The 56,912-nt window shown below is 43.7% G+C and overlaps 1 protein-coding gene across 6 annotated transcripts; it reads left to right on the top strand.

The window, feature by feature from the left end:
• The first annotated feature begins 728 nt into the window (after window positions 1-728).
• LOC118393258 (AP-1 complex subunit beta-1-like) lies at window positions 729-54,906 on the top strand. 6 transcript variants are annotated; one of them, XM_052461556.1, is made up of 23 exons: window positions 729-903; window positions 3,996-4,056; window positions 4,453-4,558; window positions 4,766-4,901; window positions 5,053-5,298; window positions 7,860-8,050; window positions 8,260-8,481; window positions 8,963-9,083; window positions 9,251-9,346; window positions 11,160-11,275; window positions 12,958-13,123; window positions 13,632-13,730; window positions 14,917-15,176; window positions 15,726-15,936; window positions 16,062-16,079; window positions 17,805-17,834; window positions 17,928-18,065; window positions 20,164-20,309; window positions 20,409-20,538; window positions 39,669-39,753; window positions 40,262-40,348; window positions 42,908-43,065; window positions 53,635-54,906. In XM_052461556.1, exons 1-23 carry the CDS (start codon window positions 820-822, stop codon window positions 53,707-53,709), a joined length of 2,982 nt encoding a protein of 993 aa, XP_052317516.1. In that variant the 5' UTR covers window positions 729-819; the 3' UTR covers window positions 53,710-54,906. The 6 variants fall into 6 exon arrangements, with proteins under 6 accessions (XP_052317516.1, XP_052317517.1, XP_052317519.1 ...); XM_052461559.1 differs by lacking the exon at window positions 729-903 and adding an exon at window positions 1,425-2,021; XM_052461562.1 differs by lacking the exon at window positions 729-903 and adding an exon at window positions 2,044-2,086.
• Window positions 54,907-56,912: the final 2,006 nt, after the last annotated feature.

Genomic DNA, 56,912 nt, shown 5'->3' with positions numbered 1-56,912 from the left:
ATAGATGTCTATGTTTAGTCCGGACTGGACCAAGCATAAACATCTATTGTTGAGCCAAATCAAGGCCGGTCCAGACTGGACTAAATCTGAACCAAACAGACATCTAAGATCGGTTCAGATTTAGTCTGGACCAGACTAGATCAAATCTGAACCAATCATAGACAAGACTGAAAAAAGACATCCAAGAAACATCGGTGTCGGTCCGTGCTCAGTGCCATGTGTGTATGTGTGGGGGAGAGATTTGTTATCCAGATCATTTTTTCACATATTTTTAAATCATACTGTGATCAGGCTCAATCTCAGTTTGGGCATATATCTAGTTGTTCAAGAAAATGGACTGATTGGTCTATACTGAACAAAAATACTAACGCAACATGCAACAATTTCAAAGATTTTACTGAGTTACAGTTCTTACAAGGAAATCAGTAAATTGAAATAAATTAGGCCCTAATCTATGGATTTCACATGACTGGAAATACAGATATGCATCGGGTGGTCACAGATGCCTTAAAATAAGTAGGGTCATTGATCAGAAAACCAGTCAGTATCTGGTGTGACCACCATTTGCCTCATGCAGCGTAACACATCTCCTTTGCATTGATCAGGCTGTTGACTGTGGCCTGTGGAATGTTGTCCCACTCCTCTTCAATGGCTTTGCGAAAGTTGCTGGATATTGGCGGGAACTGGAACACGCTGTCGTACACGTCGATCTAGAGCATCCCAAACATGCTCAATGGGTGACATGTCTGGTGAGTCTGCAGGCCATGGAAGAACTGGGACATTTTCAGCTTCCAGGAATTGTGTACAGATCCTTGCCACATGGGGCTGTGCATTATCATGCTGAAACCTGAGGTGACGGCCACGGATGAATGGAAAGACAATGGGCCTCAGGATCTCGTCATGGTAACTCTAGGCATTCAAATTGCCATCGATAAAATGCAATTGTGTTTGTTGTCCATAGTTTATGCCTGCCCATACCATAACCCCACCATGGGGCACTCTGTTCATAACGTTGACATGAGCAAACCGCTAACCCACATAACACCATACACGTGGTCTGATGTTGTGAGGCCGTAAAACGATGTTAGAGGCAGATTATGGTAGAGAAATTAACATAAAATTATCTGGCAACAGCTAGTTGGTGGACATTCCTGCAGTCAGCATGCCAATTCCACACTCCCTCAAAACTTAAGACATCTGACATTGTGTGACAAAATTGCACATTTTAGAGTGGCCTTTTATTGTCCCCAGCATTGTCATGTTGTATAATCAGCTTCTTGATATGCCACACCTGTCAGGTGGATGGATTATCTTGGCAAAGTGCACACAAGTAGAGAGAAATAAGCTTTTTGTGCATATGGAAAATGTCTGGGATCTTTTATTTCAGCTCATGAAACATCGGACCAACACTTTACATGTTGCGTGTATATTTTTGTTCAGTGTATATCATGTGAAAATAGTGATCTGATATCCTAGTTAATTGAAGAAAGATATTATTCTCACCAAATGAGTCATGTTCATATAGATGGGTTGGTAGTTTGGCTACAAACCAATGCATACCCAACTATGGGGTAAAACAGATGGGTTTGGCTTAAAATATAGTTTACATGTCAACAATTTATCTCCAATGTTTATTGGGCCGGAAGGGTAGCCTAGTGTTGGACTAGTAACCGAAAGGTTGCAAGTTCAAATCCCCAACCTGACAAGGTACAAATCTGTCGTTCTGCCCCTGAACAGGCAGTTAACCCACTGTTCCCAGGTGTCATTCTAAATAAGCATTTGTTCTTAACTTACTTGCCAAGTTAAAAAAGAACAAGATGAAACAAGCCACCTACGATTCCTCACATGACAGCTTATTGTAATTGTTGCTAGCTGTCTGGTCATCCAGAATCCCAAAAACACTTATTACCCCCCAAATAACCTTATTACGGTAGTCGGAAGTGAAAAAACAACATATGATGGCGATTTTCAAGTGGGAGGGAACGAACGAAGCCAGGACAAATTAAACACTCTTCGCCACGGTAAGCTGTCTGTCGATGTTATGTTCCGTTTTACACTGTGTCGTGTCTAATTTTAACTTCAGTAGGTACGTTAATTCTGTGCAATTGGATTTGAAAATAGTTCGATAGATTAAGAGCTTAACTATCCCGGCAAATGCTTCCTTAAGCCCCTACATTAGAAGGTCATTTCTTTTGCCAGACTGCAGAGCATCAGCTAGCTAGCTAATTATACAGTCGTTGAGCATCAGGTTCATTCAGCAAACAAACATGGAGTGGGCTAATCAATTATGCGTGAGTGATCAATCAAAGTTAGAAAGATAACAATGTTTAAAATCAAATTTGTGCCATTACATTTGTCTTGATACAAATTAGCTTTTGAGGTGAATGAGAGCAGAGCCGAGGTAATGCTAACCATTCTGGTTAGCTAGCTAAATGTTGGCTAATGTTAGTAATCACAATGAGGAAGTGTGAAAATGTCTAACTAGTTAGTTATGATGATCATATTTTGCCAGGGCTTTTAACATTGTACCTAATCCACATAAGTAGCTAATTTACAGGGTATTTCAATATGTTCTTATGGCCCCGGGTATTTAAACTAGCATCTGTTGTAGCTAAGCAGCTAGCGTGCCATCTAGCTAACACTATTAGCAACCTAGTTAGTTAATAACAATCGGTCAAACGCTTGATTTTGACAGCTGTCGAATGGCTCCTGTTCGCTGTCAATGCCACGCATTGTTTGTCAGTTTCAGCTCCTTTACTAAACCTTTAAAAAATTGTGATTAATTTACAGCAACTTGTATCTTTGGTGAATAACTGACTTCATGCTAACGTTAGATGCAAAGGCAGTCTGTGTTGAAGCAACATTTGCATTATGACAGCTGGCTGTTGACCGCCAGTTATTGCCATAACTCAGCAATTAGGCCTTACTGTGATCATACTCAGTTCATATATTTGTTCCCAAAGGGCCACAGATCTGGTGGTCATGATGCAGTGCTAACACAGGTCCTACACATTTGAATGTAGGTAACACAATTTATTCATGCATCTCAAACTATAAAATTTTAACTAACATTACTCTATCAGGGGTTGACCTACGACTTTTAGTCCCAGGGAATTTGAGGGTCCTGTCAAATGAACCACCACCACACAGCACTGAAATGTAGAAACTTGTCCAGCCAGTGACAGGGAGGTGGGCAGCAACATTTTTCTTCCACCTGCCATTGTTCTCTTTGCCCATCCAGACGGCCTCTCAACAGACATTGTGCTCTCTGCATTATCACTGTGGGAGCAGGGTGTGATAACATGGTTGTAGTAGTGGCATTTATTTTATTTTATTGTTCATACAGTCTAACTTTACATTGTCTATAGAGCTACCTTGTGCAGAAAAAAAGTATTAATACTGGGTGTTAATGATGATGGATGAAATGGAGTCAATGCACTGACTGCTACAGCACCATTCATATTGCATCAACATGTGAGACACATTGCCAAAATTCATCATATTGTTCTAAAGTTGGGGGGGTTCAGTGAAATAAGAGACAAATGCTTTTGTTTTCACAGCGTTTTTACTTTCAAAGCCTGCTAATTTCAATGTTTCTTTTTAGTATAGAGTAGTGTTTCTTGTGTTTCTTTTGTTTTTGTGGGAAGACCTTTCACATAAAGGATAAAGTGGAATTCAACAACAGGAAATGGATAGTGCTGCAGGGCTGCAGACTGAGATTCTGTAGACCCCAGAGGACACCACCAGTCAGGCTGGCTGATTGAGTATGTGCTGTTTTTTAGTCGACCAATGTGTTTTTACACATTGTCCATTGTGTTATTTCATAGAAAAACATCACAGCCAAGTGTCCAAGTGATGGAAGAAAGAACGTCCTCCTATTTTGCCTACACTTGCACTTTTACAGTTTCCTTTCTCCTTTGTGGATCCCTCTCCTTTTAGGAAAAAAATACTTCAGTGCTTGTTTTTCTCTTTCTTTCTCTCTCATTCCCTTGCAGGAGAACCGACAATTTGGATCCAAGATGACGGACTCCAAGTATTTCACCACTACAAAGAAAGGTCTTATAACCTATTACTTTCCAAAGTGAATTTCAATTTAGCCTATTTATTGTTAACCTTTATTCAGAGCTCAGCTTTAGGCTACTCTTGTCATATTAGTCATGAGTCATGACTTGTTTTTAGGCACTAATCCAAATGTTGTGTAACCAGTCAGGGAGACCTAGAAAATGTTATAGAAAAAAATGGCTCCCAACCACAAACTGTTCAAATAGTTCTATGTCAACCGAATCTCTATAATAATAATAAATGTGTTTATGTTGTGACTGGTTATATGCAGGGTACCCTACAGTGACTGGTTATATACACCAGTCTTGCTTGATCTGCTGCATTATGCATGACTACTCCACGTACACACACTTCTGCGATCTGTTATGTTCCATTTTCATGTGTGCGCAGGAGAGATCTTTGAGCTGAAAGCTGAGCTGAACAGCGATAAGAAGGAGAAGAAGAAGGAGGCTGTGAAGAAGGTCATTGCCTCCATGACCGTTGGGAAAGATGTCAGGTGAATCCTGTTAGAATATGTCAGAACCCCATGGTGAAAAGATGTGCTATAACATTGTCCATTGCCACCCTCAGATGGCACTGTGTCATCTCTGAGAATGTGGTCAATCGTTGTGCCCATCCTGACTCTGCTCCCACATAGAGATCCTATAATTCACTAGTAGCTGATTTCATAGACCCTCATGATCTATGTCTCCCCCTCCCCTAGTGCCCTGTTTCCAGATGTGGTGAACTGCATGCAGACTGACAACCTGGAGCTGAAGAAGCTAGTCTACCTGTACCTGATGAATTATGCCAAGAGCCAGCCTGACATGGCCATCATGGCTGTCAACACCTTCGTCAAGGTAAAGCACAAAACCAGGGCAGGTCCGATAAACAGTACTGACCTATTGCTCTAAAAGGTTTTCTCACTGTCTGTTAAGTTAGAGGACTGTTAGTGACATCTCAATACTCCTCAGTGTGTGAAAACTAACAGAGACTCTCCTCCCCTTTCAGGACTGTGAGGACCCTAACCCCCTGATCCGGGCCCTGGCTGTGCGTACTATGGGCTGCATCCGCGTGGACAAGATCACTGAGTACCTGTGTGAGCCTCTGAGGAAATGTCTGAAGGACGAGGACCCCTACGTGAGGAAGACTGCAGCTGTGTGTGTGGCCAAGCTCCATGACATCAACGCCCAGCTGGTGGAGGACCAGGGCTTCCTAGACACCCTCAAGGACCTCATCTCTGACTCCAACCCTATGGTGAGGCGCCCATGGCAGGGTGACCAGCCTGCTAGACTACCTGACCTTGGGTTAGACTACTGGCTAAAAGTCCTACTTTTCAAGAATGAGAGGTTACATTAAGTCATTTAGTATACGTTCTTATTCAGAGTGACTTGCAGTAGCTCTTAAAACAGGGTTCATTTCAGTTCACATTTAACATTTTGAAGTTCGAGGGGACCATAACAATTAAAGGAGTGTCTGTATAACTGCCCCTTTTGTAGTAGACAATTGTAAGCATTGCATATATTCATGCCACATATTCGAGTGAAATACAGATTAGTTACAAATGTCACACAGTGGACATGCAAAGAAGGGGTCGGGCGATAGTACACAGCGTTTGGCCAATCTACTGCTGCCCGCCAGCTCAAACTGGACGGACGTTAGTCTGGTGTCTCTCAAGCAAGTCTTTGATCTCTCCAATCCACCGCTGCTGCTCCTTGTTGAGAGTTGCTCGCAAGCTCTCTCAGCACTCTCTGAGGCAGGCCTCAGGCAAGAAGGACCTCACCCTCTTCTGCTTTTCGACCCACCGGGGCAAGGATTGTGATGAATTGTGAGCTCCGTAAACAGCGTCCAGTCAATCTGCTGCTGCTTCTTGAGTTGCATGCCAGTTCTCTGGAATCAGCAGCTCAGAACTTTGAGGCAGGTCTTGGGGGCAGGCAGGACATTGCCCTCTTCTGCTGATATTTGTCCTCACTGGTGCAAGGACAGAAGCCTGGGGTGGATACAAGAGGGGCCTGGTGTGGATCACAGGGGCCTGGGGTAGATCACCAGAGACAGTGCTGGACGGGTCCTGTAATGCTCTCTGTGACGTAAAAAATGGTCAGATGTGAGGGAAGTGTCATGGCCTCCATTCGCTGTTTGGCAATGAATGACTTCTGTTAACCTAGTGGGCTGCAATGAGATATAGTGGGGCAAAAAAGTATTTAGTCAGCCACCAATTGTGCAAGTTCTCCCACTTAAAAAGATGAGAGGCCTGTAATTTTCATCATAGGTACACTTCAACTATGATAGACAAAATGAGAGAAAAAATCCAGAAAATCACATTGTAGGATTTTTAATGAATTTATTTGTAAATGATGGTGGAAAATAAGTATTTGGTCAATAACAAAACAATACTTTTATATACCCTTTGTTGGCAATGACAGAGGTCAAATGTTTTCTGTAAGTCTTCACAAGATTTTCACACACTGTTTGCTGGTATTTAGGCCCATTCCTCCATGCAGATCTCCTCTAGAGCAGTGATGTTTTGGGGCTGTTGCTGGGCAACACGGCCTTTCAACTCCCTCCAAAGATATTCCATGGGGTTGAGATCTGGAGACTGGCTAGGCCACTCCAGGACCTTGAAATGCTTCTTACGAAGCCACTCCTTCGTTGCCCGGGCGGTGTGTTTGGGATCATTGTCATGCTGAAAGACCCAGCCACGTTTCATCTTCAATGCCCTTGCTGATGGAAGGAGGTTTTCACTCAAAATCTCACGATACATGGCCCCATCCATTCTTTCCTTTACACGGATCAGTCGTCCTGGTCCCTTTGCAGAAAAGCAGCCCCAAAGCATGATGTTTCCACCCCCATGCTTCACAGTAGGTATGGTGTTCTTTGGATGCAACTCAGCATTCTTTGTCCTCCAAACACGACGAGTTGAGTTTTTACCAAAAAGTTATATTTTGGTTTCTTCTGACCATATGACATTCTCCCAATCTTCTTCTGGATCATCCAAATGCTCTCTAGCAAACTTCGGGCCTGGACATGTACTGGCTTAAGCAGGGGGACATGTCTGGCACTGCAGGATTTGAGTCCCTGGCGGTGTAGTGCGTTACTGATGGTAGGCTGTTACTTTGGTCCCAGCTCTCTGCAGGTCACTCACTAGGTCCCCCCGTGTGGTTCTGGGATTTTTGCTCACCGTTCTTGTGATCATTTTGACCCCACGGGGTGAGATCTTGCGTGGAGCCCCAGATCGAGGGAGATTATCAGGGAGATTATCAGTGGTCTTGTATGTCTTCCATTTCCTAATAATTGCTCCTACAGTTGATTTCTTCAAGCCAAGCTGCTTACCTATTGCAGATTCAGTCTTCCCAGCCTGGTGCAGGTCTACAATTTTGTTTCTGGTGTCCTTTGACAGCTCTTTGGTCTTGGCCATAGTGGAGTTTGGAGTGTGACTGTTTGAGGTTGTGGACAGGTGTCTTTTATACTGATAACAAGTTCAAACAGGTGCCATTAATACAGGTAACGAGTGGAGGACAGAGGAGCCTCTTAAAGAAGAAGTTACAGGTCTGTGAGAGCCAGAAATCTTGCTTGTTTGTAGGTGACCAAATACTTATTTTCCACCATAATTTGCAAATAAATTCATAAAAAATCCTACAACGTGATTTTCTCATTTTGGCTGTCATAGTTGAAGTGTACCTATGATGAAAATTACAGGCCTCATCTTTTTAAGTGGGAGAACTTGCACAATTGGTGGCTGACTAAATACTTTTTTGCCCCACTGTATGTGCTCTTGCAGTCTAACTAGCTGATTTTCTGGCCCTCTCCTTCTCATTCAGGTGGTTGCAAATGCTGTGGCAGCCCTGTCTGAGATTGCAGAGTCCCACCCCAACAGCAACCTGCTGGACTTGAACCCCCAGTCTATCAACAAGCTGCTGACGGCCCTCAACGAGTGCACCGAGTGGGGTCAGATCTTCATTCTGGACTGCCTGGCCAACTACACCCCTCGCGATGACCGCGAGTCCCAGAGGTCAGAAAGCACCGGATGCCTCTTAGTTTATTGCTTTATCTGACACACTGATTCTCCCTGTCAGTGTCCATGTCCATCTGCTGTATATTAAGTGTACATTTCCCCACTCTCTCCTCCCCTCTATTTGTACTCGTCTCATCTCTGTTCTCTCCTCCCCTCTATTTGTACTCGTCTCATCTCTGTCCTCCCCTCCCTCTCTCATTCTGTAGTATCTGTGAGCGGGTGACCCCCCGTCTGTCCCATGCCAACTCTGCGGTGGTGCTGTCGGCTGTCAAGGTGCTGATGAAGTTCATGGAGATGCTTCCTAAGGACCTGGACTACTATGGCACCCTGCTGAAGAAGCTGGCCCCGCCCCTGGTCACCCTGCTGTCTGCAGAGCCCGAGCTGCAGTACGTGGCCCTGAGGAACATCAACCTCATCGTACAGAAACGGTAGGAGGGATAAAGGGACTACCAACAGAAATGAGTGTCGCAGCTTAATACAGCTATTCAGTGTGTGTGCTGTCCTAATAGCACTCTCGTCCCTATATCAGGGCTCTCCAACCCTGTTCCTGGAGAGCTACCCTCCTGTAGGTTTTCACTTCAACCCCAGTTGTAACTAACCTGATTCTGCTTATCAACCAACTATTAGAATCAGATGTGCTAAATAAGGTTTGGAATTAACTTATAGGACAGTAGCTCTCCGGGAACAGGGCTGGAGCACCCTGCCCTATATGGTGCACATATTTTGACCTGGGCCCTGGTCCAAGGTAGTGCACTATATATGGAATAGAGTGCCATTTGGGATTTTACCAGTGATTCCTCGGCACATTAAATAGTTTGGATGTGTTGGCTGTATTCTGCTAATTCCACCGTTATTGAACTGACAAATAAATGTTCTGTTGATGGCAATCATACATTTTTCTCTGTGCAGCCCAGAGATTCTGAAGCATGAGATGAAGGTGTTCTTTGTGAAGTACAACGACCCCATCTACGTCAAGCTGGAGAAACTGGACATCATGATCCGCCTGGCATCTCAAGCTAACATCGCCCAGGTGACCCACACACACAGTTACAGTTAGAACCTTTAGAAGCCATAATTATTTTATTTTTTAATAAGTAATAATTTGGAAAGTAACATGGACAAGCAGTAATGTGATTCCTAGATCAGATGAAAGATGAAAGCCAGTATCAGTGACTACATGCTGGTGTTTTTTTTTAGGTGCTGGCAGAGCTGAAGGAGTATGCCACTGAGGTGGATGTGGACTTTGTGCGGAAGGCAGTCCGAGCCATCGGCCGCTGTGCCATCAAAGTGGAGGTGAGAGAGGGAAAGGAGATGTAGCTGTACAGTCGTGGCCAAAAGTTTTGAGATTGACACAAATATTAATTTTCACAGTCACAGTTTGTGATGGCAATTTGTATATACTCCAGAATGTTATGAAGAGTGATCAGATGAATTGCAATTAATTGCAAAGTCTTTCTTTGCCATGCAAATTAATTGAATCTCCAAAAAACATTTCAGACCTCCCACAAAAGGTCCAGCTGACATCATTTTAGTGATTCTCTTGTTAACACAGGTGTGAGTGTTGATGAGGAGAAGGCTGGAGATCACTCTGTCATGTGATTTTGAATTTGAAAAACATACTGGAAGCTTCAATAGGAGGGTGGTGCTTGGAATCATTGTTCTTCCTCTGTCAACCATGGTTACCTGCAAGGAAACATGTGCCGTCATCATTGCTTTGCACAAAAAGGGCTTCACAGGCAAGGATATTGCTGCACATAAATCAACCATTTATCGGATCATCAAGGACTTCAAGGAGAGCGGTTAAATTGTTGTGAAGAATTCTTCAGGTCGCCCAAGAAAGTCCAGCAAGCGCCAGGAGCATCTCCTAAAGTTGATTCAGCTGCATGATCGGGGCACCACCAGTACAGAGCCTGCTCAGGAATGGTAGCAGGCAGGTGTGAGTGCATCTGCATGCACAGTGAGGCAAAGACTTTTGGAGGATGACCTGGTGTCAAGAAGGGCATCAAAGAAGCCACTTCTGTCCAGGTAAAACATCAGGGACAGACTGATATTCTGCAAAAGGTACAGTGATTGGACTGCTGAGGACTGGGGTAAAGTAATTTTATCTGATGAATCCCCTTTCCGATTGTTTGGGGCATCCGGAAAAAAGCTTGTCCTGAGAAGACAAGGTGAGCGCTACCATCAGTCCTGTGTCATGCCAACAGTAAAGCATCCTGAGACCATTCATGTGTGGGGTTGCTTCTCAGCCAAGGGAGTGGGCTCACTCACAATTTTGCCTAAGAACACAGCCATGAATAAAGAATGGTACCAACGCATCCTCCGAGAGCAACTTCTCCCAACCATCCAGGAACAGTTTGGTGACGAACAATACCTTTTCCAGTATGGTGGAGCACCTTGCCATAAGGCAAAAGTGATAGCTAAGTGGCTTGGGGAACAAAACATCAATATTTTGGGTCCATGGCAAGGAAACTCCCCATACCTTAATCCCATTGAGAACTTGTGGTCAATCCTCAAGAGGCGGGTGGACAAACAAACCCCCGCAAATTCTGACAAACTCCAAGCATTGATTATCCAAGAATGGGCTGCAATCAGTCAGGATGTGGCCGAGAATTTAATTGACAGCATGCCAGGGTGGATTGCAGAGGTCTTGAAAAAGAAGGGTCAACACTGCAAATATTGACTCTTTGCATCAACTTCATGTAATTGTCAATAAAAGCTGTTGACACTCATGAAATGCTTGTAATTATACTTCAGTATTCCATAGTAATATCTACACTGAAGCAGCAAACTTTGGAAATTAATATTTGTAATTCTCAACTTTTGGCCACGACTGTACACAGATCATATACATAGTGTTTTAACGTCCTATACAGCAAACCCTCATGTTAACTGTACTGTTTTACTGCCAGCCTAATGAATGTGTGTCATGGGTTTACTGTGCAGCATGTGCAGTATATATGTCTGAAATGTTGGGGCTTTTTCATGCTTGTGATGACCAAGCCAGATGACTGTCACCATAAATATTGAAAGCCTGAATAATGCCGATTTTGGTAGGGTCTCTCTGGCCTGCTCTGTGTTTGGCTGACAGCATCTGTCTGTCTGTCAGCAATCAGCAGAGCGCTGTGTGAGCACCCTGCTGGACCTCATCCAGACCAAGGTCAACTATGTGGTGCAGGAGGCCATCGTGGTCATCAAGGACATCTTCCGCAAGTACCCAAACAAGTAGGTCACCTGTTGAAGGTCAGGTCCAGGCCTGGTTATTACACAGTGTCGCATCCCAAATGGCACCCAATTCACTATATAGTATGCTACTTTTGATCCGGGCCCATAGGGCTCGCAATTCTTATAACCCAGTTAGTGTTTGGTTTTCCTATGAATGGATCCTCAAATCGTTTCACAATTATAAGGCGAAATGAATAACGGATGGAAGAGGCACTGCGTATATCACAACTGAGTTAATCAGTGAAGGAGTCTAACCAGCACTTACAGATGTAAGTAGGGTAGTGTTATTTTTCTGTGCAAGATTTTTACTGGGAAACCATTCCAACCATCAAGATAGATAGGCTGTTGAGATCTGACAGGCAATCTCATTATTGTTTAAGGCAACCAGAAGTATAGCGATGGACTAAACCAGCCATGGACAATTTTGAGGGAGATTGATATTCAATGAGTCATACAGAGGTTGTATTACACCTCAGCAGAGATTGCCATGCTTGTTAAAATGGTCTCTCCTGTTGTCACTTAAGACGAGCATAGCGTACTAGCACTAGCAAATGCATTCGTACTCTCACATAGCTGCACCCACACACACTGGAGCCCTGTCTGTTCCGGCTCACTGCCACCCAGAGGTAGAGAGGTCTGAGAGGCCTAGAGAGGCCTGAGAGGTAGCGAGAAAGCTCATTACCCTGACAGCGGGTTTTCTGCTTGGCTTTCATCGTGAAAGGCATGAAAATGAGATTTTGGGCCGAATGAAGACTCCTCTCTCACTCATAGATATGCAAGGTGTCAGTCCGCAGTGCGTAGTGCTGAATCCTTGCCCCTGACAACGCCCAGGCAGCCCCAGGCAGAGCCTGACCCCTACTCTATCAAGGCTCAGTAGGCTGGATCCATGTGCCACATAGACAGAGACAAACCTCCTACCCACTTGAAACCCAGTCCATGTCGCCCTACACCTACTTAACTTACTGGACTGCTGTTTACTGAACATGACCTCACAGCCACGAGTCACTCATTGAACCTGCATTACTCTGTAATTAAGTTTGTTAGCTGTTGCTGTATATTCCGACATTTTATTTATGCCAGGAAATGGATGATTGCGTACTGTTTGGTAACTCTTTTCTTGGTCTTTTTAGGTGTTGGGTAGTGAATCATTGTCATTTATTTTAAAGACATTCTGTTCCCTTTTTTTCCTCTTTTTCTTTCTCCTCCAGCAAAAAGTGATGCAGAAAATAACAGTTCATCCAGCATGAAGTTTAGTAATTGTGCTCGCAAGAAAGCCCACAAAATATTTTATTATGTGCAGTCATGTAAATACAGGGGCACAGAGTTAAACAAAAAAAAGTCCTATAATTTAGTGAAGTGAAGATTCAAAGGCTGTGAAATGTTTCTTTGTCTATGCAACAGCATGAACAGATTCTATTGCCTTGCCCTCGGCTCGCATTACTGCTCCAGCACATCCTGTTCAGATGCTGTGTTGGCATTTATGCTAATACCATTCTCGAGGAATGCTGCAGAGTCGATAACATTTTATATTCAACTGACAACAGTTGATAAATATGGTAAAATGAGAGAAAAGAAAAAAAAATGACTGCAAACCTATTTCCCATTTGAACATGTTTTTCCGTCTGTGTGTGGACAATGACTTGGTATTGAATCATTAGTTCCTAACCATTGTCTGTTCCCAGGTATGAGAGTGTGATCGCCACGCTGTGTGAGAACCTGGACTCCCTGGATGAGCCAGAGGCGCGGGCAGCCATGATTTGGATTGTAGGAGAGTATGCTGAGAGGATCGACAACGCTGACGAACTGCTGGAGAGCTTTCTGGAGGGCTTCCACGACGAGAGCACCCAGGTCTGATTCACTCACACATGGGACATGTCCCAAATGGCACCCTATTCCCTATATAGTGCACTATTAGCCCTGGTCCCAAGTAGTGCACTACATAGGGAATAAGGTGCCATTTGGGATTCTAACAATATGCTGTTTACTGCTCACTGTAAACAGGCTTCAATGGAACCATTCTGTGCATACTGGGAGATATTGGGGGGGGCTGCATTACTACCCTATAGCAAGAGAGGGTAGCCCTATACTTGACTGGCTGACTTTGAAAAAGAGGGGTTGCTGGGGCGGCAGCATAGCCTAGTAGTTAGAGCGTCAGTTAAGAACACATTCTTATTTTCAATGACTGCCTGGGAACAGTGGGTTATAACTGCCTGTTCAGGGGCAGAACGACAGATTCGTACCTTGTCAGCTCGGGGGTTTGAACTCACAACCTTCCGGTTACTAGTCCAACGCTCTAACCACTAGGCTACCCTGTATGTGTGAGTTATATCTGGTCTCGTCTGCTCTGGTTTCCCAGGTGCAACTGCAGCTGCTGACAGCCATAGTGAAGCTGTTCCTGAAGAAACCCACTGAGACTCAGGAGCTGGTGCAGCAGGTGCTGAGCCTGGCCACACAGGTGAGTGTCCTGGGGTGTACACACACACACCGTCAACAGCAGGGATCTAATCAGCCACAGTCTCACACCAATGCTTCTTATGCCAGAGCCTTCAGGCCATGTCAGTTGTCACTAATTGCCCAGTAGAAGAACAGAAACCAGATTGTCTTCACTTTGAATTCCCAAAGTAAGTTGGAGAGATGGAAGACAGGACTATACATCTCCCAACAATTAGCTTACCCTTTTCTCCAGAAAGTCTGGAACACCTTCAAGTGTTATCCTAAATATGCCAATCAGCCAAGCAACACACCAGGACAAAGGGAAGGTCAAAAATAAGGACAAAAAGATTGTGTTCTGCTCAAATGCTAATGGGAACAACTCAGTTTACAAGTGGGCTGTGATCTTGGTGGGGTAGTCTAAATGCTTGTAGCTCTTTTATTGGTCTAATTACTATGGGATGTCCTTGACTAACCTGACAACAAGGGCACAATTTTATTTACTGTGCTTCCTGTGGCTGTCACTAATGTCTTTCACTTCATAAATAACTAGCCTGCTGGGACACTATTGAAATGGCTGCTTTTATTCATGATTCTCCCCCTCCCACAAATGGAATGACGCATGAACGTGTGGCGTCTGCCAGACGATAGGGCCTAGTCATTCCAGCACTGCTGAGACAACATGAAAAGTGGGATACTCATTGAAATGTGTCAAGTTGACAGCCAGTGTGACAACGTCACCATAAACGGTACCCTACTATTTCTGATGAGATGGAGTGTTTTTGAGTTTGAGTGTAGCATTAAATAAACACCTTTATTTGTGTGTTTTATGAGTAGTTCATCTCTCTCCTCAGACTGTGGGAGTTGTCATTAACTTCGGAGTTTAGTGCCAGGGGAGTTTCAACACTGCCAGGAAGCTGCCAGGACCAAAAATATATTCGATGTTCTAGTTTTTATGTCCTTGTACCGCGTGTCTTACTTCTAAGCCTTGCTGATGCTGTTCAAATCTTTCCTTGAATTTTCTTATTATTGACTGAGTAGATTATTCTAGTTTATACCCCTCAGGGAATCGAACCTAACCTGACTCTTAGATTATTTGCTTAGTATCTGACATGACATAAGTGAGAAGAACAGGCAGAGAGCGGAGTCTGTGAAGCAGTTACTATTTATTATGCACCACATCAGTCATCCTCTCAATCTCTTGTCTGCAGGACTCTGACAACCCGGACCTGCGAGACCGTGGCTACATCTACTGGCGTCTGCTCTCCACTGACCCTGTGGCTGCCAAGGAGGTGGTGCTGGCCGAGAAGCCTCTGATCTCAGAGGAGACAGACTTGATTGAGCCCACCCTGCTGGAGGAGCTCATCTGCCACATCGGCACGCTGGCCTCCGTCTACCACAAGCCTCCCAGTGCCTTCGTGGAGGGCAGCCGCGGTGTGATGCACAAAAGGCTCCCCGCACGCACTGGATCGTGAGTCTCACACACACACACTTTTAGGGCCCACTTGAGTTTCCCTAACTAAACACCTTATTTGCACCCAAGTAAGTCCCCCAAGTAGTGTTATTTACCCCTAGAGTACACCCAGTCTTTACTTTGTGTAAAGCATACCTTTATTTTATACTGGCTTAAGCCACATTCAATGAATCAGAGTTGTCCGAAAGATCTCACATGAGGCTGTGTTCCCAGCAGACATGAAGTGCAGCACACAGTAATGGGCTGATTTTAAATTAAATCTTAATGCCATTTAATTGTTATTTTCATTGCATTTAAGATGTGCCAATGGTGTTCCCTCAAATAACCTTAGGACCAATATTAAGCAGGGTTGGTTTATTGAATCAAGAGTTCCAGGTAATTTAGCTTGGCTGAGACTAGGCTTCTCTTTACATTTTTAGCTCAAAACATTGCGTTTAGTAATTCAAACCAGGTTAAACAACTGAAGTTCTTAAATAACCCCTTTTATTGTGGTGAATCTTTGCAGTTGTCTCTAACTCTCTCTGTCCTGGTCTCTCCATCCCCCAGAGGAGAGGGTATGGAATGCCCAGATGTGGGCAATGCTGCTGGGGGCTCTGCCCCTGAAGCTGCCCCCTCTATCATCCCCTCCCAGGGAGACCTCCTGGGGGACCTTCTCAACCTGGACCTGGCACCCCCCACCACCACTGGTCCCACCCCCTCTACCTCTGGCATGCAGATGGGGGGCATGGATCTCCTTGGTGGAGGTCTGGACAGCCTGGTAGGTACCTCACTGTAGCCTGCTGTGCTGCTACCCCTGGTCAACCAGTGAACATAGTCCATTTTTTTTATTTTTGACTGAGTGTTTTCCTCTTTTTTTCTTTCTTTTAATGCCACACCCTGCAGATGGATGAGTCTGAACCGGTAACTAAAGTACAAGGAGGGAGAGGACATAGCTATAGTCACACATCACATTACATTACATCATCATTAGTTAGATGTAGCAGCTAGGCTTGGGTGGTATCCAGACTTTTATATTGTCACTGTCCTTCTCTCATTCCTGGATTTACGGTAATACCGGCATAGCACACAAGGGAGCGCTAAAAACGCAGCACATAAAATTATACACGCATAGCTAGTAGCTACAGAAGGTCATTTTCGGTGAGTGTGGACCTATACATTTGCAAAAAGTTGTGATGAATGTTTTTCTGAAGGAAGAGCAGCATATATACATGGAGCAGATGGGAGAACAACGGCAGGGGGGTGGCGATCGTAGGAAGCACGGGGAATAAATGGCAGCTGTACAGAATTTATCCAGAGCGCTTTCACTTCTGGCAGAAAGCTCTTATAAGATATCTGATGGTAAACATTTAGTAGTGAATCGCATACAAGTGTAACGTCATCACATCACATTTTCTTTTCTTTTATTTATTGGAAAAACCATCCTGTGGCTTTTCCAAATACGCTGGTAAACTGCCCAAGCCTAGTAGTAGGGCATTATCATTGCTGTGTGTGTGTGTGTGTGTGTGTGTATATATACTGTCCTGTATTCACCTCTTCAATATTCTTTCTCTGTGCTTGATGCATCCTGATTGTTCCATGTCAATGAATACATCTGACATGACAACCCTACTGTATTCATCCTGCCATCAGCCACACGTTCCCCTTTGGACGGACCCTCCACAGTCTCCGTCACCTCAGCCCCCGTCGCCAGTGTACACCCACACTGACTACACCTACACTGACTACAGTCACACTGACAGCCCCCCTGACCACAGCTCTACTGAGCACAGCCCCCCTGCTGAGGTTGGTTGAGGGGCATCAGTAGAGGCTCCTAGACAGACTAGACTGGAGTCCCCTTATGGTACCCTGTGCTGTACTGTGACCTCTCCCCATCTCTAGCTGCAGTGTCACTGTCTGTTGTAGTAGATCAGAGATGTTTCCTATCGTCTCAAGTTTCTTTAGTTCCTTTTTTAAGTTTATTTCAGGCCTCTGAGACCTTTTGTAGGTCTTGTTGTGTTTGTTGTTCCAAAAGCCCTTACTTACTGTAGCGAGCTTTATTTGTTATGATTTTAACACGCTACTCTAGATGTTTAGGCCCTATTCATTTCTGGTTTCCATTTGCACTCATCTCTTCATAATTTTTATTTTTTTGATAGTCAAATCAAATTTATTTATATAGCCCTTCGTACATCAGCTGATATCTCAAAGTGCTGTACAGAAACCCAGCCTAAAACCCCAAACAGCAAACAATGCAGGTGTAATAGTGGTGTGATAGTGATGTATTTCGATACTGATTTCTCTGTGTAACCACCTAACTGACTACTGTGCTGGCAAACAGTTGGCATTTACAGTTTCTGAGATACCTGAATACATGATGCTCGTCCTGTGCTCTTCGACCTCCATATGACCCTCCAGTAGCTCTCATCATAGATATAGAACACTGTTCTGTATGCTCTCATCTCACCTTCCCCAGTTTTAAACCATGCTTTTCATATGTCATGGAACATGGTTATCTTAGCAACCCCTCATCACACACCCACCTCCCTCGCTCAGTCTTTCTTCTAGCATCTCCCTCATCCTGCTGGAATAAGGTGTAACATTCTAATAATGTCTAAACTGAACTCCTCTCTCTCTCTCTCCCCTCAGCTTGGAGGAGATATTGGTGGGAGTCCTGCGGTAAGCCTGGTTGTTTAACTTTTAATTTGGAAAAATAATATTTTGGTGCAATTTTTTGATGTTCAGCTCTTTAACATGGTCTCTCATCCAAAGATGGGGGCTGGTTTTGGCGCAGCTCCTGCTGTGATGCCAACCTCTCTAAACGCTCCTGTGGGAGGCGGCCTTGGAGACCTCTTTGACCTCGGAGGGGGGGTTGGCATGCCGATGGGAGCATACATTCCACCCAAGACAGTGAGTGTCTATAGAGTATGGTAGTACACTTAATATGATAGTATTGATACCATTTTGTTACGTTACAGCCTTACTCTAAAATGGATTAAATAAATAAATGCCCTCATCAATCTACCCACAGTACTCCATAATGGCAAAGCAAAAACAGGTTTTTATACATTGTATTAAAAATGTAAGTATTCAGACCCTTTTGCTATGATACTTGAAATTGAGCTTGGGTGCCTCCTGTTTCCATTGATCATCCTTGACGTTTCTACAACTTGATTATAGTCCACCTGTGGTAAATTCAATTGATTGGACATGATTTGGAAAGGCACACACCTGTCTATATAAGGTCTCACAGTTCACAATGCATGTCAGAATAATTGTCCGTAGAGTTCCGAGACAGGATTGTGTCGAGGCAAAGATCTGGGGAAGGGTACCAAAAAATGTCAGTATTGAAGGTCTCCAAGAAGACCGTGGCCTCCTTCATTCTTAAATGGAAGAAGTTTGGAACCACCAAGAATCTTCCTAGAGCTGGGAGGTGACCAAGAAACCCGATGGTCACTGACAGATCTACAGAGTTCCTCTGTGGAGATGGGAGAACCTTCCAGAAGGACAACCATCTCTGCAGCACTCCACCAATTTGGCCTTTATGGTAGAGTGGCCAGACGGAAGCCACTCTTCAGTAAAAGGTACATGACAGCCCGCTTGGAGTTTGCCAAAAGGCACCTAAAGGACTCTCAGACCATGAGAAACTAGATTCTCTGGTCTGATGAAACCAAGATTGAACCCTTTGTCCTGAATGCCAATTGTCACTTCTGGAGGAAACCTGGCACTAATCCCTGCAGTAAAGTATGGTGGTGGCAGCATCATGCTGTGGGAATGTTTTTCATTGGCAGGGACTGGGAGACTAGTCAGGATCGAGGGAAAGATGAACGGAGTAAAGTACAGCGAGATCCTTGATGAAAACCTGCTCCAGAGCGATCAGGATCTCCAACTGGGGTGAAGGTTCACCTTCCAACAGGACAATGACCCTAAGCACACAGCTAAGACAACACAGGAGTGGCTTCGGGACAAGTCTCTGAATGTCTTTTGAGTGGCCCGGACTTGAACCCAATCAAACATCTCTGGAGAGACCTGAAAATAGCTGTGTAGCAACGCTCCCCATCCAACCTGACAGAGCTTGAGAACATCTGCAGAGAAGAATGGGGGAAACTCTCCAAATACAGGTGTGCCAAGCTTGTGTCATATCCAGGAAGACTCAAGGCTGTAATCGTTGTCTAAGGTGCTACAACAAAGTACTGAGTAAAAAGTCTGAATACTTATGTAAATTTGATATTTCAGTAAAACAAAATAACACATTTCAAAACAATTTTTGCTTTGTCATTATGGGTTATTGTGTGTAGATTGAGGGGAGGGGGGGGGCAAATTAAAGGCGTTTTAGAATAAGGCTGTAATGTAACAATGTGTGAAAAAGTCAAGGGGTCTGAATACTTTTCGAATGCACTGTAACTACTAGGCCTATATGTTCCTAGATGATCATGCTGAAGACAGTCCTCCATGCTCTCCACAACATGGTACCCACCTGATGTTCTCCCAGTCTATGCCCCCTTCCGCCCCTCTGGTGGTCTCCTTGTCACCCCCCGCATCTCCAACATGGGTGCCCGAGCCTTCAGTTGCTCGGCACCCAGGCTCTGGAATGCACTTCCCCCATACTTACAACATACAGATGGCTATCTCATAAAAAAAAAACTGAAAACACACCTCTTCAAGGATACCTATGGTCTATGATTGACTCTGTCCTACATTACTTCTGTGCTCTCCCAGTATCACTGTGTCCCCTCCAACACAAACCTTACCCTTAACCATGTTTGGATCCTCTACCCAACCCTTCCTTATTTTTACCTGTCCTGTTTCGTGTTGTCCTTTTTGATTTTAAATTGTACTTTGATTGATGCTCTTGATTTTCTGACTTGATGAACGGATTCTACTGTTAATGTGATATTTCATTGAGTGCCCTGATGGTGTCCGCCAAATAAATTGAATTATTATTATTATTTAATACAAACTGTAGTTTAATACAAACTGTTCCTCTTATGGTATCCTCTATCCTCAGGTGTGGCTCCCAGCCATGAAGGCTAAAGGTCTGGAGATCTCTGGGACCTTCGCCCGGCGTGCTGGAGTCATCCAGATGGAGCTGGTCCTCACCAACAAGGCCATGAGCGTCATGACTGACTTCGCCATCCAATTCAACAGGAACAGGTGAGCGGAAGTCTATATGACGGTCATAAGGAAACATCTCTGGTGTGAATGTGATTTTAATTTTTTTTCTAGTTCTGACTGGAACTCTTCTCTCTCTAGTTTTGGACTGGCCCCTGCCGGCCCACTCCAGGTCCTCACCCCTCTTGGCCCAAACCAGACCATTGAAGTCAGCCTCCCCCTCAGCACTGTTGGGCCAGTCATGAAGATGGACCCTCTCAACAACCTGCAGGTAACTTTCCCAAAACGTTAGTTGTACAGGATGTTTCAGGAGACTAGGCTGCTTCAGACTAGGGTTAAATAGTGGGAACCGGGTTAGAGATATCCAGCCCAAACCCTCTCCCTTTTCCCAGGATAAATAACTGCAAGAAACCGGTAAATTTATAATAAATTATTTATATGAAAAGCATGATGTGAAATGGCACTGTTAAATGATATGCGCTGTCTAAATCTGTCTTCTCAACGGCCTCCTCTCTGCTTGACCAATCATCAACGCTCATGGTGGGGACACCGCTTCTCACTACGGAGTGTAGTTCAATGAGTTTATCATCTCATGGTAACTTTTTGTCTTGTAAAAGGAAGGACTACATTTGCTGCAGCTACAGTAATATAATGATAATGCGAGTCTAATTTACACTTCTCCATCTGGCTTTCGGGGGTCACCTTATTCTTTCATCGTAAAGAGTTTTATAACAGCCTCACTCAAATATCATTGCCGCAGTCTTTTTCTCTCCCATCAATTCCATTCAAATTGCACCCAAAATAGATCGGCCTAATCCTGGTCAAGATTGAGATGCACTGAGTGTACAAAACATCCTGCTCTTTCCATGACTAAAGCCCTATTCACACCGGACTAGTATTACTATAGAATGTAGGTGATGTAATTACTACCCCAGCATGTCAGTTTTTCCAGTGGACGATTCGGATGGGATTAGCTTTACCCAACTGCCCCGTAATAATTGTTTTCCTCATTCAAAATGGATAATTATGACGGAAGCCTGGAGGCTCTTCTAGGTAGGAAGGTGTTTTAAATGTCTAGGGATGGCCTAATATTGGCCGAATGGCCTTCATTTCGACGAAAGTCAAAATGACAAGACATATCAATAACAACCATGAACTGTAACCTATGCACAAATTGAATTAACTGACATTTGCGGAAGAGGAATAGGCACTTTAAGTTGATATGTGACGAAACAGATCCATTTGTAGACTACATGCAAAGCACTTTTGTTTTAAGCATTAATTTGTTCCTATGTTCTTACCCAAACTGGGTGCAGCACGTGTTACTCAGTAATATCCTTCAATACACAGGGATGATGATTCGCACAGGATATGTGTTATCAGAGGACGTGAGAGTTTGCCCGAAAAACTGTAGGTTTTTAAGGATGGGATAATAACCTTCCTGCCAAGTAAAAATTACTTGCATGGCAGATTCGGACAGGACTAAAATACAGATGTGGTGATTTGTGCTCATGCACATAATTACATTACCTGAGCTCCCCCAGTAAAACCTATCCAGGCTGATCAGGTGAATCCAGATGAAAGCTATGATCTCTTATTGATGTCACTTGTTAAGTCCACTTCAAATCAGTGTAGATCGGTTAAAGAAGAATTTTTAAGCCTTGAGACATGGGTTGTGCATGTGTGCCATTCAGAGGGTGAATGGGCAAGACAAAATGTTTAAGTGCCTTTGAACGAGGTATGGCAGTAGATGCCAGATGAACCAGTGTGAGTGTGTGTTATGCATAAGCTTCTAAATTATAGCCTCTGTGTCTTGCGCAATATGCACCTCCTCTCCGTTGCCGTATCTACCTAAAAAAAAAAACGCTACTTAGCTCTTGGAGTCCCAGGAAAAGCTAGACTAGAATAGCTTGCTGGACATTTTTTTTTTTTTTTCTTTTAGCATTTCTTATACTAATAGACTGTTCGAAGAGGGATTCAAGTTCTTGTTTGCTAAATGTTTAATACAGCAGCCATTAGAACTTTAAAGAAGAGAACACACAATGGCAGTTATTATTCAGAATAGGGGTGGCCCCGACAAAAAAAAAATCTTGTTTGACCACGATCTTGGTCTGTTCTTTCGATTGGTCGAAGTTTTTAAACATATTTTTCCATATAGACACATACTATGTGTTTTAACCAAATCAACTATATGCACTGAGCTTGTCTGTGTTTATTGAAACGATTAATACACACAAATGATTAGAGGGAGTCCGACCACAATTGATTTGATTGTGCTTGTCCTGGCTCAGAATTGCTGTGTTAAAAAAAAACAGCTAACAACTGTGTGACTAGCACATGTTGTCTTTCCTCCCTACTGCAGCGACCACCACAGAACAAGTGTTTTTTGGTATTTTGTTAGGATCCCCATTAGCTGTTGCAAAAGCCAAAATCTCATATGCCGATAACAATACATATCACGATATAGCACATTTTTTTGTAAATTCAATGAATGACCACATGTAAAGGCATATTTCTTATTACATTTTGAATTCTACTCAACAAATAAAAGGTACTTCCTCATACATTACATTATTCCTCCTTTTCATTTAGAAACTTTAAAAATGTTCAATTAAGCACGTAACAAAATATTAATATCTCTAAACAGGTAAATAGAAAACACTTCAACTATAGTTGCAAACAAAATAAATATAGGCCTAAAATATATTTTTGGGGGCTTGCCTGTTTTGCATGTTATTTTGGCATTGATACGTGTCACATATCAATTTGGTACCTTGGGTTAAGTGTTGGCACCAACTCACGAAACACCTGTTTCTCGACTGTAAATTGGGGCCATGTCCTTGTAGATATAAGTTGTAAAGGCAGCTGTTATCTTGTTCCATCTTCATGATTCTTTGCCATATGGTGTGCCGCAGGCAAAAGCCTCTTGCAACGTCTGAGTCGGGGGTTTGTTTTGAGCACTCGACTGTACTTTTTTGGGTCTCATCCGTAGACACTCTCTCTGTACTGTTTCGCTTGTTTCTTGCATAGGTGGTAAGAGGTTAGTGATGTTTGAGCTTGTTGTTGGGACCGGCCTACGGCATATTTTGCAGAGGACGGGTTTCTGGTCCGTGTCAGATTTGTCATACCCAAACCACATCCATGCGACCAAAGTAGCCCCTCTCTTAGGTATGAGCTCTGTGTCTCCGTGCTCTGTGTCACGTTCACTCTCCTCCATGTTTGTTTGTGTTGCAGCTGTGTGGAAGGACTCAAAGCGTCGTCCAATTGACTAAAAATATTGCCGTAAAGAGTGTGATTTGCGACACAACAAAATAAACTATAGAGCGTACTATGAAACGATAAAAAAATGTCTATCGTCACACAATATATATGGTCATTTCCCCCAGCCCTACGGCTGGACAATAATCAAGATTAGACCAAACTAGAGCCTGTAGAACTTGCTTTTTGCAGTGTGGTGTCAAAAGCGGAGCATCTCTTTATTACGGCTAGACCTCTCCCCATCTTTACAACCATTTAATTTTTATGTTTTGACCATGACAGTTTACAATCTAAGGTAACGCCAAGTAATTTAGTCGTCTCTACTTGTTCAACAGCCACACCATTCATTACCAGATTTAGCTGAGGTCTAGCTAAGGTCTAGCACTTAAGGAATGATTTGTACCAAATACAATGCTCTTAGTTTTAGAGATGTTCAGGACCAGTTTATTACTGGCCATCCATTCCAAAACAGACTGCAGCTATTTCAGGGTTTGAGTGACTTCATTAGCTGTGGTTGCTGATGCATATATGGTTGAATCATCAGCATACATGGACACACATGCTTTGTTTAATGCCAGTGGCAGGTTATTTGTAAAAATAGAAAAGAGTAGAGGGCCTGGAGAGCTGCCCTGCGGTACACCAAACTTTACGTGTTTGACATTAGAGAAGATTCCATTAAATAAAACCCTTTTGAGTTCTATGAGATAGATGCCATAATGTGGATTCAGAGCCAGAGGTTGAAAAGCCATAGCACAAGTTTTTTTTTTTTTTTTTTTTTTTTTTTCAACAACAGGTTATGGTCAATAATATCAAAAGCTGCACTAAAATCTAACAGTACAGCTCCCACAATCTTCTTATTATCAATTTTTTTCAACCAATCATCAGCCATTTGTGTCAGTGCAGTACATGTTGAGTGCCCTTCTCTATAAGCATGCTGAAAGTTTGTTGTTAATTTGTTTACAGGGAAATACAATGCTATTTGGTGAAACACCATTCTTTTCCCAACAGTTTGCTAAGAGCTGGCAGCAAGCTTATAGGTCTGCTGTTAGAACCAGTAAAGGCTGCTTTACCACTCTTGTGTGGCGGAATTACTTTGTCCTCAGGCTTGGAGGGAAGTCAGACTTTCCTCTAGGCTTAGATTAACAATATGACAGATAGGAGTGGCTATATAGTCAGCTACCATCCTCAGTAGCTTTCCATCTAAGTTAACAATGCCAGGAGGTTTGTCATTATTAATTGATAACAATAATTTCCCACCTCGCCACACTAACTATACAAAATTCAAATAAAATTTTATTTGGGGCGGCAGGGTAGCCTAGTGGTTAGAGCATTGGACTAGTGACCGAAAGGTTGCATCCCTGAGCTGACAAGGTACAAAATCTGTCGTTCTGCCCTTGAACAGACAGTTAACCCACTGTTCCTAGGCCGTCATTGAAAATAAGAATTTGTTCTTAACTCACTTGCCTAGTAAAATAAAGTTTAAAATAAAAAAATACACATGGTTAGCAGATGTTAATGCGAGTGTAGCGAAATGCTTGTGCTTCTAGTTCCGACAATGCAGTAATAACCAACGAGTAATCTAGCTAACAATTCCAAAACTACTACCTTATACACACACACGTGTAAAGGGATAAAGAATATGTACATAAAGATATATGAATGAGTGATGGTACAGAGTGGCATAGGCAAGATGCAGTAGATGGTATCGAGTACAGTATAAACATATGAGATGAGTATGTAAACAAAGTGGCATAGTTTAAAGTGGCTAGTAATACATGTATTACATAAAGATGCAGTAGATGATATAGAGTACAGTATATACTTATACATATGAGAAATAATGTAGGGTATGTAAAGATTATGTTAAGTAGCATTGTTTAAAGTGGCTAGTGATATATTTTACATCAATTCCCATTATTAAAGTGGCTGGAGTTGAGTCAGTGTCAGTGTTGGCAGCAGCCACTCAATGTTAGTGGTGCCTGTTTAACAGTCTGATGGCCTTGAGATGCACCTGTACTGACCTCGCCTTCTGGATGATAGCGAGGTGAACAGGCAGTGGCTCGGGTGGTTGTTGTCCTTGGTGATCTTTATGGCCTTCCTGTGACATCGGGTGGTGTAGGTGTCCTGGAGGGCAGGTAGTTTGCCCCCGGTGATGCGTTGTGCAGACCTCACTACCCTCTTGAGAGCCTTACGGTTGTGGGCGGAGCAGTTGCCGTACCAGGTGGTGATACAGCCCAACAGGATGTTCTCGATTGTGCATCTATAGAAGTTTGAGTGCTTTTGGTGACAAGCCGAATTTCTTCAGCCTCCTGAGGTTGAAGAGGCGCTGCTGCGCCTTCTTCACGATGCTGTCTGTTTGGGTAGACCAATTCAGTTTGTCTGTGATGTGTACGCCGAGGAACTTAACTTACTACCCTCTCCACTACTGTTCCATCGATGTGGATAGGGGGGTGTTCCGTCCGCTGTTTCCTGAAGTCCACAATCATCTCCTTTGTTTTGTTGACATTGAGTGTGAGGTTATTTTCCTGACACCACACTCCGAGGGCCCTCACCTCCTCCCAGTAGGCCATCTCATCGTTGTTGGTAATCAAGCCTACCACTGTTTTTGTCCGCAAACTTGATGATCGAGTTGGAGGCGTGCGTGGCCACGCAGTCGTGGGTGAACAGGGAGTACAGGAGAGGGCTCAGAACGCACCCTTGTGGGGCCCCCGTGTTGAGGATCAGCGGGGAGGAAATGTTGTTACCTACCCTCACCACCTTGGGGCGGCCCGTCAGGAAGTCCAGTACCCAGGGTCTCGAGCTTGATGACGAGTTTGGAGGGTACTATGGTGTTAAATGCTGAGCTGTAGTCAGCTCAGCAATGCTTTTCTTTCATGATTTGTTTTTTTATGCATGAATACAATTGCTCACTGTTCATTGTTGGCATATCCTGCCTAAGTTTGTCCACTTTATTTCATTGGCAATCATTAAAAATAATTTGCAACATCAAATAGTTATGTGATGAATAAGCCATCTGATTGGATGAAAGATGGATTTGAATTTGTCTTTCTGCCCATAATTTCATTTGAAGTACTCAAGTTGTTTTCCATCATTCTTTATATCATTGATCTTGGCTTCATAATAAAGTTTCTTCTTCTTTTTGTATAATTTCTCAATTTGCAGTAAGTAAGCCAGTCAGATGTGCAGCCAGACTTATTAGCCACTCCTTTTGCCTCATCTCTTTCAACCATACAGTTTTTCAATTCCTCATCAATCCATGGAGCCTTAACAGTTCTAACAGCCAGTATTGCCCTGTCTGTGTTTCTGAAGCTGCAACATAATGACAGCCATTTCTGACTGAAATCCCTCATTTGTTTAGGAATTTACCGTAATTTCCGGACTATAAGCCGCTACTTTATTCCCACGCTTTGAACCTCGCGGTTTATACAATGACGTGGCTAATTTATGGATTTTTCCCGCTTTCACAAGATTCATGCCGCCAAAACACTGAGCACCGTCACATAATGTGATGTAAATCGAGCGCGCTCAAACTTCCCATCATTCTGATTACGGAAGTAATTTTGTCACCCTCATCATGGCAAAGACACGGAGAAATTTATATGATGCAGCTTTCAAGTTGAAGGCGATCGATCTGGCTGTTGGAAAAGGAAATAGAGCTGCTGCATGGGAACTTGGCCTTAATGAGTCGATGATAAGACGTTGGAAAGCAGCGTGAGGAACTGACTCAGTGTAAAAAGACAGCAAAAGCTTTCAGAGGGAAGAAAAGCAGATGGCCCAAAGTATTTGCAGCCACTCGACATCAGTATAAATCGTGCATTTTAAGGTGGCGCTCCTTGTTCCGTGGGAGGCTTGGATGACAAGTGGGGGAAAATCCTTCACTAAAACGGGCCGCATGCGAAGAGCAACTTATGGTCAAGTCTGCCAGTGGATCCTGACAGCGTGGAGCATTGTCAAAAAATCCACTATCATCAACGGGTTTCGAAAGGCTGGACTGCTGCGTGTTGAAGGGGCAGCATGAGCTCAGCGGGGTATTTGCCTCCGGATGAAAGTGACTAGAGCGACAATGAAAGCGATCCAACATCGGATGAAGCAATTCTGAGGCTATTCAACTCTGACACCGAAGGAGATGGCTTCAGTGGTTTCAGTGCACAGGAGGAGGAAGATGGTGACCAATGACTTTCTTGGTAGGCCACTGTTTAATTTTTGTTTAAAGGCTGTGTAAAGCTAATTTGTTTCAATGTACCGGTAGGCACCTGCGGCTTATAGACGTGTGCGGCTTATTTATGTACAAAATACATTTTTTAATAATTCAGTGGGTGCGGTTTATATTCAGGTGCGCTTAATAGTCCAGCAATTACGGTACCGCAACCCTTACTGTTTTTACGTAACACGTAAGCATTGCATGCATGTGACCAATATGGCCTGACCTGTAGCATATCATAGTCACATCTATTAAATAGGTTATAACAAACTCTGAACACATGTGACAGCAAATGGATGCAGAGGACGTGACGAACTCGAAACAGGGGAATGTTTACTGGTTCCTCAGGAGGTAAAGGGGAAATTGGATGTGTGGAATAAATTTGACTAGTGGGAAATACTGGAGATCAAGAAAAAGAATGTAAGGAGCAAGCGCTACGTGCATATGTGTGCCAAACAGGTGCTGTTAGATTACAATATACACTACCGTTCAAAGGTTTGGGGCCACTTAGAAATGTTATTGTTTTCCATGAAAACATACATGAAGTGAGTTGCCAAATGAAAAGGAAATATAGTCAAGATGTTGACAAGGTTATAAATGATGATTTTTAATATAAATAGTTGTCCTTCAAACTTTTGCTTTCGTCAAGAATCGTCCATTTGCAGCAATTACAGCCTTGCTGACCTTTGGCATTCTAGTTGTCAATTTGTTGAGGTAATCTGAAGAGATTTCACCCCATGCTTCCTGAAGCACCTCCCACAAGTTGGATTGACTTGATGGGCACTTCTTACGTACCATACGGTCAAGCTGCTCCCACAACAGCTCAATAGGGTTGAGATCCGGTGACTGTGCTGGCCATTCCATTATAGACAGAATACCAGCTGACTGCTCTTCCCTAAATAGTTATTGCGTAGTTTGGAGCTGTGCTTTGGGTCATTGTCCTGTTGTAGGAGGAAATTGGCTTCAATTAAGCGCTGTCCACAGGGTATGGCGTTGCAAAATGGAGTGATAGTCTTCCTTCTTCAAGATCCCTTTTACCCTGTACAAATCTCCCACTTTACCACCACCAAAGCACCCCCAGACCATCACATTGCCTCCGCCATGCTTGACAGATGATTTCAGTCACTCCTCCAGCATCTTAATTTTTTTCAGCGTCTCACGAATATTCTTTGTGATCCGAACACCTCAAACATAGATTTGTCTGTCCATAACACTTTTTTTCCAATCTTCCTCTGTCCAGAGTCTGTGTTCTTTTGCCCATCTTAATCTTTTATTTTTATTGGCCAGTCTGAAATATCAATCAACTGCATTTATAAAGCTATTTTTACATCAGCTGATGTCACAAAGTGCTATACAGAAACCCAGCCTAAAACCACAAACAGCAAGCAAGGCAGATGTAGAAGCACAGTGGCTAGGAAAAACTCCTTAGAAAGGCAGGAACCTAGAAATACATCTAGAGGGGAACCAGGCTCAGAGGGGTGGCCAGTCATTTTATGGCTGTGCCAGGTGGAGATTATAACAGTACATGGCCAAGATGGTCAATGACCAGCAGGGTCAAATAATAATAATCAGTGGTTGTAGAGGGTGTAACAGGTCAGCACCCCAGGAGTCAATGTCAGTTGGCTTTTCATAGCCGATCATTCAGTGAGTTTGTGAGTACACAGCAGTTCCGGGACAAGGTAGCACGTCCGGTGAACAGGTCAGTGTTCCATAGCTGCAGGCAAAACAGTTGAAACTGGACGACCAGGTGGACTGGGGACAGCAAGGAGTCATCAGGCCAAGTAATCCTGAGGCATGGTCCTAGGGCTCAGGTCCTCTGAGAGAAAGAGAAGGACACCTCACAAATCCTCAACTGGCATCTTCATTAAATAGTACCCGCAAAACACCAGTCTCAACGTCAACACTCTACTAATGATATGGCTTTTTCTTTGCAACTCTGCCTAGAAGGTTAGCATCCTGGAATCGCCTCTTCTCTGTTGACATTGACACTGGTGTTTTTTGTGGGTACTATTTAATTAACCTGCCGGTTGAGGACTTGTGATGTGTCTGTTTCTCAAACTAGACACTAATGTACTTGTCCTCTTGCTCAGTTGTGCACCGGGGCCTCCCACTCTTTCTGTTCTGGTTAGAGCCCGTTTGCTCTGTTCTATGAAGGGAGTAGGACACAGCGTTGTATGAGATCTTCAGTTTCTTGGCAATTTCTCACATGGAATAGCCTTAATTTCTCAGAACAAGAATAGACTGACAAGTTTCAGAAGAAAGTTATTTGTTTCTGGCCATTTTGAGCCTGTAATCGAACCCACAAATGCTGATGCTCCAGATACTCAACTAGTCTAAAGGAGGCCAGTTTTATTGCTTCTTTAAGCAGTACAACCTTTCAGCTGTGCTAACATAATTGCAAAAGGGTTTTCTAATGATCAAGTAGCCTTTTTAAAATTATAAACTTGGATTAGCTAACACAACGTGCCATTGGAAAACAGGAGTGATTGCTGATAATGGGCCTCTGTACGCCTATGTAGATATTCCATAAAAATTCAGCTGTTTCCAGCTACAATAGTCATTTACAACATTAACAATGTCTACGCTGTATTTCTGATCAATTTGATGTTATTTTAATGGATGAAAAATTTCATTTTCTTTCAAAAACAAGGACATTTCTAAGTGAGCCTAAACTTCTGGTTTTCTGACAATTTTGAAACAATGCAAACAACAATTATAAGTGTACCAGAGAGTCTGTTTCTTTTCCTATGCCTTTATTACAGCAAAGACTAAAAACCAGTCACATTCATTTGTGATTGCAATTTCAGGAATGGAACTGTTTAGGCCTATTTATTGTTTGCTTGATTGCATTTCAAATCATGAATGACTCCTATGCTGTATGATGACATTAACAAATAAATGATTGATACAGTAGCCTATATAAGTATTGAAATATAGACCTAGGTAAGTTACGGTATTAAGACTAAACCGTATGCTCTCTTAGGCCTATTGCTCGATGGTGGTTATGCAAGGCTGCTTTACTAAGCCTTTCTTGAATTTTCCAAGCTGTTTAAAGGCACAGTCAACTTGGTGTATGTAAACTTCTGACCCACTGGAATTGTGATTAAGTGAAATAATCTGTCTGTAAAGAATTGTTGGAGGAATGACTTGTGTCATGCACAAAGTAGATGTCCTAACCGACTTGCCAAAACTATTGTTTGTTAACAAGAAATTTGTGGAGTGGTTGAAAAACAAGTTTTAATGACTTCAACCTAAGTGTATGTAAACTTCCGACTTCAAATGTACATTTGGGTGAGTTTTTTTGTTGTCTCGCCTGAGTAGCCTCGTTTCACTGCCAAAAATACAATTAAACTATCTCGTGTTCAGTGAAATAACAACACAATGTCCAATACAGGTAGCCTAGTCCAATAATTAACATCCAATCACATTAACTGTTACTCTCTCGTGAGAAACCTTCACTCTTGTGCAGACATTTAGAAATGGAACATGACCATTTAAAAAATAATCCATGGGAGTTTTTTGAGTGAGAATATAGGCAACTTTTGAGTAGTAAGACATGTATAAAAGCAACAGATACAATTAAGGGGCTGGAAGCGTCTTATATGGAGAGCTACTGAGTGGCTAAGAACAGGCAAGCCCCATACTATTGTGGAGGACACAATTCTTCCTGCTGCTATGGATATGGCTGGGTCAATGCTGGGGGAAAAGGCCCCAAAAAGCTACAGACAATACCTCCATCAAACAACACTGTTTCACACATCATTGACATGGCAGTTGATCTTTTGAAACAATTACTGCTTCTCATACAAGCCAGTGAATTATATGCGTTACAGCTGGATGAGTCAACAGACGTGGCGGGCCTGGCACAGCTCCTGGTATATGTCTGTTACAGCTGGATGAGTCAACAGACGTGGCGGGCCTGGCACAGCTCCTGGTATATGTCCGTTACGTTTATGGGGGATCAATTAAGGAAGACCTCTTCTACAAACCACTGGAAACCAGGACAACAGGAGAGGATCTTTTTTAAGTACTGGACAGCTTTTTGACCAAATGGACTTTGGTGGTCAAGATGTGTTGGTATCTGTACTGATGGCACAAAAGCCATGACTGGGAGACATAGTGCAAGCAGTTGCTTCTGACGCCACTTGGGTACGCTGCAGCATCCACCGAGAGGCTCTTGTTGCCAAGGGAATCCGTGTCAGCTTGAAAGACGTTTTGGATACTACAGTGAAAATGGTTAACTTTGTTTTAAAGCAAGGCCCCTGAACTCGTGTATTTTCTGCACTATGCAATGATATGGGCAGCGCTTTGTAACGCTTTTACAACCTACGTATGTTGTGCTGGTTATCAAGTGGTAAAGTATTGACACGTTTCTTTTAAAATTGTGAGACGAGCTTAGTTTTCTTTACTGACCATAATTTGCACTTGTCATCATGCAAGCGGTCTGATGGGTTTCTCACACAACTGGCCTATCTGGGTGATGTGTTTTTCCTCCTGAATGATCTGATTACAGGGACTCTCCACAACTATATTCAATGTGCAGGACAAAATTGATCCTAGGATTAGGAAGTTGGAGCCCTTTTCTGTCTGCGTTAACAAGGACAACACACGTCTTTCCATTGTTGTCTGATTTTTGTGTGTACAAATGAACTTAAGCTTACAGACAATGTCAAATGTGATATAGCGACGCACCTGAGTGAGCTGGGTACGCAGGTACTTTCCCGAAACGGACGACACAAACTGGATTCGTTATCCCTTTCATGCCCTGCCTCCAGTCCTCTTACCAATATCTGAACAAGAGAGCCTCATTGAAATTGCAACAAGCGGTTCTGTGAAAATAAAATTGAATCAGAAGCCACTGCCAGATTTCTGGATAGGGCTGCACTCAAGAGTTTCTTCCATTGGCAAATCGCGCTATTAAGACACCAATGACCTTTGCAACCACGTACCTATGTGAGAGTGGATTCTCAGCCCTCGCTAGCATGAAAACTAAGAGGAACAGACTGTGTGTGGAAAATGATTTAAGACTGAGACTCTCCAAAACAACCCAACATTGCAGAGTTATGTGCGTCCTTTCAAGCACACCCCTTTTCATTAACCTGTGGTTAGTTATTCACAATTTCTGATGAACAAATAAGGTTTTATATGGAAGAAGGTGAAATAAAGAGCAAAATGATTTATTATTTGTGCCCTGGTCCTATAAGAGCTCTTTGTCACTTCCCACGGGCTGGGTTGTGATAACTCACACTCATTCTTATGTTTATTACATGTATTGTGTGTGGGGGGGGGGGCTTACAATGATGGAAAAAAACGACATTTGATAGTGCACTGACCCTGGTACGCAGCTGGAGGTTGAATGTTTGAAGGGCTACGGGACTCATAAAACTTTGGGAATCACTGGCCCAGGAAAAGGCATCAATTCAACAGCGCACTGATGTTACAGAACCGCGCACAGCGACCAACCACTATCCAATGCAAAATAATGATTTGTTTATTTTATTTGTGTTGCACCATTGTTCTTACATAATATAACCATATACCATTTCAGTAGCAATTGTCAGTCTGATGGACTGTGCCATCTCCTCCACCTCCACAATGGATCAGTCGACTCAGACAGGCGCGAATCATACAGGTGTCTCCTACACCTTTTTATTGAAAAGCTTTTTGCTACTGCTCAACTGAAATCTGTCGACCAAAAGCCTATCCACCAGTTGACTAAATGGGGTCGGCCCTAATTCAGACCCATATAACCATTCAATGTTCATGAAGAGAAGTGATACCCCGCTGCATCTTATTCTACTCCTATATTATTCAAGCATGTCATTACAATGATGACTATAAGGACAATGGAACTTATATATTTAATTGTTGAAAGAGATGAAGGAAGCAACAGAGGGAAAGAGGGAGGCTATAATACGTACGTCGCACAACATTAAGAGGAAATGTATATGAAAGGTAGGCCTATATATGCGTCAGCCTACGAATGATAAAAATATCATATTAAAATCACATTCACTGGCCTATAATTGTAACTTTGTAAGACTCATGTCCTGGACCAGCATCACGTTCTCCCCCAGCTTCATGATTTGAACAAGGTGTGTAATTCTAGTCCATATAATACAGTACAGTAATGCAGTCCACAGTCATAGATTAGCCTACTGGACCTTGTTTGACTTATTTATTCAAGAGCGCGTGGCTACATCTATGGGCTTTTATGTTTTTCTGTCCTGCGTAGGCTGTGTGGTAGGCTACGTATTGGATAACGGCACAATCATTTGGGCTTGGGCTCATAAAATGTCTTTTTAATGTATGTCTCATAAGGCTCAGCTAGCATCAGACTTGAGTTTTCATGCTGATCAAAGCTGTAATCAAATCCAGACATTTATATGCTTTAGAATGACACTTCTGGTTTTGGTGGGAAATACCTGTTTACCCGGGAAAAAGGTGATTTTATTCTCTGGATGGAACATTTTGTAAAATACAGGGAAAATAATCAACCCTACTGCAGACACATGCTTGTTTTAACTGTCAGGTTGACATAATTGTTACTACATGGGTTGGCAGCTTTGGCCTTTTACATATGCTTTGTTAATGATAAAACACAGCCCCCAGTTGAATTTGTTCAGCCTCATTGTCTTGGCTTCACCTCAAATCATGTTCAAGTACTGTCAGGTTGTTATTTAAATTCCTGAGCTATAGAAACAGGGTGAAATATGACATGAGAGAGCCTCTGGAACTTTAGTTATTGGTTGAGAAACAGAACGGAGAGAGACTGGGCCTCTAGATCAGAGCAGTCATCTGACTTGGGGGGATGGAACATTGTGCAGCTGGTAAGAGAAAATAACGGGTTCCAGGAGAGATGAGAGGGGGGGGTGGTCATTAGCGGTCACCTCTCACTGTGCTGCTCTAGTCTACGCTACAGCTCTGCTCTGTTTCCCCTGACCCCAGCACTCCTTCTCCCAGCCAGCTGTATTCCTACAGGAGGAGGAGTCAGTGGTGGAAAAAGTACCCAGTTTTCATACTTAAGTAAAAGTGAAGATGCGTTCAAAGAAATTTACTCTAGTAAAAATGAGTCACCCAGCAAAATTCTACTTGAGTGAAAGTATTTGGTTTTAAGTTAACTTTATTGTTATTGCTCAAATAACAAACAATAACGGAACCCCAATCAGAAGCGAGCCAGCTAACTAGCTAGTAGTCACTAAGCGGTCATCACCGTTAACTCGGACATCAGCCATCCTCAACCCGGTCAATTCCTGCCAGTCTGCACAGCGTGATATCCACACAGAGCATAGCAGACCTCTCTTTCTCTACCACCTCACCAGATTCCTACCGCAAGCTCTGAATCTTTACACCGGATCATCGTAGCTAGCTAGCTAGCTGCTATCCGAGTGGCTACTCCTGGCTAACGTCTAAAGTTAGCCTGGAGCTAGGCCCATCTCCCAGCTAGACGAAGGGATCCATCAGACAATTCCTGGGCTTCAATACCTCGTTTGCCAATTGGCCTGGACCCTTTACTGCCGACACAGAGCCCCGCCGATCCACCATGACTGGTCTGCCGACGTAACCGTCCGAGGGGGGTTTCAACAGGCTCTTCCGTCGCGATGTCCCCCTGAGGCCCATTTGCTAGCCTGCTATCCCCGGCCTTCTAGCTGTCTGAATCGCCGTGTCTCCAGCTCACCTAGCTACACACTGGACCCTATGATCACTCGGCTACACATACATCTCCCTAATGTCAATATTCCTTGTCTATTGCTGTTTTGGTTAGTGATATTTGTCTTATTTTACTGTAGAGCCACCAGACCTGCTCAATATGCCTTAGCTAGCCCTTTTGTTCCACCCCCCCACAGGGTAACCTAGTGGTTAGAGCGTTGGACTAGTAACCGGAAGGTTGCAAGTTCAAACCCCCGAGCTGACAAGGTACAAATCTGTCGTTCTGCCCCTGAACAGGCAGTTAACCCACTGTTCCTAGGCTGTCGTTGAAAATAAGAATTTGTTCTTAACTGACTGTTAAATAAAGGTCAAATTAAAAAAACATGCGGTGACCTCACCTGGCTTAAATGGTGCCTCTAGAGACAGAACCTCTCATCGTCACTCAATGCCTAGGTTTACCTCCACTGTACTCACATCCTACCATACCCTTGTCTGTACATTATGCCTTGAATCTATTCTTCCGCGCCCAGAAATCTGCTCCTTTTACTCTGTTCTGAATGCACTAGACCAGTTCTTATAGTCTTTAGCCCTACCCTTATCCTACTCCTCCTCTGTTCCTCTGGTGATGTAGAGGTTAATCCAGGCCCTGCATCACTCCCATTCCCCAGGCGCTCATTTGTTGACTTCTGTAACCGTAAAAGCTTTGGTTTCATGCATATTAACATTAGAAGCCTCTTCCCTAAGTTTGTTTGTTTTATTCACTGCTTTAGCACACTCCGCCAACCCGGATGTCCTAGCGGTGTCTGAATCCTGGCTTAGGAATGCCACCAAAAATCCCTAACTATAACATTTTCCGACAAGAAAGAACTGCCAAAGGGGGCGGAGTTAGCCTGCAGAGTTCTGTCATACTATCCAGGTCTGTGCCCAAACAATTCTAGCTTCTACTTTTAAAAATCCACCTTTCCATTGTTGCCGCTTGTTATAGACCCCCTTCAGCCCCCAAATGTGCCCTGGACACCATATGTGAATTTATTGCCCCCATCTATCTTCAGAGTTTGTACTGTTAGGTGACCTAACTGGGACATGCTTAACACTCCAGCTGTCCTACAATCTAAGGTAGATGCCCTCAATCTCACACAAATTATCAAGGGAACCTACCAGGTACAACCCTTAATCCGTAAGCATGGGCACACTCTTAGATATCATCCTGACCAATTTGCCCTCTAAATACACCCCTGCTGTCTTCAACCAGGATCTCAGCAATCATTGCCTCATCACTGTCAAACGCTCCCTAAAGCACTTCAGCGAGCAGGCCTTTCTAATCGACCTGGCCTGGGTATCCTGGAAGGATATTGACCTCATCCCGTCAGTAGAGGATGTCTGGTTGCTCTCCAAAAGTGCTTTCCTCACTATCTTAAATAACCATGCCCCATTCAAAAAATGTAGAACTAAGAACAGATATAGCCCCAGACTTGACTGCCCTTGACCAGCACAAAAACATCCAATGGCGTTCTGCATTAGCATCGAATAGCCCTGCGATATGCAACTTGTCAGGAACCAATATACTCTGTCAGTTAGGAAAGCTAAGGCTAGCTTTTTCAAAAAGAAATGTGCTTCCTGTAGCACTAATTCCAAAACATTTTGGGACATTGTCCATGGAGAATAAGAGCACCTCCTCCCAGCTGCCCACTGCACTGAGGGTAGGAAACACTCACCACCAATAAATCTACAATAATCTATTTAAATAAGCATTTTTCTACGGCTGGCCATGCTTTCCACCTGGCTTCCCCTACCCCGGCCAACATTTCAGCACCCCCTGCAGCAACTTACCCCCCCCCCCCACCTCTCCTTCACCCAAATCCAGACAGCTGACGTTCTGAAAGAGCTGCAAAATCTGGATCCCTACAAATCAGTTGGGCTAGACAATCTGGACCCTCTTTCTAAAATGATTTGCCGAAATTGTTGCAACTCCTATTTACTAGCCTATCCATCCTCTCTCTCGTATTGTCTGAAATCCCAAAGATTGGAAAGCTGCCGCGGTCATCCCCCTCTTCAAAGGGGAAGACACTCTAGACCCTAACTGTTATAGATTTATATCCATCCTGCCCTGCCTTTTCTAAAATCTTTGAAAGTCAAGTTAACAAACAGATCACTGACAATTTTGAATCCCACCGTACTTTCTCCACTATGCACTCTGGTTTCCGAGCTGGTCATGGGTGCATCTCAGCCACGCTCAAGGTCCTAAACGATATAACCGCAATCGATAAAAGACAATACTGTGCACCTGTCTTCATCAACCTGGCCAAGGCTTTCGACTCTGTCAATCACTGCATTGTTATCTAGCATCACTACTCTGGATGGTTCTAACCTAGAATATGTGGGCAACTTCAAATACCTAGGTGTCTGGTTAGACTGTAAACTCTCCTTCCAGGCTCACATTAAGCATCTCCAATCCAAAAATAAATCTAGAATCGGCTTCCTATTTCACAACAAAGCATCCTTCACTCATGCTGCCAAACACACCCTCTTAAAACTGACTATCCTACCGATCCTTGACTTTGGCGATGTCATTTACAAAATAGCCTCCAACACTCTACTCAGCAAATTGGATGTAGTCTATCACAGTGCCATCCGTTTTGTCACCAAAGCCCCATATACTACCCACCACTGCGACCTGTATGCTCTCGTTGGCTGGCCCTCACTACATATTTGTGTTGTCTATAGCAACACCCACCCATAGCACGTGCTCCAGCAGGTATATTTCACTGGTCATCCCCAAAGCCAACACTTCATTTGGCCTCTTTTCCATCCAGTTCTCTGCTGCCAATGACTGGAACGAATTGCAAAAATCACTGAAGCTGGAGTCTTATAATCTCCCTCTAACTTTAAGCATCAACAGTCAATCTGTAAATAACACACCCAACCACCTCATCCCCATATTACTTACCCTCTTGCTCTTTTGCACCCAGTGTCTCTACTTGCACATCATCATCTGCACATCTATCACTCCAGTGTTAATGCTAAATTGTAATTATTTAGCCTCTATTTAGCAAACCAGACGGCACAATTATTGTTTTTATTTTATTTGCGGATAGCCAGGACACTCCAAAGCTCATAATTTACAGACGAAGCATTCGTGTTCAGTGAGTCCACCAGATCAGAGGCAGTAGGGATGACCAGAGATGTTCTCTTGATAAGTGCGTGAATTGAACCATTTTCCTGTCCTGCTAAGCATTCAAAAGGTAACGAGTACTTCTGGGGGTCAGGGGAAATGTAAAGTAAAAGTTGTCAAAAATATCAATCGTAAAGTACCCTTAAGTAGTACTTTAAAGTATTTTTTACTTAAGAACTTTACACCACTACTGACAGTTATTTAGCCAACAGTCACTTTCTCACTTTACCTGATGGAAATGCTGGACTCATCACTGCTTAACTATTTGTTCCATACACGCCCAAGACCTGTATGATGGTACTGTAGGCTACAAACCCATAGTTTAGCAGCAGTGATGCGTTTCCATTAGTCAATGTACTTTTATGATCCAGAAGTTGTGTGAAGGTTAAAGAGAGATGTAGGGATACAGTGTACCCCCACTGCAGTACAGACAGCCTGGCAGGCAGGCACTGCGTCAACAGAGCACCAATATTCCCTCATAAATTATTCAGAGAATTTCTCTTGTCACCCCCCTCCACCCCACAGGCTTAACTCAACCTCCTTGTCCTCATCACTCTTCTATAGAGCAGTCCGATCGATACGGTGACCGCTCCACAAAGTTCTTAGAGTATACTGTGACTGCGTCCCAAATCGCACCCTATTCCCTCTATGGTGCCCCTATGGGCCCTGGTCAATGTTATTATACTATAAAGGGAATAAGGTGCCATTTGGGATGCATTCTATGTTAGGTTTCAATGACGATGTAGTCAAATTGCCTTTTTAAGCATCACCTGGTCTAAGGACAAATAAAATCATTTGTAGCATGGTATCTTTATTCTCTAGTTATCAGAGATGACAGAAGGGATGGAGCTGAGGGAGGAATAAGAGATGTTGCCTTAAACAGGCCTGACAGATCGAGAAAGGGAGGGAGAGAGCATCTCCTTGTGTAGTAGAATATGGAGTGCAGCGTATGCTATCGTGTGTGTGTGTGTGTGTGTGTCATATCCACAGGACAATAACATCTCTTGTTCAATAACCCCACGCATGCCCTGCAGTGTTTATCCTTTGACTACTTGAAAACAATGAGTCATTGATTGCCCCTTCATCTCTTACCCCCCCCTCTATGTAATCACTCTAACAGGTGGCTGTGAAGAACAACATTGACGTCTTCTACTTCAGCTGCCAATACCCCATCAGCATGCTGTTTGTGGAAGATGGAAAGATGGGTGAGTGTACCTGAATAGACTACTCAGTGAATCATGGTTTTGCGGTCTCCTTTTCCATAGCTTCAAACCAGGCCGACGCCAGACCTTGACTATTACGTCAATCTCAGGAAAGCCTTTTGTGTGTGTGTTTTCTGAACATGTAACTATCTAGCCATGCATTTGCTCTCAGATCACACATCTGTGACGTTGGTTCCAATTCCCCCTGTTGTGTTCCTATTCTGGTTGATTCAATCTGGGGGAATGTGGTGGTGTTTGTCCCCCTGTGGAGGCTCCAGATGGGGCAAGCAGTAGGAACGCTGCTGGAGGCTGGGAGCTAATGTGCCGGATCCTAAAAGCACAGCAGGACCGGCGATGTTCAGCACAACAACGAACTGTTTACCGTTCATTTGTTTCTTATTTCTGTTTGCTTTCTCGTCCTGTCTCCATTTCTCTCTCTCCCTCCTTTCTTTTTTTCCTCTGTTTCTCATTCCTTCCCACCATCTTAATTCTTCTTTGTATCTCTCCCCAGAGCGACAGGTGTTCCTGGCCACATGGAAAGACATTCCTAACGACAACGAGTCTCAGTTCCAGATCCAAGACTGTCATCTCAACTCAGGTGAGACGGACCGAGACACAGAAGGGATTGGAGGGATAAAAGGAAAGGAGAGAGGAGGAGAATGTGCACCACCAGCTTTATGTGTTGAGACAGCTTGGCATGTAACCTAAAATGTTGCTCTGTGGAAACAGACTGGAGCTCTGACAGTGCGTGTTTCTATCTACAGTGCCTTCAGAAAGTATTCATACCCCTTGACTTATTCCACATTGTGTTATGTTACAGCCTGACTTCAAAACTTTCTCCCCCATCAATTCACAATACCCCATAATGACAAAGTGAAGACATGTTTTAGATATTTTTGCAAATGTATTGAAAATGAGCTATAAAAATATAACATTTACATAAGTATTCACACCCTGAGTCAATACATGTTCAAATCATCTTTGGCAGCGATTACAGCTGTAAGTCTCTAAGAGCTGTGCACACCTGGATAGTACAATATTTGCCCATTTAAAAAAAAAAAAAAAATACATTCAGGAAATGTCATGTTGGTTGCTGATCATTTCTTGACAGCCATTTTCAAGTCTTGCCATAGATTTTCAAGCCAATTTAAGTCCAAACTAACTAGGCCACTCAGGAACATTTCAATGTTGTCTTGATAAGCAACTCCAGTGTATTTGGTTTTGTATTTTAGGTTCTTGTTTTGCTGAAAAGGTGAATTTGTCTCCCAGTGTCTGTTGGAAAGCCAACTGAACCAGGGTTTCCTCTAGGATATTGCCTGTGCTTAGCTCTATTCCGTTTCTTTTATCCTAAAATAAAAACACCCCAGTACTTGCTGATGACCAGCATACCCATAACATGATGCGGCCACCACCATACTTGAAAATATTAAGTGGTACTCTGATGTGATGAGTTGTATTTGCCCCAAATGCTTTGTGTTCAGGACATAAAGTTAATTTCTTTGCCACATTTCTTGCAGTTTTACTTTTAGTGCCTTATTGCAAACAGGATGCATGCTTTGGGAATCTTTTTTTATTCTATACAGGCTTCCTACTTTAAACTATAGTTCCTCCACAATACTAACCTAAATGACAATGTTGTTCATCTAGCTTCAGTATTCTCATTTCACAGCCATTAAACTTCATAACTGTTTTAAAGTCACCATTGGCCTCATGGTGAAATCCCTGAGCGGTGTCCTTCCTCTCCGGCAACTGTGTTGAATGAAACCTGTATTTTCGTAGTGACTGGGTGTATTGATACACCATCCAAAGTGTAATTAATAACATCACCATGCTCAAAGGGATATTCAATGTCTGCATTTTTATTTTTACCCATCTACTTATAGGTGCCCTTCTTTGTGAGGCATTGGAAAACCTCCCTGGTCTTTGTGGTTGAATCTGTGTTTGAAATTCACTGCTTGACTGAGGGACCTTACAATTATCTGTATGTGTGTGGGGTGCAGAGATGAGGTAGTCAGTCATTCAAAAATATGTTAAACACTTATTGCACACAGAGTGAGTCCATGCAATTAATTATGTGACTTGTTTAGCACATTTTTACTCCTGAACTTATTTAGGCTTGCCTTCATTTATTTAATGAATTTGTAAGAAGTTCTAAGCATAATTCCACTTTGACATCTTGGGGTAGTGTGTGTGTGTGTGTGTGTTGGCCACTGACACAACATCTCAATTTTGATACATTTTAAATTCTGTCTGTAACCGCAAAATGTGTAAAAGTCGAGGGATGTGAATACTTTCTGACAGCACTGTATTTATGGATATATTCAGTTAACTTATGGCCTGCTGGCCTTATTTACATGTGATAATCTGGTTTTACACGACCATGAAATCCGCCATGTCTGAGCTAAGTGACAAATGACGGCTCATAGTATATTACCCCAAATAGATTGAATTTCCCTTTTAAGGTGAAAATGTATGACTGAGACGTTACCGTAGCATGACAGTGAGACCGACACGCACCGTGGGCAAGTTAATTAAGGAGTATATCTTTGCCATGAAGGTAGTTTGAAATAGTCACTGTTACTGAAAATGTAGTTACAATTTTGAATGCAAAGGCAAGGGCTTTGACTATGGCAGCGTTTCATCAGTGCTCTCTGCAGATGAGTAAAGTCACAGCCCATGAAAAGAGAATTGTGTTTCAGAGAGTGTAAATTCTGAGAGAAATGGAGCTAGGACAGTTTGTAGAGTATGAACTGAGAAAGGACCCAGACTTTAGTCTACTACCTGCCTTCCCAGAGCCGATGATTAATGACAGCAGCCTGGTTTTCATTATGGTCCTGATTGCAATGCCGTCCCCAAGCCCCTTCCCATTTAAAGCTGAGCATTAGTATGGCTGAAGGTCCAGGTTCAGCTCTCTACATGGAGCCATCATATTGCACCGGTCTGATCCCCCTCAGGTACAGTTGACTGCTTATAACACAAGCCTACCGAACACTCTGAGGCTAATTATCAACACTTGTAGAACACTGTTTCCACATCATCTGCAGATGGAGATGAACCGTTGTTTGCCTGGGAGTTTTAAAATGTTAACGGTGTGTTTCAAGTTTGAGAAGAAGTGACCATTGTGATTTAAGGGCTATTCTCTTGTCCCCCTAAACAGAGGCAGCCAGCAACAAGCTGCAGGGCAGTAACATCTTCACCATAGCCAAGCGCACGGTGGAGGGCCAGGATATGCTTTACATGTCCATCAAACTGTCCAATGGCATCTGGGTGCTGGCTGAGCTGAAGGTGCAGGCTGGAAACCCCAACAACTACACGGTGAGTTCAGGGACAAGGAGGGACAGATAACAACATTACTAATGGAAAGCGAAATCTATGAAAGAGGAGTGGGTAGTGTTGTAGTTTACCAAGCTACTAAAGCTACCCTTAAGAATAGTATAGTTTACTTAACTACTTTTTCAAAGTAACGGCACAGCCAGAAGAGGACTGGCCACCCCTCATAGCCTGGTTCCTCTCTAGGTTTCTTCCTAGGTTCTGGTATTTCTAGGGAGTATTTCCTAGCCCCCGTGCTTTTACACCTGCATTGCTTGCTGTTTGGGGTTTTAGGCTGGGTTTCTGTACAGCACTTTGAGATATCAGCTGATGTAAGAAGGGCTTTATTAATACATTTGATTGATCGTTAACTACACCACCATTCAAAAGTTTGGGGTTGCTTAGAAATGTTCTAGTCTTCCATGAAAACATACACAACCGGTCAAAGGTTTTAGAGCACCTACTCATTCAATGGTTTTTCTTTATTTTTTTTACTATTTTCTACATTGTAGAATAATAGTGAAGACATCAAAACTATGAAATAAAACACAAGGAATCATGTAGTAACCACAAAAAGTGTTAAACAAATCTAAATATATTTCAAGTTTGAGATTCTTCCAATAGCCACCCTTTGCCTTGATGACAGCTTTGCACACTCTTGGCATTCTCTCAACCAGCTTCATGAGGTAGTCACCTGGAATCCATTTCAATTAACAGGTGTGGCTTGTTAAAAGTTTATTTGTGGAATTTCTTTCCTTAATGCGTTTGAGCCAATCTGTTCTGTTGTGACAAGGTAGGTGTGGTATACAGAAGATAGCCCTATTTGGTAGAAGACCAAGTCCACATTATGGCAAGAACAGCTCAAATAACCAAAGAGAAATGACAGTCCGTTACTTTAAGACATGAAGGTCAGTCAATCTGGAAAACCATCAAGCGCTATGATGAAACTGGCTCTCATGAGGACTGCCACAGGAATGGAAGACCCAGAGTTAGTGGAGTTAGTGGAGTTAGTGGAGTTAGTGGAGTTAGTGGAGTTAGTGGAGTTACCAGCCTCAGAAATTGCAGCCCAAATAAATGCTTCAGAGTTCAAGCAACAGACATATCTCAACATCAACTGTTCAGAGGAGACTGTGTGAATTAGGCCTTCATGGTCGAGTTGCTGCAAAGAAACCACTACTAAAGGACACCAATAAGAAGAGACTTGTTTGGGCCAAGAAACACGCGCAATGGACATTAGGCCGGTGGAAATGTATCCTTTGGTCTGGAGTCCAAATTTGAGATTTTTGGTTCAAACCGCCGTGTCTTTATGAGACGCGATGTGGGTAAACGGACCAACTCTGCATATGTATTTCCCACCGTGAAGAATGGAGGAGGTGTGATGGTGTGGAGGTGCTTTGCTGGTGACACTGTCTGTGATTTATTTAGAATTTAAGGCACACTTAACCAGAATGGTTGCCACAGCATTCTGCAGCAAAACGCCATCCCATCTGTGTGTGCTTTCGGGACCTTTAATAGAAAGTGTCTGGCAGAACGGGTGGAGGAGTTATCTGCAGTAGATATCTCAGATAGGGAGGGGAGGGGGGGGGGCTGCTAAGAGTGTTTTATAAATAAGCATCACCCAGTGGGTCTTGTGACTGGTTTACAGAGGAGTATAGAGTGCAGGGATGTGTCCTATAAGGAGCATCGGTGGCAAATCTGATAGCTGAATGGTAAAGAACATCTAGCCACTTGAGAGCACCCTTACCTGCCGATCTATAAATGACGTCTGTGATCTAGCATGGGTCATCTGAATCAGGGTTAGTTTGACAGCTGGTGTGAAAGAGGAGGGATTACGATAGAGGAAACCAAGTCTAGATGTAACTTTAGCCTGCAACTTTGATATGTGCTGAGAAAAGGGCCGTGTACTGTCTAGCCATACTCCAAAGTACTTGTATGAAGTGACTATCTCAAGCTCTAAACCCTCAGAGGTAGTAATCACACCTGTGGGGAGAAGGGCCTACTTCTTACCAAACCGCATGACCTTTGTTTTGGAGGCATTCAGAACAAGGGTAAGGGCAGGGAAAACTTGTTGGACATTAAGAAAGCTTTATTGTGGAGCATTTAACACAGCTGGAGGGGCCAGCTGAGTATAAGACTATCATCTGCATATAAATGGATGAGAGAGCTTTCTACTGCCTGAGCTATGTTGTTAATGTAAATTGAGAAGAGCGTGTGGCCTAGGATTGATCTTTAGGGTACTACCTTGGTGACAGGCAGTGGCTGAGACAGCAGATTTTCTGACTTTACACACTACTCTTTGAGAGGTAGTTAGCAAACCAGGCCAAAGACCCCTCGGAGACACCAATACTCCTTAGCCGGCCTACAAGAATGAATGGTCTACCGTATCGAAAGCTTTGCCTAAGTCAATAAAAATAGCAGCACAACATTGCTTAGAATCAAGAGCAATGGTGACATCATTTAGGACCTTTAAGGTTGCAGTGACACATCCATAACCTGAGCGGAATCCAGATTGCATACCAGAGAGAATACTATAGACATCAAGAAAGCCAGTTTTTCCAACACTTTTGCAAAATAGAAATAGGCCTATAACAGTTAGGATCAGCTTGATCTCCCCTTGTAAATAAAGGACGATGCGTGGCTGCCTCTCCAGAAAGGAGAGACGGGTTAAAAAGACCGGAGATAGGCTTGGCGATGATAGGGGCAGCAACCTTAAAGAAGAAAGACCCAGATGATTTTTTGGAGTCAAGTTTTAGGAGCTCCTTTAGCACCTCAGATTCAGTGACTGTCTGCAGGGTGAAGGTTTGTTGCTGTGCTTTGTGTCATTGTCCTGTTACAGGAGGAAATTGCCTCCAATTAAGCGCTGTCCACAGGGTATGGCATGGCGTTGCAGAATGGAATGATAGCCTTCCTCCTTCAAGATCCCTTTTACCCTGTACAAATCTCCCACTTTGCCTCCACCATGCTTGACAGATGGCATCAAGCACTCCTCCAGCATCTTCATTTTTTTTCTGCGTCTCACGAATGTTCTTTGTGATCTGAACACCTCAAACTTAGGTTTGTCTGTCCATAACATTTTTTTACGATCTTCCTCTGTGCAGGGTCTGTGTTCTTTTGCCCATCTTAATATTTTATTTTTATTGGCCAGTCTGAGTTATGGCTTTTTCTTTGCAACTCTTACTAGAAGGCCAGCATCCCAGAGTCGCCTCTAAACTGTTGACGTTGAGACTGGTTTTGCGGGTACTATTTGATGAAGCTGCCAGTTGAGGACTTGTGAGGCGTCTGTTTCTCAAACTAGACACGAATGTACTTGTCCTCTTGCTAACTTGTGCACCGGGGCCTCCCACTCTTTCTATTCTGTTTAGAGACAGTTTGCGCTGTTCTGTGAATGGAGTAGTTCCCAGCATTGTATGAGATCTTCAGTTTCTTGGCAATTTCTCACATGGAATAGCCATAATTTCTCAGAACAAGAATAGATTGACAAGTTTCAGAAGAAAGTTATTTGTTTCTGGCCATTTTGAGCCTGTAATCGAACCCACAAATGCTGATGCTCCAGATACTCAACTAGTCTATAGAAGGCCAGTTTTATTACTTATTTAACTAGGACAACAGTTTTCAGCTGTGATAACATAATTGATAAAGGGTTTTTCTAATGATCAATTAGCCTTTGATAATGATAAACTGGGGCCTCCCGGGTGGCGCAGTGTTTAAGGGCACTATACTGCAGCGCCAGCTGTGCCACCAGAGACTCTAGGTTCGTGCCCAGTCTGTGCCGTAACCGGCCATGACCGGGAGGTCCGTGGGGAGACGCACAATTTGGCCTAGCGCCGCCCGGGTTAGGGAGGGTTTGGCCGGTAGGGAAATCTCATTGTGCACCAGCGACTCCTGTGGCGGGCCGGGCGCAGTGAGCGCTAACCAAGGTTGCCAGGTGCACGACACATTGGTGGCTTCCGGGTTTGATGGCGCTGTGTTGGGCTGTGTATCGGAGGACGCATGACTTTCAACCTTCGTCTCTCCCGAGCCCGTATGGGAGTTGTAGCGATGAGACAAGACAGTAACTACTAAAAACAATTGGATACCACGTAATTGGGGAGAAAAAGGGGTAAAATTAAAAAAATTGAATAAAAAAGACAATGATAAACTTGGATTAGCTAACACAACGTGCACTTTGGATGGTTGCTGATAATGGACCTCTGTACGGCTATTCCATTAAATCATATTTGTAGCCGTTTCGAGCTACAGTCATTTACAACATTAACCCTATATTTCTGATCAAGTTGATGTTATTTTAATGGACAAAAATGTGCTTTTCTTTCAAAAACATTTCTAAGTGACCCCAAACTTTTGAACATGAAAATGTATCATATCTTAATCTGAAATGTCAGACTACAAATTGCAAGAACAGATCACACGAGTCAGATGTTAACAGAATGTGTAATTTACTCACAAACTGTGTTTCAAGTGAGAATCAGGCAGGTCTGATGCCAAACAAGAAAGGAATTCTTTCATACGTCACTCATATTTTCTTTTTGTCTGTGCAAATAAAGTAGTGTGTAGTTCTAGTACTTAGCTACACCATTACATGGCAGAAAAGTAATGAACTACTGAAAACACTACCTAGATTAGAATTTAGTTAAACTACTACCAAGCTGCTGCAAAATGTACAGTCGTGGCCAAAGGTTTTGAGAATGACACAAATACACATTTTCACTAAGTCTGCTGCCTCAGTTTGTATGATGGCAGTTTGCATATACTCCAGAATGTTATGAAGAGTGATCAGATGAATTGCAATTAATTGCAAAGTCCCTCTTTACCATGCAAATGAACTGAATCCCCAAAAAACATTTCCACGGCATTTCAGCCCTGCCACAAAAGGACCAGCTCACATGTCAGTGATTCTCTCGTTAACATGGGCATGAGTGTTGACGAGGACATGGCGATTGATGTGAGCTGGTGATTGAGTTCGAATAACAGACTGGACGCTTCAATAGGACGGTGGTGCTTGGAATCATTGTTCTTCCTCTGTCAACCATGGTTACCTGCAAGGAAACACGTGCCGTCATCATTGCTTTGCACAAAAGGCCTTCACAGGCAAGGATTTTGCTGCCAGTAAGATTGCATCTAAATCAACCATTTATCGTCTCATCAAGAACTTCAAGTAGAGCGGTTCAATTGTTGTGAAGAAGGCTCCAGGGCGCCCAAGAAAGTCCAGCAAGTGCCAGGACCGTCTCCTAAAGTTGATTCAGCTGCGGGATCGGGGCACCACCAGTACAGAGCTTGCTCAGGAATGGCAGCAGGCAGGTGTGAGTGCATCTGCACGCACAGTGAGACAGACTTTTGGAGGATTGCCTGGTGTCAAGAAGGGCAGCAAAGAAGCAACTTCTCACCAGGAATAACATCAGGAACAGACTGTTATTCTGCAAAAGGTACAGCGATTGGACTGCTGAGGACTGGGGTAAAGTCATTTTCTCTGAATCCCCTTCCCGATTGTTTGGGGCATCCGGAAAAAAGCTTGTCCTGAGAAGACAAGGTGAGCGCTACCATCAGTCCTGTGTCATGCCAACAGTAAAGCATCCTGAGACCATTCATGTGTGGGGTTGCTTCTCAGCCAAGGGAGTGGGCTCACTCACAATTTTGACCTAAGAACACAGCCATGAATAAAGAATGGTACCAACACATCCTCCGAGAGCAACTTCTCCCAACCATCCAGGAACAGTTTGGTGACGAACAATGCCTTTTCCAGCATGATGGAACACCTTGCCATAAGGCAAAAGTTATATCTAAGTGGCTCTGGGAACAAAACATCGCTATTTTGGACAGTGTTTCCAACTCATTTTCAGGTTAAGTTGCTAGAGGCAGGTTGGTTTGTTGCTAAATGACGTTGTGATGTCATTGCATGATAACATAAAACTGCGTCATTACGTAGAATACACAATAACATTACTCAAATTGACTGGCCAGGTCGGCAAAAAATATGATGCCTGTGCACGAGCTGAGCTCCTGCTGCTCACGTCAATGCACTTTTGCAGCCCGGCACTTGTGTGACAGAATTATTATTTTTTTGTGTCATTTAATGCTTGCATTTTAGCGTTACTTTTTAAAAGTTGCTAAAAGTTCCAAACACATTTTTAAAAGTAGCTAAATTTGTTGCTAGGTGCTGTTTACAGAAAAAAAGTTGCCAGGGTAGTCTGAAAAGTTGCTTAATCTAGCAACAAAATTGCTAAATTGTCGTCACTGATTTTGGGTCCATGGCCGGGAAACTCCCCAGACCTTAATCCCATTGAGAGCTTGTGGTCAATCCTCAAGAGGCTGGTGGACAAACAAAACCCCACAAACTCCAAGCATTCATTATGCAAGAATGGGCTGCCATCAGTCAGGATGTGGCCCAGAAGTTAATTGACAGCATGCCAGGGTGGATTGCAGAGGTCTTGAAAAAGAAGGGTCAACACTGCAAATATTGACTCTTTGCATCAACTTCATGTAAATTGTCAATAAAAGCCTTTGACACTTATGAAATGCTTGTAATTATACTTCAGTATTCCATAGTAACATCTGACAAAAATATCTAAAGACACTGAAGCAGCAAATTTTGTGGAAATTAATATTTGTGTCATTCTCAAAACCTTTGGCCACGACTGTAGTTACATTTACATTTGAGTAATTTAGCAGTCGCTTCTATCCAGAGCATACATTTTCCTACTTTTCCATACGGGACTCACTTGGGCATATATGCAGTTCACTACTCCTGAACACTGGGAGTGAATAAGAATAACTTTAGTGGTGGCAGAGAGGGAGGGGAAAGATTGATGGGGATGAGAAAAGGAAACGGATCAACAGGGTGTATTAATAACAATGAATGGGAAAAGGTAGAGTAGAATGAAAGATGTGCTGTAAGATGTAAGGGGGTTAAGACATGAACTCATGAGGAGGGTGAAGTGTGATGAGGAGATAATGATTGATAGCAGAGTGACAGGGGCACATATGAGTGTGTTTCTGGTTGGTGATTCATCATCATTACCATCTCTGTTCTTCATTAAGTCTCTATGCTCGGTCTTTCTCCTGAGGTGTGTGTGTGTGTGTTGCATGTGTGTCAGTATACTGTTGTCTGCTCACTTGTTTTAATAGCTGTAGCTCAGATTATTGTGCCTGACTAGTCCGTGACCTTGATGTGACCCTCAGTCTCATGTTTCTATTCATGAGGAGAAAGCATTTACTGTCCTTTTTTTGTTTCCCACAGTCCAGATGACCTCATTTATGTCATTCAATCTGTCTTAGTCTATCTGTTTCAAATGTAGCCTCTTAAATTGAAATCCTCCACTGTTCATTATTGGGGATTCAGCTTGTCTTGGCTATTTTGGTATTTTCTTTCATGAGATACAAGGCTTTTCAGTCAGACATGAAATGACTCAAGTGAGGTGTTTGATCAATCCCTGACTTTGTTTTGGTCTGTTATCATTTTTGTGTTTTTCTGTCTGGTGATTGGTTTAGTTCAGGCTGAGTGTGACACGAAAGAAACTGTGGATTCACCCTCTTCCTGTCAGTTGCCTCCTGTCTGTCTGTGTCTTTCCTCTGGTCTGTCTCGGTCCGCTGGGCTGGGGTCCATTAGACTCTCTTCCTCCCTACAGATGGTCAACATCAGAAGCTCTGTATCCAACACTAAAGACGCTACATATGCCTGTGTGCTGCATGCTCTCTCTCCTCCCTGTGCTGCTGCATGCTCTCTCTCCTCCCTGTGCTGCTGCATGCTCTCTCTCCTCCCTGTGCTGCTGCATGCTCTCTCTCCTCCCTGTGCTGCTGCATGCTCTCTCTCCTCCCTGTGCTGCTGCATGCTCTCTCTCCTCGCTGTGCTGCTGCATGCTCTCTCTCTCCTCGCTGTGCTGCTGCATGCTCTCTCTCTCCTCGCTGTGCTGCTGCATGCTCTCTCTCTCCTCGCTGTGCTGCTGCATGCTCTCTCTCTCCTCGCTGTGCTGCTGCATGCTCTCTCTCTCCTCGCTGTGCTGCTGCATGCTCTCTCTCTCCTCGCTGTGCTGCTGCATGCTCTCTCTCCTCGCTGTGCTGCTGCATGCTCTCTCTCCTCCCTGTGCTGCTGCATGCTCTCTCTCCTCCCTGTGCTGCTGCATGCTCTCTCTCCTCCCTGTGCTGCTGCATGGATTTGATGCACGCTCCGTACGACATCTGAATATCAACCTGACGTACCCTTGTGTTGAGCGGCTATTTTTAGCCTGTGAAAAGAACACTTTTTGGATTTTACTCAGCCTGTGGGAAGACTCCACAGATTCCTTTAGAAAGGCAGTAAAGCTAAGAGCTATGCCAGGGATCATTATGGTGATAATGACCTTAACTCTATACTAACTTGGTCTCCTCTAACCTAATGTTGCTCAGCCCAAGGCTCCTCCAGCACCCTACCTAATTGGTCCCAGTTGTCCCATGATACCCAGGTACTGAGCACTACCTTTTGAAGTGGAGCAGAAGACCCTCACCTCCTGTTCCCATGGCAATGGCATGACCAATGGCAGAGGGGCTAATTGCAGTGATGTGGGAGAATGCTGAATGCTGCTCTGGCACAGCCACCATCACGACCGTGTCATTTCTAATCTCTCCTTTCTTCTCTCATGCTTTCTCGCTCTCGCATCCCCTTATATGGTGCAGCAATCTGAGCATCTACGTTTTCCTACGTCTCCTGCACACCTCCAACCGTTCCCCATACACTACCCACCTGTCATGTTTCTACCAATCCCTATTCTCCAACGCTAATTCTCATATTCACTTAGAGAGGAAAATGATTCAGCAGCATTTCCAAAGCCTTAAGCAGAATGTCCACCATGTAACCTTACTGATCAGAGCTTTTGAGCAAGATGGAATGTACCAACACAGTGCTGGGGGAACTGCCATTGCCTATGGCGCATCAGTGTGATCTCCTGTCCTATTGGTCAGCGAAGGACCAGGCCCGAGCCCCTGTCTGATGGGACTTCAAATGCCTCTGGCCAGTTTACTGATATCTGTAAATAGAACTGGTAAGCACGAGCCAACCGGAACTCTCTAGATCAACACACAATCCCTGGCACCTCAAACACACAGCTGCAGTAGTACTGCATCAAACACATGACTACAGTACTGCCAGCATGTGCTCCCTTTTAAAACACTGCACTGGGAATATTAGCTTTCCTGTGTGAGCTCTGATGAAAAGGAAACCGCCTCCCACAGCCGTATTGGATCCTGCAGCAACAGACTCACTAAACATCACAAGCAGAAGGGGTAAGAGAAAAGAGGGGAAGGGGGGGTTGAGAGGGAATGAGGGGTTGAGAGGGAATGAGGGGTTGAGAGGGAATGAGGGGTTGAGAGGGAATGAGGGGTTGAGAGGGAATGAGGGGTTGAGAGGGAATGAGGGGTTGAGAGGGAATGAGGGGTTGAGAGGGAATGAGGGGTTGAGAGGGAATGAGGGGTTGAGAGGGAATGAGAGGGAAGGGGGTTGAGAGAAAAGAGGGGAAGGGGGGTTGAGAGGGAATGAGGGATTGAGAGAAGAGGGGAATGGGGGTTGAGAGAAAAGAGGGGAATAGGGGTTGAGAGAAAAGAGGGGAATAGGGGTTGAGAGGGAAGGAGGGGAAGGGGTTGAGAGGGAATGAGGGATTGAGAGAAGAGGGGAATGGGGGTTGAGAGAAAAGAGGGGAATGGGGGTTGAGAGAAAAGAGAGGGGAATGGGGTTGAGAGAAAAGAGGGGAATGGGGGTTGAGAGAAAAGAGGGGAATGGGGGTTGAGAGGAAAGGGGGGTTGAGAGGAAAGGGGGGTTGAGAGGAAAGGGGGGTTGAGAGGAAAGGGGGACAGTTATTTATTTCTCTTCTCTTTTTTCCGCTCCAAGCTGATAAAATGACATAAAAGGCAGCATTTATAATGCTAATGAATTCTCCCCAGCAAATGAAGTGAAATGCCTCTAACTAAAATCGGGGGAGTAAGTTATTCACCCTTTCTTCTTCTCTTCACACATGAGTAGGTGAAGCTGCTGAAACAATTACAGTGCTTGTTAAACAGACAGTGCTTAAACTCCAGCCATTACAGTTGCAATGGACTAGCTGACTAGACTAGCATAAGGAGCTTTTCTTGAAGGTATGAACGAGTGGCCAGGCGCATTAGCCTTTATCCCGTCTATACAGCATTCATCATCCCTGAAACGGCTCTCGCTGTTAAAAGCCTGTTCTGTCGCGTAATGACCAGTAAAAGTGTGATTCTGTTTTTATTTCACTCGACTATAGTTGATCTCTCAAAGCACTTGACTCCTGAGAAAGACGAGGGCAGCAGTTGCTCCACCAGGATGATGATGATGATTAGCTGGTTTTGTTGGTTTTGTTATTCGATAGAAAATGTATATTGTTGACTGTGCCTTGCTTTTCTGTCTGTCTAAAAGAAAATGAATCGTTTCTACCTGTGTGTTCTCTGGCATGTCAAAGTGTTTGCTTTGGATGAATATCTGAACTAGTCTTATCGCCTAGAGGTCCTCTCAACACGTAACACCTGGCTGACAGAAACAGACTAGCATGTCCTTGACCAGCCAGACCATGTGGTAACTGTCTCTTCTCTCCTCAGATCTCTCTGAAGTGCAGAGCCCCAGAGGTGTCCCAGTGTGTGTTCCAGTGCTACGAGGCAGTGCTGAAGAACTGAACCCCTGACAGGGCTGAAGTAGGGGGGAATCCTGAGGCATGGGGACTGGAGGGCGTTCCTGGCCCCACCACCCCCGACCTACAGGCTTCTGAAAGGCCCTTTCTTTGTAGAATCTCCAACCCTGCTGTCTGTGTGCCCTCCCTGGGGACCCTGGTTTCTGTTTGTTCTCTGTCTGTCACCCAAGCATTTACCCTCCTCCACTCTATAAGTCCTTATCTGATTCAAACTATGTCCATTTTTAAAACTGCTGAGGTCTCTGGCCCACATGATCCCAAAGATTTTTCTATAGACCCATTTTTTTCACTCACGTCAATAGTTGGGACTGGCCTTTGACTTCACCTTCACCTGTGGTTGTATGTGGGTGGGTGTTTCCCATTAACCCACCCAGTCTAGTCTGATTTCTATGAGACATCACCACCCAGTCAGATATCCCTTATATGATTGCTTAACCCCAGTTCAACCCCTGCTGCTCTGATCCAGTCCACCCACCTCCCATGAGCCTCTAGTCTGAGGGACACCTGGGCGATGTGTTCAGACCGTGCTGTTAGAGGAGGAGGCTGTGATGCGATTCTTGCTCGTTGTGACTGTTTCTCCTTATCTCCCCCCGATGCCTCCTCTTCTCATGATTATCTCACCTCGCATCTCTGCAAATTAGTACCTATATTTAGTGTGTGTGTAATTAGCAGTTCAATCTCCGCTGTCAGCATACCTCAGTGCTTCACATTAAAATGTGACAGTACAGACTGTTTTTCCACATCTCTGGGCTGTGAAACACCTGCTGTGTTGCTGTTCTGTCACCTCACAACTTCCTCTCAATGTCTCCACACACATGCTCTCTCCACACACATGCTCTCTCCACACACATGCTCTCTCCACACACATGCTCTCTCCACACACATGCTCTCTCCACACACATGCTCTCTCCACACACATGCTCTCTCCACACACATGCTCTCTCCACACACATGCTCTCTCCACACACATGCTCTCTCCACACACATGCTCTCTCCACACACATGCTCTCTCCACACACATGCTCTCTCCACACACATGCTCTCTCCACACACATGCTCTCTCCACACACATGCTCTCTCCACACACATGCTCTCTCCACACACATGCTCTCTCAGACACGGTCCTCCTTTTTTGTTTTAAAGTGAATTTGATGTCCCAGCTAGTAAAAGACACTAAATGGTCCGTGCGAGTTTCGTTTGTTGTTGGCTTATGTCATTGGTGTGCCCATTTGTTTGTTTGTTTGTTTGTTTTTTGTACAGAACCTCGGCTGTTTCTTGCCCTCTCACTACCCCCCCCCCCATGTGTGTGCATGTATTTGAGTGTATGTGTGCTATTTGTTATTTCCGAGGGTTGGAGTAATGTATAATCACCACTACTATATAAAATACCCGTCTCTCCCAAATGCCTTGCACCTTTCCTCTCCTCATTCCATTATCTATTCCTGACTTTGTTTGTAGTGTGATTAGATGTTTAACTCTGGGCAGGCTAGCGAGGGCCACAGAGGTTTGGGGACGTTTCTGCTTTGTGCTCTGTCAGTGTTCCATGGGCTCTGCCACTTTGTTGCCTTCTCCCCTCTTAGCTGGTCAAGTACCTCTGCCACCTGTCATAAAGTGGCTTCAACCCACCTGTATGTTCTGTACTTTACCTGTATAGGAAACTAACTGTATAGGTAGCACACATCATGAAGTCTTTTGTATGAAGAAAATCAGAACAACTCAACTTCACCATTCTTGTTTTTACCTAGTGTCTCTTTGGGGAAATAATTGGATATTTAAACTTTTGAACTCTCTGGACCAGCTCCAAAGAGGGAACTCACTATTTTACTGCATGGAGATTAGTGGATTTACATCTGTCTTTGTGTGTCTCTGTGTGTGTGTGTGTCTCTCTCTCTCTCTCTCTGTGTGTGTGTGTGTGTGTGTGTGTGTGTGTGTGTGTGTGTGTGATAAGCTGTAAAATAGCTGAAGGTGAAATCAATGTTTTTTTGACTGACTACATCATTTGAAACAACTATTAAAAATCAGATCTATTCACAAATGCTTCAATTGCAATCTTTTCTGAATTCACTTGAGTCATCCATCAAGAATGTACGTAGGATGTATTATATTGTAAGAATGAAGTAATAGAGGACTAAGCCGATCACAACAGTGGTTAGTATTGTACTAGTGGAATTTACACTATGATGAGCAACTCTTCCACATTTTGGCACCTATGCAGACAGTGCTTGGACTGGCAGTATAGGACAGATTTAAGTCTTAAAGGGGAAGATAAACAAGTTGTTCTTGAATTGAATTTTATGTACATGGGTCCAGCATAATTGGGTTCATGTGCATTATAGGCATTTTACCGTGACCTTCGAAAGGTACAGGACTGTCCACACTTGGTTGAGTAAGCACTCTATTTTTACAGCATCGTTGGTCACCCTTGAAAAGAACAGCTTTGCATACTAATCCGATGCTCCCTCTTCTCTCATCCATGAGTCCCGAGTGACGCTTTTTCTGGACTTATGCTTTATTTCTCCCCATGACGGACTGGGAGCTACAAGATGGTCAGGGTTTGAAGTGAAATGCAACAATTTCAACGATTTTACTGAGTTACAGTTCATAGAAGGAAATCAGTCAATTGAAATAAATTCATTAGTCCCTAATCTATGGATTTCACATGTCTGGGAATACAGATATGCATCTGTTGGTCACAAATGCTTTTAAGTAGGAGCGTGGATCAGAAAACCAGTATCTGATGTGACCACCATTTGCTTCATGCAGTGTGACATCTCCTTCGCATAAAGTTGATCAGGCTGTTGATTGTGGCCTGTGGAATGTTGTCCCACTCCTCTTCAATGGCTGTGCAGAGTTGCTGGATATTGACGGGAACTGGAACACACTGTTGTACACGTCGATCCAGAGCATCCCAAACATTGTCAATGGGTGACATGTCTGGTGAGTATACAGGCCATGGAAGAACTGGGACATTTTCAGCTTCCAGGAATTGTGTACAGATCCTTGCGACGTGGGGCCGTGCATTATCATGCTGAATGAGGTGATGGTGGTAGATGAATGGCAAGACAATGGGCCTCAGTATCTCATCACGGTATCTCTGGGCATTCAAGTTGCCATCGATAAAATTCAATTGTGTTCGTTGTCTGTAGCTTATGCTTGCCCATTCCATAACCCCAAAGCCACCATGGGACA

This window comes from Oncorhynchus keta, chromosome 14 (assembly GCF_023373465.1).
Source record: "Oncorhynchus keta strain PuntledgeMale-10-30-2019 chromosome 14, Oket_V2, whole genome shotgun sequence".
NCBI classification, from domain to species: Eukaryota; Metazoa; Chordata; class Actinopteri; order Salmoniformes; family Salmonidae; genus Oncorhynchus; species Oncorhynchus keta.
Note: the sequence above shows the minus strand (reverse complement) of the source record. Positions and strands in the feature narration are given on the sequence as shown.

What these genes read in the sequence shown, in the direction of transcription:
- LOC118393258 (XM_052461556.1), top strand. Translation starts at nt 820, where the DNA reads ATGGGGCTGTGCATTATCATGCTGAAACCTGAGGTGACGGCCACGGAT. An exon ending in TCCACGACGAGAGCACCCAG is followed by an intron (nt 13,124 to 13,631) that starts GTCTGATTCACT and finishes CTGGTTTCCCAG; the next exon opens with GTGCAACTGCAGCTGCTGAC. An exon ending in TGCTGAGCCTGGCCACACAG is followed by an intron (nt 13,731 to 14,916) that starts GTGAGTGTCCTG and finishes TCTTGTCTGCAG; the next exon opens with GACTCTGACAACCCGGACCT.